The sequence below is a fragment of the Trichoplusia ni genome, chromosome 20, assembly GCF_003590095.1.
Source record: "Trichoplusia ni isolate ovarian cell line Hi5 chromosome 20, tn1, whole genome shotgun sequence".
Taxonomy (NCBI): Eukaryota; Metazoa; Arthropoda; class Insecta; order Lepidoptera; family Noctuidae; genus Trichoplusia; species Trichoplusia ni.
In genome coordinates this window covers 656,107-727,036 of record NC_039497.1, presented here as the reverse complement: position 1 = coordinate 727,036, position 70,930 = coordinate 656,107, and the positions used below count along the sequence as shown (strand labels likewise).

The following is a 70,930-nucleotide window of genomic DNA, read 5'->3' as shown; positions in this document are numbered from 1 at the left end:
CCTGGGTGTCTTGTGCTTAAAGACTTGTGAATCAAACGTTGTAGAGTCAATAACTTCAATTTAGATAATACTTTGACATTAATACTTACTCTATATTCACGTAGAACCTTCTTTTTTAATTCAACGTGCTCATTCATTGCGGTCGAACTAAAGAGCAGGTCAAATTATTTTTACACATTAGAATGGTTTGGTTAGTCGCAGGTATTTCCAAAAATATAAGGCTAATGGGTGTTCCTCACAACGTGACGAAACCGGTCCGAACAAGGTCTTCGTCTCGTGAATTAACAAAAAAAAGTCACATTCACGTTATTCTCAACATTATATATGTAAATATTTAAAAACATTATATTATTATATAGGTATGTTGAATTAAAACTAACATTGAAGTTTTTGTAATACATTTATGCTATTTAATCATCGGTAACAGTATGTTATTTCTTAGGTTAAGGTATTAATCTTCTGCCAGAAGTTCTCAAGATGTCAACCCAATCAGATATTTTAAATATCGCGAAAGTCACATTTGACGCATTGTTTTTATTTTATTTTAAATTTGAATATTATCAATACGAATACAGAGATTTGAATCCTTTAAACATAGAACAGTTGTACCTCATACCTACCAAACCATTTCGGATTTCCGACTCAAATAATACACCAAGCTTATTTTTAAGACTCTTTGCGATGCTCCCATCAGCAGTCTCCTCTTTGTCGTCTACTCCTCTGGGTGATATTATTAACTCATGCAATATCATATAGATAGTATCACGTAACATCACACTATCATATAGTACAAATAGTATAATTTAAGTAAAAGAGCTCTAACACCACTCATTAATCCCGCCACACGACACAAAGCAGACAGCGTGCTGCAGAGGAGTTTGTTTCGCGGTTTCTTCTCCCGCAGCGAAAGCACTTAGGAAGCGGTGATGGTTGAGAATCTGGGTACTGTCTATTTGTATTATATTGTAATTGGACGATCGACTACTATGACGACTACTTAGTAGTGTAATTTAAATTAATGAATTTGATTAAAGTCGTAGCAACTGTTGCAGTTGTAGAAGATGGATACCCTCCAAACAGTTGAGTGGTGTCAGAGATTAAAAAGGTGTTGTTAGATAAGCAAAGCTCTTAACAAAAATACCGTCTTTAAACAATACGCAGTGTAAGTGCAGCTTTGCATATATTATACTAGCTGTTGCCCGCGACTTCGTCCCCGTGGGTAGAAGATATAAGTTATGATTTATACCTGCCCTGTTTTTTTCACATTTTCCATTCTATCTTCGCTCCCATTAGTCGCAGCGTGATGGTTTATATCCTAAAGCCTTCCTCGATGAATGGTCTATTCAACACAAAAATAATTTTTCAATTTTTTCCTGAGATTAGCGCGTTCAAACAAACAAACAAACTCTTCAGCTTTATATATTAGTATAGATAGATAAAACATGACCATTTTCCTTACCAATGATGACGTTGTATTTGTCATCTTCCTCATTTATTTAGTACCTACAGGTTAACTGGTACAAGAGACTGACATTGACTGCCCTGTTGGCCTAGTGGTTATTGGTCCTGACTGTTATCGGACCTTGTGGGTTCGATTCCCTCGAAAGAAAAATGTTTGTGGGATAAGCACAGTCATTTTGTTCTATGTCCGTTGTCTATCTATATTCGTATGTTATTGGAAATATATAAGTATGTTTATCAGTTGTCTAGTTCTCATAAACCATAAACGCTTTGCTTGGCGTTGTGTGAAAGTGGTGGGATATATATTATTATTATCTTAACAAAAGGCTCTAAAGCCAGAAGTATTCACCATAAAAACTCAATAGGAAAACCAGTCACATAAGTCCAACCATTCATTGATATGAATATATTTAATATCACCACAGTTATTGCTTGTTGTAGCAATTATTTTATACCAGTTTCATTATCGCAGTTAGATAAATACTATAATATAATTGACGTCATAAAAGCAGAAACCACATCGGGTATTATACCTATTTATTGAAACTTTTGATTTGTAAATCAAAGGCAAAATAAATATTTTAGAACATTCCATGTTTTGAAATATTTATTTTGCACCTGTTTTAAGGTCTGTTAACCTTTGAAAGTCGTATCTAAAATAATTTACGAAAACTTCAAATAGGAGTTGCTTTTGTCGCATTTGGTATTTTTTTTGGGCATCTTTGACTTTTATTTCTAGCTCTAGCTAGCTAGCTCTAGTTAGACACCGTTATTATAGCATATAACAAATCGAAATAATATAAACTTGAATAATTTAAGTTAGCTTATAACAGTTATGTGTAAAAATAGATCAATACCCAAAAAAAAAATAGGCAGCTAATATAAGTTGAAAGCGATATTTTATATGATGTATGTAGTTACTTCCGAATTTCTTCTTGGACACTATTTTAGGAGTTTTATTCATAGATGAAGATACCGTTTTTATGAAATACTACGATAAAATGGTAGGCACTATTGCAGCATTGATTAAATAATTATACAAGACAAAAGACGACCTCCGTGGTCGAGTGGCGTACACACCGGTTTCAAGGTGTTGCTCTGACGTCCCGGGTTCGATCCCCGGTCGGGTCAATGTAAAAAATCACATTTCTACATTGTCTCGGGTCTGGGTGTTTGTGGTACCTTCGTTGTATCTGAATTCCATAACACAAGTGCTTTAGCAACTTACTTTGGGTTCAGAAGAATGTATGTTGTCGCATTTATTTATTATTTAAAACCCAAAATACAGTTATAATTTTATAAGTAAGTAATTTCTCGCTCGTGTGATCTGTATAATTTTGACAACACCTGTAATGTTTTCTTACCATCTGTGGAATCTTGCAATTGGCATATGCTAGTATTATGTTGTTAAACTTATGTGTAAATATAGCCGTAAGCTCCCCAAATAAAATAAAATAAACAAATAGGACAAGAAATATAATTAAAGGTACATTTTTATTTGCCCAAAGAATTAGCATTGCCATACAACGTGGCAATGCAGCCAGCCTTCTGGGCACGTTTCCCGACTTTGGCAAATATGAAGATGTATTTTTTGACGCTTTATAAATAATGTATATTTTTCTTTTTATATTGATATAGTTTTAAAAATGTATATGTTAGTTTAGTTTCATTTATTGTAAAAAAATATTTTAATTGATTAAAGGTACATGACTTTAAGAAAATGTGAAATACGCAATGACTTGGTTAATACGCGGGGAAAACACCACACCGGGTATCGTCCGTACCGGTTACGAAACTAAGGAAAATAAGAACATGGAAAGATAAGTTTCCAAAGAGGGAATAACCCGACTTTAGTGTTATCTCTGCTTATCTTATAAAGGGGTCAAGTTTGTAACTTTGTGACGTTGTTAAGGGAAGTCTCAGGTTCTAATAAACCGATTTTGAAAAATTGAATTTTGATGATTGATGTTGATAGATTTTTCAAATAGTAGAGTTGCCACTTGAGTTGAAAATTACATACATGTGCAAAAATGACTCCCATTCAATGTAATTTTACTTTTTATCGGGGGTTTTAGAAACATTCACGTCACACGCACAAAACCAAAAATCAGAACAGCGTTCAAAAATGCTTGTCATACGTTTATATCAAACTTTAATCATTAGTCCTCTGTCTCATTCCCCAGTCCTCCATTGCATGATTAAGATCTCTGGATGGGTAAAAATAGTCGGGTTTGGTATATTGCATCAAAAATATTGAATGTCTTTTTAAGGATCCACCAAACAAAAGCTATTGTTATAATAACTATGTATAATACTTCCGTCAGTAATATTACAAAGTCCTATAGAACAACGATGGGAATCCATACAATTAAAAATACCTACTGTCAGTTAAAACTGAACAATAAATTATAATTGTTTGACCCGTGGGAGTTGAACCTGATACGCTGATAACAGCTAACAAAGCGACTGATAAAAAACAGCTTCTAATCAATGAAACACAATATTTATACATGTTAATAGTAGATTATAACTAAATAATTGTTATTACAGATAGGTACTGTTTGTAATACGGGTTTTAGTTTAATATACGAGCATAATGATTATTGTGACTTATTTCCTGGTGTCGTGGACCGAGACCTACGTAGGATCTTCTCATCCTGTGTCGGTGCGGTTTTCTTGCAAATTAGTCATTAATTAGTCAGTACCAGTCTGACATTCAGTGGATCCAATATTCATCATCATTATTTTAGCTCGATGGATGACCATCTTTGTCATACCGAGTTCCTCCGTGTTTCGGAAGGCTCGTTAAATTGGGGGTCCTGGCTGTTATTCAGTCAGGAGACAGTTATTATAGATAGATAGATAGAAGCTAGAAAGTCTGACAACCAGTCTAAGAGGTTTCGTATAGTCCAGGTAACTGTGTCGAGGAGAATAGATAGTCGCTCCTTGTAAAACACTGGTACTTAGCTGAATCCAGTTGGACTGGAAGCCGACCCCAACATAGTTGGGAAATGGCTAGGATGATGATGATTATTATTTTAGCTCGATGCCAATATTGGGTACAGCCCTCCTCTTCATCTGCCACTTTAATGTCATAGCTCCTTAATCCAAGTGACATTTCTACAATCCGTAACGCCAATAGAAAGCACGCGAATGTATGGAGGAGATAGATCAATATCAAGTGTCTTTTAGCAATGGAATATCATCTCGATACATTTGAGAATTATTTATTGACGTTTACGATTGTAGAGATGTCACTTGGCTAGAGGGGCAGGTATAAAATAAGTTTCTTTTTCTTTGTTTTCTTGCATTTACTTGACCTTTTTGGCTATTCATAAAAATACTATTCATTTTTCTTTGACTTCGTCTATTCATTTCTAACTCTATATTTTAATGTGGCTAGTGTGTTGAAACGATTGCTGAGATTCGTATTTTTTTGTATTTTTTCTTCAATAGTCAGGAATATCGTTTACTAAATAGGTCTCCCGTGGCTATTAAGTATGTACCTTCAATCAGTGCTAATAACAATTACATTTATGACTCAATTAGAGTTACAATTTGTGCAGAAACCTACAACGTACAAGGACAGGGAGACGGAAAACAAACCGGTCTCATGGACCCAAACCAAAACTGGTTCTCGAAGTAAACAAAACATGTTTAGAATTAAGATAATAATACTATTAAATAGGTAAAACAAAAGTAGATTGAATTGAGGAATAAAAATCAAAAAATGTATTTTTTTTTTAATTTTACTTAGGTACTTTAAATTCTTTTACATAAGTACTTAATAATACTTTTAACAACTATGTGGCACTCTTTGAATTAAGTATTAATAAAGTTCAAGACGTTTTTGATAAAATTAAATAAGTCTTAAGAGATCTTCTTCATTTAAAGACAATTTGTTGTCTTAAACGCAGTTTTTGGTCAAAATAAGGAAAATTATGGTTACTGCTATCACTTGGAAAGAGTTTAATATACAAAATATATCGGTAACTACATCTCCTGACTCGAAATATGTCAAGATATCCGTTAAGAATACTTGCAAACTCGTTATACATACCAAAATCAACGATATCACACAAGTTTTGATGATATCTGTGAAGTTCCTGTTAGAATTCCTGTTTCTTGTAATGATAACGTAGAATATTTTGCAGTACAGCAGCAGGTTGACAGCCAAAATAATGAATTTGAGCCACGCGTACGCCTTGTACGTGACATCATAGATTTCCAACTGTATGAATACTGGGTTTAGCACTCCTAGCGGTATGGTGAGGACCCAAATGAGGATAGACAGCACCAAAAAGTTCCGTTGTTGCAACGCAAACACTAGCACTACCTTGTCGTACAAGTTCTTTGTGTAGATGAACATCCAGCAGACGAGGACGATGTCTGTCTGCAGGTACAGCGCGAACGTTAAGTCCCTCGTGTAAATGTTGAACAGAATATGCGTCATCACGTACTCCAGAATTGTGTTCATCAACCTCGCCGCGGCTAGATGAGTGAGGATCTTCTGGTCCAGTTTCCTTATCTTCGGCCGTAGATACAGCAACACCAATTGGGTTATAAAACATATTGAAGACACCAATATTCCGGAAAGCCACACGTATTTCACTGCTAAGTTCTCTTGAAACTCATCGTCGAGTGGCGTTGTATTATTTAATTCGCTTGCGTTGGACATTTTTGCGTCTGTAGCAACATGTATGGTCACACCGACAATCGCTGTGAGACTGGGATCACTTTATTTTCCTTTAAGCTCGAAACCATCCAAGTTTATGAATAATTTAAAATCGCTACGTATATAGTTGTTGTAGTGTTAGTTTTTTATCGGTTTATAACACTACTTCCAGTGACGCGGGGAAATATGCTTTGTTATTCATTGACTGTGAACCAAACTTGATACGACTCTACAAATATTTTTATTTAAGTTCGGAGATTTTAAAGTCTAGTACTTAAATGTATTTATTTATCGTCGAAATTTGTATGCGTTCTCAAGAACACAGTACCTGTTTGAAGTATATATTCTACATATTTAAATTATTTCCTTAGCTCGCTACAACTTAGAACATTTTAAAAATATCTCTTTGGTGTTACAGACGAGGGCACATATACAAATGCTTCAGTATTCGTATATAAAAGTTAATTAAACCGTAGTCTATTTAAATGGGAGAAGGGTATATAATATATGAAGTTTTATTTAAGATTTACGTCAGAGGATCTTCAATAAAACTATGATATGCAATATTAAAACATAAAACCAAAAATAATGTTTATAAGACATTTTTTGATGCATGCCGCATTCCACACCACAGGCTGACCCAATTTCCAAGGCAGCAATGCCATGATAATATAAAATTTATCTTATAATTAATTAAGTCCATATAATATTAGCAGGTAAAGAAGGATATCTTAGTAATATTTTTTAATTGGTCTGATGACGTAGAGTAGCTTGGATATTACGTACATGTAACTTATAATTTTCCTCAATAAACATTTTTCATAGAATAAAATAAAAGATGAAATGGTTGTGGTGTTGGTATACGTACGCAAATCTTCGCAGATTTTGCGGCTTTACTCAACTTTACATTTAAAGGTGGTGAGAAATTCGAGAAATTTGCAATACATTACAAAGCCGTCGTGCTCTGGTATCAAAAGTGTTGAATCATCGCCAGCAATGTATGTTCAACCGCACGATACGTTACACGACGAGCGTTCATTTTGCTTTTAAGGGAAAGATATGTTAGCGTTTGTGTAAAATATGCGAAAGCTGTATCAATTAATATTTTATCTATAAGCATTTACTACCTCGTAGTTTAATTAACGCACAGAGTATTTAATTGCATTGAGGGCAGGCCGTTGAACTGCTGTGGTACATCGCTGAATTAACAGGAAACACTAATTTTAATATTCAAATTAGGTACTGCATTATGTGTTTCTAGTACAAATTAATTGCGATTAAATTTTTGGCTATAAATCTTTATCTACAATTAATGGCCCATTGGCCTATCAACTTATGACTTACTGCCTCAATGCCCACTGGACGTATAATATTTTGAATATTTAAAACTAAGTAATTGTTTTATCGCTTTAATTAATTGTGCACGATAGGCAATTAAGTGATTAATAAAATCGTTTTTAGGTACTTGATCTAATACTCATTATGAAACGTTATTTATTGTATTTTGGCTGAAAAAAACACGTGATTTATGAAGGAGAAAACCTAAGGTTGAATGAACTTATTCCCATTAAAATTATGCATAAATTGAATAACGTACTAGTGGTTGTATTTTTTTAGCAATATAAATTTGTCTATACGTAAACACAAATATAACAATGCCTCCACATTTTTCGATATTGCTCACGATTTTTTGGAATGAGTGCACGACTCGAGATAAAGTGACACATAAGAATCTTTGCAAACCTATCAAATATATATATTGTTTCATGAGGTATAAAAAGGGACAAACATGAAAAGCAATGCACAAAAAAGTTAATAAAAATGACTTTATTATACTGCCTCATTAAACATTTACCTTTTTACTGTTTCTTTTACTAAAGCATGTTTAACTAATAGAATTTAACATTTGAACATAATAGAGTCAATCACTGTCGTTTAAACTGTCTACTGTCTAGATAGTTTTGTTGGACATTATGCCGAATTGAATCTGACATGTTTGTAAAAAATAATTAATCGAACCGTCGGTCGAAAAGTCCCATTTCATGATTTGGTCCGGGTAAATACAATTTAAAAAGTACACTTCTTCTATGACGTTTTTTTGCGGTTTTCGGTGCTGTTTTCCCATTACGAAAGGCATGCAGAGGGTGTGCATGGTTGTGGAATTGGCATTCAACACTTTCACACACCGAGGCATTCGAGAACGTTTGCTGATACAAAGGTTTATTTCTTTCAACATCTAGTCGAAATTAATTAAAATGTTTATCTGTATAACTTTTATGATTACTTGATGGTAATTTAAGCTTTTAGCAGGAGATATTTTCTTATTTCCCGTTTCCATAAAAAACTACTTTGCAAAGGGTCGATTTAATTCCGGCCTCGGTCGGCAAAATTACGTTTTTTTTTCAGGTATTGCGTTTATTTGCCAAACTCAAAAATAAGGGGTTTATCCACCTTCAAAATTATATGTTTGGTTTCTTATCCTTATAGTTTTACGTTCACTTGCCATACCATTCCTTATAAGGGGCGGCAAGTTTGTAGTTGGTATAAATCATTCAAGCAATAAAATAATTCATCCATCCATTTCTCGAAAAAAGGTTTTATTTAGTGTTGTTGTACTTCTTAATTTATCCCACTTACTAAGTCAGTAAATTACTTTTAGACGTTTTGATCCTAACACAGCTCTGCATATAACTACCGTCTTCGCAGAGAAGTGTTTCCAATACCAATGTGAGCAAAGTCAGGAGCATAACTATGTAGTTAAAAAAATCTAGTCGTTTTAGTACCAGATCAAGCTATATACTACTCTATCAAACACGTCGGATGCAATAATTGCAGCCCTAATAGAACAATAAGGGCCGGATTTTGTCAATTACTTATATCCGCACACATTTGTACATTGTATATTAGTTTAAAGTTATAGTTAATTTAGATATTAAATGTGTGTTTAATTATGAAACATGTATAAATGAAGATGTTGTACGATTTTTATTGAATTCATTTATATGGGTCGAATTCTCCTATTACATGAAATAATTGGTGATGATTTTCCAAAATGTAGCATCAGTGGGGTACTAGTTGATAATTTACGTGCCAAATTCTGAAAAATAATATTTTGGCGAATTTTCTCAGATCAGTTTCTATTAAGAGAATTCCAGATTCTTCAAGTTGGAGAAAGATGACAAAAGATAACAATCTTTCATCAATATTAAATTTCATCACACAAAAGATTGACGGAAGTAAAAAAAATATGAACAGATATTCGGAGGTGAAAAAAATGAAGCCTTACATTACCTCTAAATGCTACTTATTTTCTGCTTCCAGATTTTATTGACCTATCAAAAAATATAATATATTGAGAAATACTGCACCTTTATGCAGCGTATCGACTACGGCTAATGCCAAGTAATAAGGGACCGTTTCATGCGAAACTGTGTATATTAAACAGCTAGTTCGGCTAGTTCTGATTTAATTCTAACGCAATATGGATAGGATTACGTTTTCTGTGAATGGGGACAAGTGCTCTGGTATGTGTGCTTTTATTGAAAAAAATAATTAACATAACTATGACTTTATTTTTCTCCTGTTCTGCTGTTAGTAATTATTGTAATAGTTATTATTTGATGGAGTAATATTCTAAATAGTGGCAATTCTAATAGTGAAAATAGTGGACGATTTAAAGGACGATTTTCCTTTATACGCTTTGCTAAAATCCCTTCTCGTGTAGAGGTTTGTGCGTTTTTACCACATTCATCAACTGTTCATTTTTGGTTCAAAAGTTAGAAATTCCAGCAATAATAATAATTCTGAAACAAATAGGCTACAAGTATTTCTGAAAGTTAAATTTTTGGCAAAGCCTCATGTCTTTGAATCTGGTTTTATTCCTGTCCCTCTGGGTTCAGCCAATCAACGCACTTGGCTATTTAGCAACTTTATTACTGTTCTTAATATTGGATTTGTGTAATGCTTTAATCACCATCATCAATGTAGATATTTAATAAATCACTGAAGCTTTACGTTTAAAACAAAAACCTTTTCCCTAAATGCGGAGCCATCTGTCTCTATCATCTATCAAATTTTCACAGTAAATTTACGATTTCAATAAATTGAAAACCGCCAAATGGACTTGTGTAGTGTTTCATATTACGTTGAATATTGACTGAACGTATAGGTTATGAATCCTTCTAAGCGTTTCAGACTGTCTAAAACTTTAAAGCTATGTTCGTTTGCAGTGGGTCACGAGGTGGACTCGGACACTTCCCTGAACGACTACATTCGGAACCACCTGAACCTGCGTGGCACCAAGTACATGTGCAAGGAGGGTGGCTGCGGAGCTTGTATCGTGGCCGTCACCGTCTGCGACCCCCATCGCAGAACCTTCTCTGTCAATTCTGTAAGTGGCAATATTTCTATAAATTGGAGAAAATACAAAATGATTTAGAGCTACTGCACGGATAGCCGAGTGGTTGAGGTCAAACCAACTGAGCTCGACGTGTCGCGGGCTCCACAAATGTTTCTGCTGAGTCTAGATGTATGATATGAATGTTTTTGAAATCCCCCGGAATACAAGGATGAAGTTCTTCAATGCCCGTGTCACGATGTTAGTTACCGTACTCCTTCGAAACGGTTCGACCGATTTTTATGAAATTTTGTATACATATTGGGTAGGTCTGACAATAGAACAACATCTATTTTTCATACCCCTAAGTGATAAGGGTTGCTCACACCAAGCGACGAAATTGCTGGGTCAGCTAGTATACATATAAAAAAAACAAATAATTATATGTTTCCAGTGCCTAGTATCAGTGACGTCATGCCAAGACTGGGAGATAACTACGATAGAAGGCATCGGCGACCGAGCGCGCGGCTACCACCCCGTGCAGAAGACGCTGGCCGAGTACAACGGCACCCAGTGCGGGTACTGCAGCCCCGGCTTTGTCATGAGCATGTACAGGTAGTCTAACATACTTTTTGGTATATTTATTATTAATTCAGGTATGGTAAACCAATTTCTAATGCAATAAAAAATAACGTATATTTTGCCCGAAAGCTATTAAGCTACTTTTCTCGTTTGTCTTAACAGTCTTCTAGAAGCACATAAGTACGATCTGACACAATACGAAATAGAAAATTCTTTTGGAAGCAACACGTGCAGGTGCACTGGAAGCAGACCGATTTTGGATGCGTTCAAAAGCTTTGCCAAAGATGCACCAAAACCACCTCCTAAACTTGAAGATATTGAAGACCTGTATATATGCAAGAAAGAAGACTGCCAAAATTGTGAAGAGAAATGGTGTATGGTCAATAATGATCCCCCACATGTTAAGGTGATACATTTGAAAGATGGACACGTGTGGTACAGGGTCAATGAAATTAGTGAAATATTTGATGTTTTGGATAAAGAAGGTTATGAATCTTACATGTTGGTTAATGGCAATACCGGAAGAGGTGAGCGTTCCTTACATTACTAGAAAATTATTTAATGCAGTTTGTTTTTTTAAATTAAAATGGGAATTGTATGGACGGTATAAGGCTTAACCCCATTATTAAATTAAATACTATATTGTGATGATTGGTTTATTGCAGGTGCCGTGCCAATTTTAGTCTTCCCAAGAGTTCTGATCGATATTAAGCCAATCAAAGATCTCAAAGGACATTACTTAGACCAAAACTTGGTAGTCGGTGCTGGCACAACGCTGACTGACCTCATGCAACTATTTAAAGAAGTGTCGACACAACGCGAAGAATTTCATTATCTGATGAAACTTTATGAACATTTAGACTTGGTTGCTCATATACCTGTGAGAAATGTAAGTGTTCATCAGGTCATTGAAAAATTTAACATTTTTAAATAACCAAGAGTTTCTTTACCTTTCTCGTTTTATAATCAAGTATAATACGAAATGCTTACAAATTCACTGAATATGTTTTTCAGATTGGAACAATTGCTGGAAATTTGATGACGAAACATCGTCATCCAAAGTTCTCATCGGACATTTTCCTTTTGCTTGAAACTATTAGAGCCACGTTGATAATAGGTTTGATTTCCTTATTTATTTGAGTATTAGCTAAAATATTTGGCTTTTATTTAAAATACAGATGGATGCAGATGAATTATTTTACCTAATCACCTTATAATATTTCACGTTTTTAATTGCATACGTAATGAAATATTTGGCACGTTTACTCTAAAGAAAGTCTATTGTTTTAGTTCACAAAGGCACATCAATTGAGGTGACACCGGAACAATTTCTCTCACTGGATATGACTGGCCGAGTGATTGTTCATGTGAAGATACCACCACTGTCACCGCGTTACCAGTTTGTGTCTTTTAAGGTAAATATGCTAATACTACTGAAAGGAATAACTCAAAAACTATGAAATACTAACTGAATATCGGATGCTATTTGTTGTTTTCAGATCATGTCTCGTGCTCAAAATGCGCACGCGCAAGTCAACGCTGCGTTTTTGTACGAGTTCGATGACCACAACAAAGACATCGTTCTGTCAGCTAGAATAGTGATGGGTGGCCTTTCAGGGAAATTTGTTCACGCCAGAGAAACTGAAGAGTTTCTTTGTAAGAAGAAAATATTCACTAATCAGGTGCTGCAACAAGCTCTCAAGGTCTTAGAAGGTGAATTGATAGTTGAAGACATAGCGGGTGAGATGAAGCCTGAATATAGGAAAAAATGTGCTCTTGGCTTATTTTATAAGGTAACTGTATAATGTTACTTATTTTTCAGCAATGTGTAAAGCACACTATCCTAATTTCTTAAAATTGTAGGGCTTGCTGGTACTGATTCCGCAGCAGAAGCTGAAACCTTGGTATCGTTCTGGCGCCAGAGACTTAAGAAAAACAAGACCGCTGTCAAAAGGATCTCAAATGTATGATACCAATCCGATTACGTGGCCTGTTAATGAACCCATGCCGAAAGTTGAAGCACTAATACAATGTGCCGGCGAAGCGTTTTATTCAAATGATTTGGCCACTCAACCTAAAGAAGTGTTCTGCGCTTTTGTGACGTCAGATATCTGTACTGGAGAAATTGAAAGCATCGATCCTGCCCCGGCTTTGGTATGTAGTCTAAAGAGTTGAATTTAGTACCACTAATTAGTAGTATTTTAATAATTTAACAACTAAATTGTTTCAGAAAATACCGGGAGTTCTGGCATTTTTCTCAGCTAAAGATATCCCTGGCAATAATTCTTTTCTGTCTCAACGAGTTCCATCTCAATTGGTACCAGAAGAAGTATTTGCTGAGAAAACTGTTAAGTACTACGACCAGCCTATTGGACTGATCGTTGCCGAAACTGAGAAACTGGCAAACAGGGCAGCATTACTTGTAAAGGTTAATTACAGAGTAGATAAAAAGAAACCCATTTTAACTATCAATGACGCTAGAGAGAAAGAACCGAGTCGTGTTAGCCTCTTTCTCGTGTTTCCTGCAAGAGACCGAGGACTTAATGTCCAAAAAGTTCTGAAAGGATCTGATGACATCTACGCCCAATACCATTACACCATGGAAACGCAAACAGCTATCACGAGGCCAAATGACGAAGGTCTCGAAGTAATTTCAAGCACTCAGTGGATAGATTCTACGCATGTAGGAATTTCAGAAGCATTGAAAGTTGAGCAAAACAGGTATGATAGATTTAGTTTATGCTACAGAATTACACAAGAAATGTGTTACTGTAAGGAGCTATCACGTTTTTTTTTCCACAGAATTAGTTTAATTGCGCCTCGTTGTGGTGGAGGTTATGGAGCTAAGATTAGCCGCGGGAACCACGTAGCGGTCGCTTGTGCGTTAGTCTCTCATCTGATGAACCGACCCTGCCGGTTTGTAATGAGCATTCAAGCTAACTTAAGAGTAGTTGGAAGACGACTACCCTGTACACGAGACTTTGAAGTAAGTAATAAAGAATATGTATCGTAAACTCACCTAACATTTCACACAACTGAAAATAGTGTCTGTTAACATCTTTTATCTCATAGCTGGGTGTAAGCGATTCCGGTGAAATCCAATACATGGAGTACCATCTGTACGAAGACAACGGTTACGTCGTCAGTGAACCTATATCTTCTCTAGTACTAAGCGGTATCAAGAACTGCTACGACAATAGGCGTTGGCAGTACAAAATATTTAATGTAACAACTGATACACCTTCTAATACTTATAAAAGAGCGCCAGGTAAATATAAAACTCCGCTAACTTTATTCTGCTCGTTCATGTATTTACATATGAAAATTGTTGGACGTTTACAGGAACACTGGAGGCGGTATCGATGACAGAGCAAATAATGGAACGGATATCATATGAGGTAGAGCGTGATCCTATTCAAGTTAGAATGAGTAACATCCAGCCGGCGTACACTGATGTCATAGAGATGATACAAACACTGCGCCGAGACGGGGAATATGAGAAACGTAAAGAAGAAGTCCAACAATTCAATAAACTTAATAGATGGAAGAAACGTGGACTCAGAGTAGCTTTCATGAGCTGGCCTGTACCACTTCTCGTTGACTACCACGTGCTACTCACTGTGTACCACGGTGACGGAAGTGTCGTCGTTCATCACGCTGGCGTGGAAATTGGCCAAGGCATCAATACGAAAGTCATACAAGCCGTTGCTTACACCTTAAACATTCCCATTGAGAAGGTGAGGTGTTCAGTCCCCACTGCTTCGACCACTCCTAATAGTTTTACTGTTGGCAGCAGTAGGACGACTCAGTCAGTTTGTTTTGGAGCTATTAAGTGCTGTCAAATTATATTGGACCGTATTTCTGCTATAAGGGACACTCTGACTGATCCTACATGGGAGTTATTAGTGGAAACTGCTTTCAATAGAGGCATAAACCTACAGAGTAGTTACCGAGTTACTGCTAATGATCAGGCGCCGTACAGGTGTGGTGGTGTAGCACTAGCTGAGGTAGAACTTGATATACTGACGGGAGAACATGACATCACAAGGGTAGATATTGTAGAAGACGTTGGTACGAGTACTAATCCTGAGCTGGATATTGGTCAGGTAAAGTTTTTGTTTTTTTAATCCTTTTTTTATCTCAGATGTTGCTAATATCAGAGTTGAACTTTCTGTTTTTTTTTTAAATCAATTTCCCTTTATTAAATGCGTAAACTACTGTGCCTATTAATCATTATTGATTTCTTTATCATCATCTCTAGATAATTCTTCTTACTGCACTAGTAAAATGTTTCTTTATTGTATAAAGGTTGAGGGTGCATTCGTTATGGGCGTTGGTTACTGGACTCACGAGGAACTAATTTATGACGAGAAAACTGGTGAGCTGTTGACAGACCGCACTTGGTACTACAAGGTGCCTCTCACTAAAGATATACCGATTGACTTTAGGATACAACTCAGAAAGAACTCTTACAACCCCGTGGGAACATTGGGTGCTAGAGGTAAATATTGCCGTAAAAATTATATGTGTTCCTAATTGGAATGAATTGAAAGGTTGCAATGAAATAAAGAGTGTCTTTATATGATTAAAGAAGAAGACGATATCCATGACAATTTTATGACGTACTAAAAATGGTGTTTCTTAATTCGTACTAAACATTGTTTCACGTATAAAGATCACTGTATTTTTTATTTAAACTAAGCAACTGCTTAAGGATTCTGGTAAATCTAGTTGGACCTATCTACAGCACTGGACATCAGAGGTCTCAATAGATCTTTTTTTCTCTTACGCAACAATATTTTTGTCAAGTGTTGAATACTTCAACATTTTGAGTGGATTGTCTTCATTCATTTAACATTTTTTTCAAGTGTTGAATTAATTCTTTTTAGCGGTTGCCGAGCCTCCAACATGTCTATCTATAAGCGTGGCCTTCGCACTAAGAGAGGCAATCGCATCATCACGGGAAAACTCCGGGTACCCTAGAAACAAATGGTTTAAAGTCGGTGCGTATCACGTCCTGTTACCATATGCATACATTATTATTACGATTGTATTACTTAGCGACTATTTTTAGCTATCTGTCGAGCATAGGTAATCCCCCGTTAGTTAGGAATTTGATGTCATTGGCAGAATGGATAATGGTATGATTCTACCGGTATTTGATACTAAATTTAAATGGTGATATATTATATATTACAAGCAAAATCAGACGAGTTTGCAAGATCACAGATTACTTTCAGCAGATCACTCATTTTACATCGCTTTGTGTATGAAATAGGGATTTTGAATGGAACCAAATTTAGCAGGCACCAAATGCGCGAGGTACGACTAAAAAAAAGCGCTGGTTTATTTTTCCATCCACAGCATCGCAAAATGCACATCACTTGTCCCTTTAAAGTTATCCAAGATGAAAGTCACAAAAATGCTATGAGGCCAAAGGGCCATTTAAAATTGATTTGTTAATTTTCATTTTGTAACAGTGAAGACGTTCAAGCATTTTTCCGACGTACGTTGTGTTGAATGATATAAGTATCTTATACAGCATGTTGTCTTTCAGATGGCCCATTCACACTGCAAGCCAACGTTTTGTCAGCGGATGCGAAATTATCCGAGTTTCTGTTTAATTAGGATACCTTGAATTGTTATTTTACTTTTTATATTTGTCTTTCTCTGTTGTTTTATTATAAGTTTTATCTTTCTTTCGTTCTTGCTACTTAAGGTAAATAAATAATCAATGTAAAATAAACAAAAAACTATGTGCCCAAGGCTGGCGGTGAGCATTGCCGCGATAAATGCTAAATGCAAGCCAGAATTTGGTTAAGATAAACATATCATAACTTTCATATGTAGGTATATATCCATAGTACTATATCTCAAAATATTACAATTTTGCTAAGCAGATTCACGGTTTCAAATTCTTTTGAAGTATTTTTACCTTCTAAATGATAGCTTGTAACATAATTTTAGGACCCATTAATTTGTAGTTATATGATGCCTGATATCTGACTAACTGCAACTGGCTGACTCAGTTGTTATAAAATCTATTTTATTTTCTGAAGCTAGCCTTTCTATTCAGTCTCCCGTTTGCAGTGGAGGGAAGTAGAACTTGTTTACTGATCTGCGGAGGCTAGGAATTTATGAAAACGTTTAGTTAAAAAAATAATACATAGTTAAAAAAGTGTTTCAATAAAACTGGAGTGGAGAGAATGGCCTCTCTTAATACAGGCAATCCTTGCTTAAAATGAGGACCAAACAGTGTTTGAGATATAATTAATGTAAAATGCAATTAAAATCTTTTTTTTTCTAAGCGCCTGATGAAATTAATAGGGCACTGACTCGTTGGTCTCTGATTCTTTACCTTCCTAATTAATTAATTAATAAGGTTAATTTTAACTGCAGATGAACCAACTGCTATAAAATACATATGTTTTAAAGTATTTATGTATATCCAACATGATTAGTTATTGTAATAAACTATTTAGCTGGTTGTTTTTATTTATTTACGACGTCTTTCCCCATTTTTAAGGTTAAAAACACACTGAGAGAACAGCTGTTAGTTGCGTCTTTGTAAGGCTAAAATATTACAAATAATGTTGAACCTTATGGACGTTATTATAAAGTTTGCAGTCATTTGGAAACTGCACGGGGATCTACCGGAAAAGCACCATAGTACCTACATATGCCTACCTAGTTATAGAACGTACCTATAGTACCTAATTGTGTGATCCACGAATGCTTTGTTCTGAGTCTGGGTGTCTTTGAAAATGTTACTAGGGTGTTTGTGCAACTTCTCGCGATACAAGGATTCAATTCCTTAGTGCATGAGTCGTTTTTTTTTAAGAAAGGAAGAAGTAGTCTTCGAATGACTTCTGCCTACGGCCGCTGCTTTCTCAGTGGTAATCTATACATATAATAAAATTGTAGAAAAGTGAAAACTGTACATTGAATATTAAAAAAAAAGAATAATTGGAGGGTGGTCTAGGAACGATTCCGATGCTGAAAATATGATTTTTAGAATTTTTGTCTGTTTGTCTGTTTGTCTGTTTGTCTGTATGTATGTCCGGAAAGATCTCGGAAAGTACTGGATAGATTTGATTCATATTTTCAGAGAATATCAACAAGAGGTCCGGTCAACATACTTTTTACTTATTATCTCGCTTTTCGATACAGGGGGTGAGCAGGAGCCTTTTATATCTATACACAAATATCAAATTATCTCATAAACTACTGAATATATTTCGTTCAAATTTTGCATGAACCTTATTGTACACAGGATACAACAAATATACAAAAACCATAACGCTACTATGCAGGGGGCATGAGCAGTAAAGTTTTAAATTTTTGGACTCACCCGTAACATCGTGTAATACAATTATGAGGTGTATTTTCATCCCATTGAGTAGTAGGCAGCACGGTCATCAATTTACTCCAAAAACATCACGCTATTTATCTTAAGACTTTTGGCAGAGCAATAATATATTTTTTCGAAAGTAAATCATTTTCATAAAATCAGTCATTTTATTCTCTTTCAAGTCTAATGTAGACCTAGCGCGACAATAAATAAAATAAAAGAAACATAAACTATTAATACTTTTATTATTATTCTTTTGATACAAATGTAACTTCGTAATCGGTACATTCTTGAAACAAAGGAACTTAAATTATTTTTATTTTTATTGATGTATTAAAATGACTCAAGTTCAAATGTGGAATGCCGTGATAGATTTTGTATTTATTTACGATAGGAGTATATACCTATGTCTTCAAGATCAAAACATTCGTAGTGACACTCAACCCAAAGTTGCATGTAGTTCACATTGATCTCATCTATAAATATGCAACAATAAATTACTGAACGACACAGTTAATTATTACCTTGGTTCATCTGTAACAACTAGCAACAAAAATATAAACATTCAAACAAAAAAAAGCCTTACAACAATGAAATAATGTTTTCTTAAATTTGCAACATTACATAGGCCAAAAGTATTTCGGATAAAAAAGCCCAGAAAACTTGCATAAAACTGCATAATAGGTATGCAATGTGAAAGATCTGTACGACCAAAGCTATCAATGAATAAGAGCGTACGCTAGACGGTTTTTGACATTATGTATCTATTGACAGAACAATGTTTACTGATACCTGGGATTTTTCAACATTTTAACGATTTGATCAGTCTACATCCGCCATTACAGAGACCGCACACGTGGTCATCATCATTCCTCTGCCCTTATCCCAATTATTTTATTTGGGGTCGGCGCAACATGTCATCTTCTTCCACACCTTCCTATCGGCCGTCATCTCACAAGAAACACTCTTTACAGCCATATCGTCTTTCACACAATCCATCCATCGTTTCTTTGGTCGTCCTCTTCCCCTATACCCATCCACATCCATGCTTAACGCCTTCCTTACCACATGATTTTCATTCCTCCGCATAACATGCCCGGCCGGTTACCACGTAGTTTCTCTGTAACCGGTGCCACTTTCAAACTTCCCCTTATATTCTCATTTATTACTCTATCCGCTCTCGTAACACCACACGTGGTCCTTCCAAGAAATCCTTTAACAATTTGTTGTAATCTCTACTTATTTAAAATTTTCTTCTTTCGTAGCCTGGTAAAAACAGGGGAAGGAACGAGACTGAATGAGTTTCTGAGATCCCAAAGCTAAGCCGACGAGGATTAGGAACATATTTTTGGAAATTTCCCCACTAAGGCTGATAATAGCGTGTAGCTATCAGCACATACATCCGTCATACAATGTCTGGAAAATTCATTTTGGCTGTCGGTATAGACAGCGTAACCTCATAACTAACCTCATGTAGTCTTTATTTAAGTTCCATTTATGCAGTAGGGATGACGGTAGGTATTTTATTTCAATGATCGTCAGGTAGGTTAACGAATAAAATACGTAATTTTTCTTTGTAAATTGGTACAGTAAATAGAACTCATGCACATGAAGTCACTTTTATGTTCATACTAGCTGTTGCCCGCGACTTCATCCCCGTGGGTAGAAGATATAAGTTATGATTTATACCTGCCCTGTTTTTTTTACATTTTCCATTGTATCTTCGCTCCTATTAGTCGCAGCGTGATGGTTTATAGCCTAAAGCCTTCCTCGATAAATGGTTTATTCAACACAAAAATGTTTTTTCAATTTGGACCAGTAGTTCCTGAGATTAGCGCGTTCAAACAAACAAACTCTTCAGTTTATATATTAGTATAGATATAGATTTTGCTAAACTTGTCGTAACATCACAAATTACACATATCCTATACTTTAGATTTTTGTCATTGTCAATTTAAAAAAAAGGGTTGTCTGATAGTTTTTTTATTATCACGCTATTTATTTATCAGCAATTTAAAGGCAAATCATGATCAAAACACCAGGGGGTCAAGATAACACGTTTCCCACCTTTTTTATTTTAGAAATAGTCCAAATGTTTGTGAGGAAGATCAGTTTTAATATAAAGAGGGCAATCAAACGTGTTTCAGGAAGCCGTTTATCTGGGCGCAGTTTTGCAAAATCTTATATCTTATGACACTATGTAAAATCCACAGTTACCGAGCCTGACTCTCACTTCACCAGCTCCGTCCACAAAAATAATTTGACATCTTCTTTATATCGTCAGAAAACATCGTGTGTGAAAATAATAACTGTCTGGCTATCACTGTTCCAATTTTATGATAGGTACCTCATAATCACTGTCATAATCCGTCTAGCAATTTCAGGTGTAGGCCGTCCCAAGAACAGACGTGCTCGAAAATCATAACCCACCAAGGGTTTTCCGATTAAAAAATGGAAAACCCTCGAAAGTAAAACATTTTTTGGCAGAAGTGTTATTATTTTTTACTTGCAACCCCCCCCATTTTTAAACGGCTCGATTTGTCAAACATGTCTAAACGAACACTTGCACATAATTCACGTTTAAATTAAAATAGTTCAATTTGTTCGAAAGCTATGATGTCACAGACAGACAGGCAGGCAGATATGTCAAAGTTATAGACCTCTTTTTGGGATTAAATAAGAAAAAGTCATTAAAACAGCTGTGAAATATTTGACACCAGGATAGTATCGTAAACGATGAAATGTGTTTGATTTAAACATTTGATAGTCTTTGGGCCGCTCAAGATTACTTATTATTTTATTAATAAAAAAGGAAGTTTAAAATGTAAAAAAAATGTTTCATTTTCAATATTGCATTACATTTTTGCGATGATCGTTATTATTAAACTTCTTAGTTTTTCACATCTTGAAAATCACGCAGACAAAGTCGCGGGCAACAGCTAGTTAACAATAAAACATCTTATTTGTGTTGATCACTTGAACTTTTGTCACACACCAGATTTTCCCTGAGAACCAGAAATGCTTTCCCAGACAAATTCTTTTGAGTTATGGTCACAACTAAAACAGAAACATTTTTTTATAAGCTTGTACTGACTTAAAATTCTTAAGATTGTTTTCTTACTTTAATTTCATCATTGATTAAAAAAAACTCTCTGTACAAGGAATTTAATCTCTGAGATGTTACTTTCACAAATATAAATCACCTTCACAAAAAAAAAAACTGAATACCTTTTGTGACAAACGTTTACGTCTATTAGATTTGGAAGATCATCTCCACCACACCGCGCTCCTTGGTTTGGTGATCAATGGGCTATCCGTTCACCAAATTGACTAAACGGATAGCCGAGTGGTTGAGGTCACCACGCCAAACCCACGGTGCGCGTCTTGTCGCGGGTTCGATCCCCACGTGGGACAAGCATTTGTGTGATAAACGAATGCTTGTTCTGAGTCTGGGTGTCTTTGTGCATGTGAGGAGTATGTTTGTAAAGACCCATCGACACAAGGATTGAATTCCTTAGTACGGGAGTCGTTAAAAAAAAAATAGAAAATTACACTATCACCTTACTTCACAAATTGTTACCGCTGCCTACTTTGTACCTTTAAAAAAGAATCAGTTACAAAGGCGTGCCTCATACAATTGCGCTACAAATAGTAAAAACAACCGGATAATAATTATCGAGTTTCCGTACATTGTTCTTTCAGCATTAATATTAATTAATAACAGTATATGAATAAATGTTTTCATGGATGACTGATTGTTGAATTATAACCGAAAACAAAAGAAATGAAATATTTCTAAGCTAATCTAATGTGTTAAATTTATAAGCTGATGTATACTCTTCTGTTTAATAAAAAAAACTGATAAAAAAAACTAGATAATATGGTAAATATTTAGGTTATTTGTTCCGCTCATACTCATGTCACTGAAACTGGTGTTATAGGGCACAATTTATTTGTACATGAAAAAAACATACTCACCAGTTCAAATGTGGAGTAGTTTTTTTTAACTTAAGTGCCTGTGACAAACAAGGAGACAGACGGAAAGGTAGAAATGATGAATCATAAAGTTTAACCTTTATTGTCAGGCGGCTACAACCTACAATAAAATAAAACTACAAAATAACAACAACGAATAATGTAACATTATTAAATAGGTAATTATGAATTAACACAATTCCAACCAAATCGTCCAAAATGAATCGGCCCTAATTCTTACGCACAAAATTACAGTAAATCGTTCAGTTAACATTTAATACAATAATAGTTTGAAATCCTCTTGCAGAGTTTAACAATGTTAATTAGACAACTGTTTATAACAACCATAAACGGTTGATTGAAACAGTATTGTTTCGATCGTGAATCAATATGGACAGGATCACGTTTTCGGTGAATGGGGACAAGTGTTCTGGTATGTGACTTGCAAATAAAAACCTTTTTTGTAGAATCTTTTGTGGGGTTTTTCAATATTAAATGATGCAACGGTCACCTCTCGCGTATGGATCGGGATTTCCCGACTAGTTTCGGACCCAACCGAAATCCCTAATCAACGACGCGGCGGTGAGGTCGCGTAAAAGCCTTGTTGAGACGGTTAAAAAATTAATAATAAGTAGTATAATAAATGAAATCGTTTTCTATTCAATATTGTCTAGCATCGTGTAGATATACTACTGATGTTATTTATGAAAAAGAAATAGAATTAAAGTAGATATACTGGGGAGTGGGGAACTATATTCTGGAGGTCTACTGTTACCGAAGCGGTTGCAGTAGACCGCGCAGAGAAAAGTATTTGAAGTAAAACTTCTTTAATCACGATTAGGGCATAATTAGACGACACTACAATGGAAGTCCGTTACGAAAATATTGTGTCACGTTTCTGTACCATCCCGTTTTAAAATATTTTTGTCTTTTTGAATTCGTCAATGGATAGTTCTAATTGCCATCTCGTACAAAGAAGTTTTACTTACTTCAATCGCGTGTGATGGTTACACGCATAGATTTTCTTTATTTTTGTAATAATTTAAACGTGACCGCACACTACAGCGTTGCGTCTTTCTTCCACGCTGTCAATATTACTTAAGAAAACAGTTGTGGGCTTTTGGCCAAGCAACTATAGAATCAAAATGCCTGCCCACAGTTGGTCACGAGGTGGACTCGGACACTTCCCTGAACGACTACATTCGGAACCACCTGAACCTGCGCGGCACTAAGTACATGTGCAAGGAGGGTGGCTGCGGAGCTTGTATCGTGGCCGTCACCGTCTGCGACCCCCATCGCAGAACCTTCTCCGTCAATTCTGTAAGTGGCAACTCGATCTATATGTTGGCTTGCGGGTCTACCTAGACTTGTTCGTATTATTGCATTTGGGGAAGTGTTACAGAGCACTAGTTTGGACTGGCGTCTCGCCTCCATAAATGCTTAATGTTATAAGGGGCGATAAGCTCCTGAACAAAATCCCTTGTGAATAACATCACGATGCTCTAACCGAATAGTTTCTCCGCTCTCCGTTTCTAAAACTCTAGTCTAGAGACCTTGAGTTAGGCTGCTATGCACAGCGCTATAGGTTTAGTCTAGTCTAATAAAAATGGTGGTGTTAGAAAAGAACTGAGTCAAAGAAATAACCGAAGTGGAAGTAATGTGCTGAAACGGAGGAACTAAATTCTCGCCGTTTCTTCTCCACATTTGCTGCACTTATAAAACTATCAAGGGAGATACAGAGTGTTTTTTTACCCTAAACTATGACGCCTTACTAGATTAGCAAATAAGTGCATATGATTTGATATCTGCATTGATTTGTGCAAATATATACTTTACTTAATAACAAATAAAAAAAAATATACAGGAAAAAATCTGTTATAACCTAATGAGTTAAATGATCGTAAATAATTCAAGAGTTATTAAATATTGAGGTAAACCTAATTACGATTAATCCTTTGAAAAAAAAAATTGCTCCTGAAGTTATGAAGTGTGAAGAAATAATTGAGACGGCGAAGTATAATCTATTATAATGTAGGGGCTATTAAAAATACCTATGCAATGTTGTCTGCCTATCATGCGAGATCCGGACACGCCAGGCCATAATGACTTAATGGATACAAACAGTTTTGTGCCTGTTCATGCAAATTATTATACAATTGAGATCGCCTAATGATTATTAGAGAACATAAACTTATTACCGTTAAATGTCAGCAGTGTTCGCTTATCAGATCGGTTCAATTTAAGTGATACGACGACGGATTAACGTTTCTTGACAGGGTTACCATTAGGAAATGTCGTCTTCAGAGAGGTTAAAAAATTATCCGACTTGTAAAAGCGATATCATTAATCCCATTTACAGAAGGGAGCATCATTCATCATTCTTTATTAATTAATGCCGCTAAATACCTGTACTGCTCCGTAGTGTCCTTATTAAAAATTTCCCTTGGAGTTATGGAAGAGATAAATTGGAGGTAGTTGGGACGTAGCGACAGTACCCTAAGTAATTTTGATTATTTGTCGAAAGTGCCTCGTATCAGTGACGTCATGCCAAGACTGGGAGATAACTACGATAGAAGGCATCGGCAACCGAGCACGCGGCTACCACCCCGTGCAGAAGACGCTGGCCGAGTACAACGGCACCCAGTGCGGGTACTGCAGCCCCGGCTTTGTCATGAGCATGTACAGGTACGTCGGCATTTTCATTTCTACGGCATAGATCAGATATCTAATGTAAACCACTTCAATTTACCTTTAGAGCCACACATTAGCAACCCATTTCTCACCCCAAGTCACATATTTTTCCAGTCTTCTAGAAGCAAATAAGTACGATCTAACGCAATACGAAATAGAAAATTCTTTTGGAAGCAACACGTGCAGATGTACTGGAAGCAGACCGATTTTGGACGCCTTTAAAAGTTTCGCAAAAGATGCGCCTAAACCACCTCCTAAACTGGAAGATATTGAAGACCTGCATATATGCAAGAAAGAAGATTGTCAAAACTGTGAAGATAAGTGGTGTATGGTCAATATGGCCAATAATGAACCCCCACATGTAAAGAAGATACCTTTGAAAGATGGACATGTGTGGTACAGAGTCAATGAAATTAGTGAAATATTTGATGTTTTGGATAAAGAAGGTTATGAATCTTACATGTTGGTTAATGGTAATACCGGAAGAGGTGAGTGTTCATAAATTGTGAACAATCTTTACATTAATTTCGACTGCTCGGTTAGCCGAGTGGTTGAGGCAGTCACGTACACTCGATTTGCTCGACGTATCGAAGATTCGATCCTCACGTAGGACAAGCGTTTTATAATGCACGTATGCTTGGCCCGAATTTAGGTGTCTCTTTGCTTGTGACTTGAATATTTCTGAAACAGTCAAATAAACTACAAGTAATTCCATTTTCTTTGCTGATCAAGCACGAAACCGTAATATAGCTAGAGCTATGTAATTTCTAAACTGTACCTATTTCATTGTAATTAATCATCATCCAAAGCATTTTGCCGAGAATGAAATTCTCAAAACGAATCAAAGCAATGAATGCCGTGATATAGTTTTATTTTGACGGTTTCGTTACAGGTGCGGTACCAGTTTTAGTCTTCCCAAGAGTTCTGATCGATATTAAGCCAATCAAAGATCTCAAAGGACATTACTTAGACCAAAACTTGGTAGTCGGTGCTGGTATAACGCTGACTGACCTCATGCAACTATTCAAGGAAGTGTCGACACAACGCGAAGAATTTCATTATCTGATGAAACTTTATGAACATTTAGACTTGGTCGCTCATATACCTGTTAGAAATGTAAGTGTTGCGTAATTGTTTCTCATTGATGGTTTAGGCACGGATTTAAAAGAAGTAAATGTTGATTTTTTTTTCAGATTGGAACAGTTGCTGGAAATTTGATGACGAAACATCGTCATCCAAAGTTCTCATCGGACATTTTCCTTTTGCTTGAAACTATTAGAGCCACGTTGATAATAGGTTTGAATTCTTTATTAGTTAATTAACATAAGTAACAAAATACTAGGAACATTTTGTTTAGCTTTTTTTCCCAAACTTTATTTCTGCATGCTTCCATGTAAACCACAAAATAAGATAAATTCTCTAACGCAATCTAATATTTCATGTTTAGAATTGCATAAGTAGATAATGAAATACAGGCCTGCACTAAACAATTGGTAGTAGTAAAATAAAATAACTATTACCTACACTACACTACTAACCAAGGCAACTGTTTTAGTTCACAAAGGTACATCAATTGAGGTGACACCAGAACAATTTCTCTCGCTGGATATGACTGGCCGAGTAATCGTTCATGTGAAGATACCACCACTGTCACCGCGTTATCAGTTTGTGTCTTTTAAGGTAAGAATTACTCAATAATATTTACTTTCCAAGAAATGGGAAGACTTAAAACAAACGCTCTCACCGTCTTATAATTGTTGTTGTCATGTTTTCAGGTCATGTCTCGTGCTCAAAATGCGCACGCGCAAGTCAACGCGGCGTTTTTGTACGAGTTCGATGACCACAACAAAGACATCGTTCTGTCAGCTAGAATAGTCATGGGTGGCCTTTCAGGGAAATTTGTTCACGCCAGAGAAACAGAAGAGTTTCTCTGTAAGAAGAAAATATTCACTAATCAGGTGCTGCAACAAGCTCTCAGGATCTTAGAAGGTGAATTGATAGTCGAAGATATAGCGGGTGAGATGAAGCCTGAATATAGGAAGAAATGCGCTCTTGGCTTATTTTATAAGGTACGTAAACGTAATTTCGCCAATATTTGGGTAAGACAAACTCTACATTTCTTATATTTTTAGGGCTTACTCGTACTGATACCGAAACAGAAACTGAAACCTTGGTATCGTTCTGGAGCCAGGGACTTAAGGAAAACAAGACCCTTATCTAAAGGATCCCAAGTATATGACACCAATCCGATTACATGGCCAGTTAATGAACCCATGCCGAAAGTAGAAGCGCTAATACAATGTGCCGGCGAAGCGTTTTATTCAAATGATTTGGTCACACAACCTAAAGAAGTGTTCTGCGCTTTTGTGACGTCAGATATCTGTACTGGAGAAATCGAAAGCATTGATCCCGCCCCGGCTTTGGTATGTTTCATTTACAAATTTATTACTTATCATATTTTGTTCAATTTCCTTACACCAATCGATCAATTTATTAGGTCCATACGTCCTATCTCGACTGCTGATAAAATAATCAATAAACAATTTAATTTGTTGCAGAAAATTCCAGGTGTTTTGGCGTTTTTCTCGGCTAAGGACATTCCTGGCAAAAACTCTTTTCTATCCCAAAGGGTTCCTGGGCAAATGTTTCCCGAAGAAGTATTTGCCGAAAAATCCATAAAGTACTATGACCAGCCTATTGGACTGATTGTTGCTCAAACTGAAAAACTGGCAAACAGAGCAGCTTTACTTGTAAAAGTTAATTATAGAGTAGATAAAAAGAAGCCTATTTTAACTATCAATGACGCTAGGGAGAAAGATCCGAGTCGTGTTAGCCTCTACCTTGTGTTTCCTGCAAGAGACCGAGGTCTTAATGTCCAAAGGGTAATGAAAGGATCTGATGATATCTACGCTCAGTATCATTATACCATGGAGACTCAAACGACTGTCACGCGACCAAGTGAAGAAGGAATCCATGTGATTGCAGCTACTCAGTGGCTGGATAGTACACAAGTAGGAATCTCAGAAGCATTGAAAATTGAGCAGAATAGGTAAGATTTATACTCGTGTGCACTTCTAGATTAAGATTTATAAGCATTTTGTGTTCTGGTTCGGTATTCAAATCACTAAAATTTTCTGTATACTGTTTTATCTGCATTAATTTACATTTAACTATAATAAACCAATTTTGTTTAGAATTAACTTGGTTGCACCTCGATGTGGTGGTGCATATGGAGCTAAAATAAACCGCGTCAACCATGTAGCTATTGCTTCTGCATTAGTAACTCATCTGATGGATCGACCCTGCCGGTTTGTAATGAGCATTCAAGCCAACTTAAGAGTAGTTGGCAAGCGACTTCCCTGTACTCGAGACTTTGAAGTAAGTATAAGCTTAGTTATTAGTTGACACCATTACGGTTAATTTAATAAAGCGCAATTTGCATCAATAAAAATAACACTTAACTTTTAGTAATGGACCTTTATATTATTTTTACAGGTTGGTATAAGCGAGTCCGGTGAAATCCAGTACCTGGAGTATCATCTGTATGAAGACAATGGCTACATCTTCAGTGATCCTGTGTCTAATCTAGTTCTGACTGCTATCAAGAACTGCTACGACAACAGGCGTTGGCAATACAAGATATTCAATGTAACAACAGATACAGCTTCTAACACCTACAAAAGAGCGCCAGGTAATTGTGAAAACTTTATCAAAGCTTGTATAATCATTCATACTCATGATTATTCACAACCATATCAAATGGATGCTATAATATTGATACATTCTTAGGAACACTGGAGGCAATATCGATGACGGAACAAATAATGGAACGGATATCATATGAGTTAGACCGTGATCCTATTGAAATTAGGCAGAACAACATCCAACCAGCATACACTGAAGTTATAGAGATGATACAAACACTGCGCCGAGACGGGGAATATGAGAAACGGAAACAAGAAGTACAACAATTCAATAAACTTAATAGATGGAAGAAACGTGGACTCAGAGTAGCTTTCATGAGCTGGCCTGTACCAGTCGCTGTAGATTACCACGTGCTACTCACGGTGTATCATGGAGACGCTACTGTTGTAGTTCATCACGCGGGAGTCGACATTGGTCAAGGCATCAACACCAAAGTCATACAAACTGTTGCTTATACCTTAAAAATTCCTATTGAGAAGGTAAGGTGTTCAGTTCCTACCTCTTCCACGACTCCTAATAGTTATGCGGTTGGGGGCAGTAGGACTACACAGGCGGTTTGTTTTGGAGTGATCAAGTGTTGCCAAATAATATTGGATCGTCTTTCTGCTGTAAGAGACACTCTGAATGACCCTACATGGGAGTTGCTAGTTGAAACTGCATTCAACAGAGGGATTAATTTACAGTGCAGTTACCGTGTGACTTCTAATGATCAAGTGCCTTATAGATGTGGTGGTGTAGCCCTAGCTGAGGTAGAACTCGATATATTGACCGGTGAACACGATGTCACAAGAGTAGATATTGTAGAAGACGTTGGTACGAGTATAAACCCTGAGCTGGATATCGGTCAGGTAAATCAATACAATTGTATTTATTGATCTATCAGGACTTGTAATTTGCTGTCTACAGTGAATTGAATTATTAAATACCTATATTATTAGATTTATAACTTAATACTTGTTAATTCAGATTGAGGGGGCATTCGTGATGGGCCTCGGTTACTGGACCCACGAGGAACTGATCTACGATAAGAAGACTGGTGAGCTGCTGACAGACCGCACTTGGTACTACAAGGTGCCTCTCACTAAAGATATACCGATTGACTTTAGAATACAACTCAGAAGAAACTCTTACAACCCGGTGGGAACATTGGGTGCCAGAGGTAAGACCAATAATTATGGATTGCAACTGAATGTCATTTTTTGTTATGAACTAACGAAACTACTACTGATAAGTACCACTCACTGGTTTGTTTTTGTTTCACTGTTACAACAGATTATTGACGTGACAACGTCTTAAATTAGGTTGCGGCTGGGAGTCACTTATGAAAAAGTGTAACGCCCGGTAACGTTACGATGAGTCACCGAACGAGAGAGAGGCCCGCCGAATGCCTTGCGTCTCTATCCCACTCAACTATGATCGGTCTGCCGCGCGCTTAGCACTAGAGAATTAGGCGCATTGAATCGGCGCTTACATGTACAATGTTTTAGTAAACAAAATATATTTCTATAGTTAAAATTTGTGCAATTCTTATATTCATTCAATCCTTGTTCCTATTGTGCAATTTAATTATATTCATATCAATAAATATTCTACCGAGAAAAAGACGTTGTCACGTAAAATCTTCGCCCGTAAAACCGACTTTACAGGCAACCATTTTTTATTTTTATGGTTTCTGTATCATTTTTACCTTTTATTTTAAGCTGTTGCCGAGCCTCCGACGTGTCTATCTATATGTGTGGCATTCGCACTAAGAGAGGCAATCGCGTCGTCACGTGAAGACTCTGGGTATCCGAAAAACAAATGGTTTAAAGTAGGTGGGTATCACGCCCTGTTACGTTGAATCTCCGCTTCAATAACTATCTGCATATTTTTTTTATCTTTTTCTTGTCTTGCTTGCCACGTGAAAAGTGTAATTAATGTTTAGCTGTTGAAACTGACGAATGTGTTTTTTCTTTCAGATGGTCCATTCACACTGCAAGCCAACGTTTTATCAGCTGATGCAAAAATATCAGAATTTTTGTTAGATTAATTATTTTTCGCTTTTGGGGTTCCACAGTTTTAAAATGTACTGTTTTTTTTTTTTCAAATATCAATTTGCTTTCATTATTTATTTACCATTATTTATTATATGGTTTAATAGTTTTATTAAACCATAGTTCATGATGCAATTGAAATAAGAGGAGGAGATAAGTAGGAGTTTGCCCAATAAACAATCTAATAGGAGAAGAGAGTGATAAGTCATAAAATAAAACACAAAAAAATGTAGGTTAGTATAAAAAAACTTTTTTAGATAAGTGTATGTACTGATTTATAAAAAGCTTTTGATATCGTCGATCATGAAAAACATTTACATTAATTACAGTTTTTAAAGCTTTCAATATCAATATAAAGAATTATTTGCACTTATATAAGTAATCATGACCAAATTATTACAATTCACGATTTCCACTTGGTCTTATTTCATCGCACCTCGGGTGTTTCACAAGGAACAATATTGGGGCCAGTCATCTTTCTTATCCAAATATTTGTGATAAAATGTTAATAAAACTTGAGTGCATGTAAGTGATTATTTCATATTTTGTCATCATAAAACAATTTATTTTCGTTATTTATGCTACAAATGTTTGTATCGACAGCTTTGTTGTAATTTAAACTGGCTAAATGTTTGTGCTTCTAAATAAAATATATTTTTCATGGTTGTCTTACCCTTATTTAAACGGATTGAAAAATCTTGGTGTCAGATAAATAACCATCGAATGGGTTAGCCTCAGATGAAGCCTTAGGGCCTATACCTAGGGCACGGCGGATATGTCGAAAAAATACCTCGGGTCCTTTTTACTTCCTAAGCCAGAGTCAACCCATTGCTCGTAGTTATTAGCAGAGTAGTACGAGTAGGTACAGTGAAAACAACAAATGTTTAATTTGATTAGCAACGTAGATTAAAATAAAATACACATTACTTAACATTTTTTATTAGTACAAAAGCACAGCGTGTTTTAAACATGACAATAGTACGAAATTCTAATTTTAAACACCTAATATTTTACAATTTTTGGTAAAAAAATAAAACATGTTCATAATTAATTGTTGTTTTAACAGTCTCTTCTCTCTAAATAAAATAAAAAAACTATTTTTTATCGTTGTCATTCGAGTTTCCTTCTTTAGATAGATCGATATTAACTTGGATCAAAAATAGGACACTTAAATTAGTCATTGTGACTGACATTCCAAACATTTCAAGCTTAAAAACGTTGAGTTTTAAGCCTTGCCTTACCATATCTTTATATTATATACTGCTTTATATTATATATCTTGGCATCTGGAAGGCACTTCTTTGTAACGCGGAAATAACACACTAATACACAAATTCTCACATGTTAATGAAAAAGCTGGTCCTTTATAAATTGGATAGTTCGCACTCTCTCTTGCTAAATCTACCATGTAGTTTTCTATCTTTAGACTCCTTCCATAACCCCCATACATTTTCCTTCTTTCCCATAGTTCTTATACTAAACATAGCGTTATAAAACTACACAGTTATCAGGTGGTCCAATAAAACAACACGATCAACGTTTTTCAAAGTTTCTAGCTAATAACTACTTGATATATTAACAAAATAACGAATCAAGCATCATATATAAAAATATAATAACCTTGTTGGTAATTATATTTTTGAGCCGTTTGGGGTCGAAACGTTCGGGACATGGGGACCAGGTGCACGAGTTCTTTATAAAGAACTCGCAAAGCGTTTGGTCGACTCTACACGTGATCAGAAGGCTGGTCTATATTTTGCCCAAAGAATGCAGCCAGCCTTCTGGGCACGATTCCCGACTTTGGCAAGGATGAAGATGTCTTTTTAGATGCTTTGTAAATAATGTATATTTTTCTTTTTATATTGATATAGTTTTAAAAATGTAAATATTAGTTAAGTTTAATTATTGTAAAAAAATATCTTAATTGATTATGTATCTTATAAATAAACTTAGTATGTAGCATCATAATCAAAATTCATAAATTCATATACTTTGTACTATTACTAAACTATTGTGATTATTCGGCATGTACAGGCAGTAACATTAAAGTACCTATTGTCAGACGGGGCGCCTACTAAAATAACGAAAAAAAAAAAATTAATCACTTTGTTATCGCCGCAATAAATGTTAAAAAAACGACTCCCGCCGTACGGAATTTAATTCTTGTGTCGAGGGGGGTTTCACAAGCACACAAATAACGTGCACAAAGACACCCAGACTCAGAACAAGCATTTGTGGACTCAAGTGACTCAATTACTCGGCTGTGCGTGTCGTCAAAAGATATATAATTATTATTTTAAAGCGATGTGTGTTTTGTTCTTACATCGAATGTTACTCGTAATGACGGGAATTTTAATTTAAAGCAACTTCAACAGGCTAGAGAACTACCTTTATATACCCGTAGCTTCTTTATAAAAAAAATAACATCAATTCATAGGAAGTCAGTGCTGAATCAAATTAGTATTATCTGCATATATCTCTAGTGTTTTTTTTTTCAAAAAGTGCTCAAAACCACTTATTTAAACCCTCGGGTTCTAGATAGCACGTGTTCCATAATCGCTTGCAAAAGAATACACTTTTCACAGTGACCCTTAAATTATTCCAATTGACAGTGATGAAGACAGCGAGATACTTAATGGCGACACTTTACTCAGTGTTGTACTTAATTGGTGTACTGTGATCAGGTAACAAGGTAAATCTAATAAGAACGACGTACACGGGATTCGAACGTTGAATAACAAAATGTTGTGATGAGGAGAGTTCGAAAAACTGAGGGCTGTCACCATAAGTGATTGAACAAGGACTTGTATTATTTGCTACGTAGACAATTACAAATTCAGTAAATATTAAAAACAAGAGAAATAAGTTATTAAGTCTTTCAATATTATGCGTAATCCTAGCATCTTCTGGTAGGTTTCATAAGGCGCTTCCTCCAAACAATATTTTTCTAAATTCTTCACTAAATCGTAGCTCGAATATTAGCTTGGCGTCCGGCATTACAGTAATGCAACAAATAATAACTTCTGACTACGACGAGGAAGAACGCCTGAAGAACTGGAACGGAAAGAAACATATTTTGAAATTAGATCTGTCGAAATATGCGAGGTTTGTTCAATTGATATATAAAGATACCTAAGATAGGTAGAAAGGCAGACTTCGTAAAAACACATATATTTTCGTGAGCCCTGGCAGCATGTGACCATTTATCCCGCTATCATTGGCGTGGTCCACCGCTTCCAAGGCCGAAAATGGCAGCAATGTACCTTTGCTGGCTCCTATTGTGTGGTGACCTTGGGCCCGCGGTACTGTCCATACGTAACGTGATCATCATCGTTCTAACCTTTCTCAACTATGTTGGGGTTCCATTCTAACCGGATACCCCTTAGTTAGAGTGGTTGTTAGACTTTTTAGCTTCTAACTACCCGCAAAGACCCTCAGAGATCCATACGTCATCTGATACAATATCATTTTAGTCTGACAGAAGTAACAAATGCTATATCATGCAAAACGGACACTAATCATATTTTAAACTAACTAACTCCTTTCTCCAGGAAACTGGAGTCGTTGAATAAGCTCTGTTTGATAAAAGACTGATACCAGGAGTAAGTAACATTCATAACCACCTAAATAAGAATTGTTTCATGCTTACTTATATTAAATATAGTGGAGAAAAAGCCTCGGACACCAAGTCTCGACGGCTGGACGAAGATAGTGACGACTAAGGATATTATCATCAGCAACACGTAAGAACCAGCGTATATGCAGTAGCTTTTTAGGAATACCTGCTTCCCCTGGAAAAGAAATAAAATTTAAAGATTGGGAAAGTCATGAATGTCAGTTAGCCAGATAAAAAAATCACCTTTTTTTCAAAAAGGGATCTTTTGAAAAAAAAAAACAAACGATACTAGTTAAAGTTCCGGTCTGGTCCGCAACTAGTCGTTGCATCATTTAAAAATGAATCATTCTCACGATAGCTACTATCAGAGTATACGTGTATTTAAATTAAAATTTTATGTATTGATTGTCACTTGCCTTATGTAATCCAACTAGAAGCAGAGCAGAAAACACGATAGACACGAGTAGGATGATGATAGCTATAACAGTGACAGCTGTATCGTTTTTCTCCACGACTACCCTCATGGACCCCGGGTCGAACATCACGGTGAATAAAGAGCAAATCCACAGCATCTGAAAATTAAAAACCTTGTGGTAAAAACTTAGAGATAGATGGGTAAAATTAAAAGCGCTTTTTCATGTTCTGATTATTGATGCATTGTTACACAATATTAAAAATGAAAAATAAGTAATTCCTTTAAATAAATAAATGCGGACAACATCATATACATTCTTCTGAACCCAATGTTAGTTGCTAAAGCACTTGTGTTATGGAATTCAGATACAAAGAAGGTACCACAAACACCCAGACCCGAGACAACGTACAAATGTGATTTTTTTAAATTGACCCGACCTGGGATCGAATCCGGGACCACAGAGCTAGCGACCTTGAAACCGGTGCGTACTCCACTCGCCCACGGAGGTGTATGAAAGCATCTTTAAGGTTGTTGGATAGGCGAACTAAATATTTACCATTTGCACATACGCTATGACGTAACAGAGAAACTTGTTCGCCAAACAGTTGCTGCAAGAGCCTCCATTCCGAGGGTCAAGATCTGGAAGCGCCATCTTGGTTCTGAAAATGAAATTTGTACTCACTATTAATTGTAAGTTATTGTAATAAGTTTTGATTAATTAAATATCAATATTGTATATTCATACATATTGACGTCACACATACTAATTAATCTAATTATACCTCAATTATTTAAATCCGTTCAGGAGGTATGAGGAAATAATGAACATTACATACGTCTAAAGATTTAATTGAAATTGAAGAAAATATCTAACTTCGTACACAAAATTGTTACAATGAATAATTCCAATATGTAAATTGATATACAGATACATTCGTTCTGAGGTAAATGGCATTTAAATGATATGAGAAGGAAAATAATTTTTAATACGCAACCTACTTACGTATGATGATTATTGTCCGGCACTAACTAGATAAAGAGAATATCCTCGCATTTATAATCATTGAATGCTGTTAATCTTCCTCTTATAATACCTACATGTAAAAGTGAATGCATAATAGGCCCGAATATTGGTAAATCTTAGGGTTTACGAACACGAGTCGTTAAATATAAGAATATGTAAAAACAATGATTAAATGATGCTACGGTTTATTCACGCGTTTTTATCGGGATTGCCCGACTAGTTTCAGACTCAAGTAGAGAAAATCGGTTCATCCAGTCCGAAGTTCTGAAGTAAAAAACTGTCTCATCTCATTCTTTCATCTATACTAATACTAATATATAAAGCTGAAGAGTTTGTTTGTTTGTTTGAACGCGCTAATCTCAAGAACTACTGGTTCTTATTTTTGTGTTGAATAGACCATTCATCGAGGAAGGCTTTAGGCTACAAACCATCACGCTGCGACTAATAGGAGAGAAGATACAATGGAAAAATGTGAAAAAAACAGGGCAGGTATAAATCATAACTTATATCTTCTACCCACGGGGACAAAGTCGCGGGCAACAGCTAGTCAAAAATAAAGGGAGTCAGCAAGTAACTTGGATTGTCAATTCATTAATATGCGAAGTACTACGATAGACTGTTCGTTTAAAGTGAAACTAACTTTGTCACAATGCGATAAGGTTTGTTTCCGCAAATGATCTGATCGTACATTACGCTGGATACAGAAATAACTTGATATTCTGCATGCGGGAAAGCCCCAGCAATGTGTTGCAGTCAGTGTGACAATAACAAATCAAATTAAACTTTATTTTGTTTGTGAATCTAGATATTATAATAAAGGTAGTCTTATGTACACAATTTAGTCGAGTTTTGCGTACATTTCTACTACACATATTTTTTTAGTAATAAATCCCAATTTATACAATTTAAAGTCAAATTTCGTCAATTAATTCAAAGTTAATAATGTCAATTAATTTTAAAGCCGAACAATATTTCACTATATCTTATTAAAATCTGATACCTTAGTCCCTCTAACCAAGTGACATAGGAACAAAACATAAACGGGTTGGGTTTCACATAAAAAACTAATAAAAATGACTTTTCTAGAAGTATCTTGACGAATTAAAAACCACCTTCTTTTTTGAGTCGTTTTAAAACTACAGTTCAATTGTTACCAGATTAAACCATTAAGATCGCTAGTTAATTTAAAGTTCGTCTTACTTTTGAAGCTGCCCAGTAACATTCGGTATAGCAATCGGTCCTCGTACCGGTCAAAGTCAAGTTCACCTTTTTGAGACGGATAAATATTTAACGATTGACAGAAAATATAATATGAGATAACATTACGCAAAATAGGATTATTCAAACACGTTAACACTTCGCTTTTTTAAACATATTATTTCTACTCCATCAGTTTAAGTATATAAAAAAGGAAAACAATCTTGGCATGTCTTATCTAAGAATCTATCTGAGAACTTACCCATCGAAAAGCCCCAAGAGAACCACCATTGAAATAAATCAGTCATCTAGTTATTCAATATGCATTTTTGTTAAAAGACACACTAAAATTGTTTACCTGCTCAACCAATGTAGTATAGGTATGGTCATAATCTTCGGCATTAATAGTTAAAACTGTTAATGGTGTTTATGAACTATTATTTCAGTGGCACTGTTCCAAAATGTCGTGTAAAGAAAACTGAAGTTTTATAACATTGGATGCCAGTGTTTTTTAATTTGAGCAGACACTTAACAACGTAAAAATAAGTATTAAATAAAAAAGAAACTTAAAAAAACGAACTTTTAAGTTTTCTACTGTTGTCAGGGATCAAAGTTTAATTGTATAAAAATCAAACGGGACTCAACTCGAGGCAAGTCTGGGTCCTTTATAGTGGAGAAAGATGACCATAGTATTTCAATCTTTCAGCTCCAATATCCAATCAGTTAAATATTATCATAATCCTAACGATAACTTCACATCCAACGTTTGATGTCATCAAAATACTGCATTGTCATGTAGTATGCAAATTCATGCAAAGTTTCAGTTGAATCTTAAACCGGAAAATGGATCAAATTTAACTAAAGATTTGATTACAGATAAACAGACTAGTAGGTGAGAGCAAAAAGTAAAATAAAGTTTATGTAGAAGTTCCTTTTGATGACTTCGAAAGCTGTCCTTGAAATCATGTATTTCTTGTAAACTACTCCCGCATTAATGAATTTAGTCCTTGTGTCGCCGGGACTTTCACAAATATACAAATCACATGGACAAGTCACTTAGACTCAGAACAAGCTTGTCCTACGCGGGGATACGCGCACAGTGGGTTTTGGCTCAACAACTCTGCTATCCGTTCAGCATCGATAAGCATGTGGTTAGTCTTTGGCCATGAGGTCGACCATGTAAAGATAAGAGGATGCGCAAAAAACTTGTACGGACTTAAAAATAAAACGGATGTTGATGAGTTGTCTGATAACACAAAGCGTATAACAACTGGAAGATCACTATAGTAAAACAAAATAAAAAAATGAATTAACAGCAAATTAAATAATATGGACCTGCACAAAAAAAATACTTCTGGAGTTTTCTGTCATTCTCGTTTTTGGTTACTTACACGAAAAAGGAATAGGTATTGTAGTTCATTTACACAATTAAGGAGAATGCAAAACTACTATTTCTGGGTCTCCGATAGCGTCTGCCAACGGTGTATTTACTAAAATGACTGACGGAACCACAATTTCATTTGCACCATAAATATCAGCATATAACTTCACAAAACTAACTGAACATCATGCTATTAACTACTTATCTCTTAGAATCCTTCTCCATGCCTTTTTTATGTTTAAAAACGCTAATATGCTCCATCTCTTTCTACCCTATAAGCACTATGGGGACGGGACAGCTTATCAAGTTTTATTTTAAGAATGGGTTATTCCCCAAGCAAAAACGTTGACGCTTTTAAACAAACCGGGACTTTAAGGACCGAGTTCTGACTATGCTTCTGTTTATGTATATGAACGACATTTTGCGAGAAAAATAGTTAATTGATTATCATCGGCTAACAAAAACATTAATGGAAATACATTTGTGTCATTTTAAATACAAATATTTCTATTTGAAAAAGTCGATAATTTATTTGTTTTTTTTTTTTATGTTATGCCCATAAATTCACAAAAGCCGCAACAGTATAACAGTCATTTAAATTTTTCCGAAAGTATTTTAATTTCCAAAAAAATATATTTTAATATGTTAAGTATCTTTCGAAACATTGAAATCAACTAAGACCTGCTACTGCCAGGTTATATCTCAAGTAACATACTATAGTATAATAAAAATGAAAACAACAACAATTACATTTTGCTCAAAGGGCAAAATTTATTCCTAGTCAAAAATCTCTTTAATGATTTATATCCTTAACAACCAATTGAGGTGTAAACTAATGAAATCCAATAAACCCAAATATAAAATACTCCCTTTGGTAAACCGGGTGGTAAACCTAAGATAGTCACTTAAAAGCTTACTAAAAACTCTTATAGAAGCTACATACGAACAACATTTTACACAGCACTTATCGATAAACACTTGTTAAGTAGTAGTTAACAAATTTACCTGATTTATATTTAATTTATTATTAAGCTTAACAACAAAAACCGATTTAGCACTTCGATACAACTCACGCGCACACAAAAACACCACTGAACCGATAAAGAGCTGACTTCACTATGAGGACGTGTATGAAGTTAGCTCGGGTTACAAAACAATGTCAAACAGAAGTTGAAGTTCGAACAAATTTGTAATAATAATAAAGGTTATCACTGGTATAAAGATGGCTGCCCAATTGATTCCGGATCTCTAGTCCAATGACACGCTTCTTTGACTTTTGAAAGTCTTTTATTTTTTTCTATTTGACTAGTAATCTAATCATATAAGTCAATCTAAGTCTGAAGTTAAAAAAAAACTTAAGTTTGGTAGTGGGGGCTTAAAACTTCACTTGCTACTAAAAAGCGTACTAGTATGTGACGTCACGGTGTAATTTAAACACTGTAGCCCTTTCATTTTTATTAAAATTTATTAAAAAATATTGGCTACGTATTAGCCAATATCGTTTGGAAATCTGTCTGACGGTACACAGATTTTTTGTGTCAAGTGCCCTATTATCAGTGTTCTAGAACAGTTGAGGAACAAGCAAACTCTTGGTGGTCTACCCTCACGTCTAAGTAAGCAGGTGTGGAAGCGAGACAGGGCATAACATGGCGTAGAGTGGCGTCTCTTTTTAAAACAGTAACGGCATTACATTAAGACGTGAAATTAGAGTCTTTGAATGGTAAACATTTTTTTGCTCGTATGTATCGCTGTATATGTATAATCTATACATATAATAAAATTGTAGAAAAGTGAAAACTGTACATTGAATATTAAAAAAAAAGAATAATTGGAGGGTGGTCTAGGAACGATTCCGATGCTGAAAATATGATTTTTAGAATTTTTGTCTGTTTGTCTGTTTGTCTGTTTGTCTGTATGTATGTCCGGAAAGATCTCGGAAAGTACTGGATAGATTTGATTCATATTTTCAGAGAATATCAACAAGAGGTCCGGTCAACATACTTTTTACTTATTATCTCGCTTTTCGATACAGGGGGTGAGCAGGAGCCTTTTATATCTATACACAAATATCAAATTATCTCATAAACTACTGAATATATTTCGTTCAAATTTTGCATGAACCTTATTGTACACAGGATACAACAAATATACAAAAACCATAACGCTACTATGCAGGGGGCATGAGCAGTAAAGTTTTAAATTTTTGGACTCACCCGTAACATCGTGTAATACAATTATGAGGTGTATTTTCATCCCATTGAGTAGTAGGCAGCACGGTCATCAATTTACTCCAAAAACATCACGCTATTTATCTTAAGACTTTTGGCAGAGCAATAATATATTTTTTCGAAAGTAAATCATTTTCATAAAATCAGTCATTTTATTCTCTTTCAAGTCTAATGTAGACCTAGCGCGACAATAAATAAAATAAAAGAAACATAAACTATTAATACTTTTATTATTATTCTTTTGATACAAATGTAACTTCGTAATCGGTACATTCTTGAAACAAAGGAACTTAAATTATTTTTATTTTTATTGATGTATTAAAATGACTCAAGTTCAAATGTGGAATGCCGTGATAGATTTTGTATTTATTTACGATAGGAGTATATACCTATGTCTTCAAGATCAAAACATTCGTAGTGACACTCAACCCAAAGTTGCATGTAGTTCACATTGATCTCATCTATAAATATGCAACAATAAATTACTGAACGACACAGTTAATTATTACCTTGGTTCATCTGTAACAACTAGCAACAAAAATATAAACATTCAAACAAAAAAAAGCCTTACAACAATGAAATAATGTTTTCTTAAATTTGCAACATTACATAGGCCAAAAGTATTTCGGATAAAAAAGCCCAGAAAACTTGCATAAAACTGCATAATAGGTATGCAATGTGAAAGATCTGTACGACCAAAGCTATCAATGAATAAGAGCGTACGCTAGACGGTTTTTGACATTATGTATCTATTGACAGAACAATGTTTACTGATACCTGGGATTTTTCAACATTTTAACGATTTGATCAGTCTACATCCGCCATTACAGAGACCGCACACGTGGTCATCATCATTCCTCTGCCCTTATCCCAATTATTTTATTTGGGGTCGGCGCAACATGTCATCTTCTTCCACACCTTCCTATCGGCCGTCATCTCACAAGAAACACTCTTTACAGCCATATCGTCTTTCACACAATCCATCCATCGTTTCTTTGGTCGTCCTCTTCCCCTATACCCATCCACATCCATGCTTAACGCCTTCCTTACCACATGATTTTCATTCCTCCGCATAACATGCCCGGCCGGTTACCACGTAGTTTCTCTGTAACCGGTGCCACTTTCAAACTTCCCCTTATATTCTCATTTATTACTCTATCCGCTCTCGTAACACCACACGTGGTCCTTCCAAGAAATCCTTTAACAATTTGTTGTAATCTCTACTTATTTAAAATTTTCTTCTTTCGTAGCCTGGTAAAAACAGGGGAAGGAACGAGACTGAATGAGTTTCTGAGATCCCAAAGCTAAGCCGACGAGGATTAGGAACATATTTTTGGAAATTTCCCCACTAAGGCTGATAATAGCGTGTAGCTATCAGCACATACATCCGTCATACAATGTCTGGAAAATTCATTTTGGCTGTCGGTATAGACAGCGTAACCTCATAACTAACCTCATGTAGTCTTTATTTAAGTTCCATTTATGCAGTAGGGATGACGGTAGGTATTTTATTTCAATGATCGTCAGGTAGGTTAACGAATAAAATACGTAATTTTTCTTTGTAAATTGGTACAGTAAATAGAACTCATGCACATGAAGTCACTTTTATGTTCATACTAGCTGTTGCCCGCGACTTCATCCCCGTGGGTAGAAGATATAAGTTATGATTTATACCTGCCCTGTTTTTTTTACATTTTCCATTGTATCTTCGCTCCTATTAGTCGCAGCGTGATGGTTTATAGCCTAAAGCCTTCCTCGATAAATGGTTTATTCAACACAAAAATGTTTTTTCAATTTGGACCAGTAGTTCCTGAGATTAGCGCGTTCAAACAAACAAACTCTTCAGTTTATATATTAGTATAGATATAGATTTTGCTAAACTTGTCGTAACATCACAAATTACACATATCCTATACTTTAGATTTTTGTCATTGTCAATTTAAAAAAAAGGGTTGTCTGATAGTTTTTTTATTATCACGCTATTTATTTATCAGCAATTTAAAGGCAAATCATGATCAAAACACCAGGGGGTCAAGATAACACGTTTCCCACCTTTTTTATTTTAGAAATAGTCCAAATGTTTGTGAGGAAGATCAGTTTTAATATAAAGAGGGCAATCAAACGTGTTTCAGGAAGCCGTTTATCTGGGCGCAGTTTTGCAAAATCTTATATCTTATGACACTATGTAAAATCCACAGTTACCGAGCCTGACTCTCACTTCACCAGCTCCGTCCACAAAAATAATTTGACATCTTCTTTATATCGTCAGAAAACATCGTGTGTGAAAATAATAACTGTCTGGCTATCACTGTTCCAATTTTATGATAGGTACCTCATAATCACTGTCATAATCCGTCTAGCAATTTCAGGTGTAGGCCGTCCCAAGAACAGACGTGCTCGAAAATCATAACCCACCAAGGGTTTTCCGATTAAAAAATGGAAAACCCTCGAAAGTAAAACATTTTTTGGCAGAAGTGTTATTATTTTTTACTTGCAACCCCCCCCATTTTTAAACGGCTCGATTTGTCAAACATGTCTAAACGAACACTTGCACATAATTCACGTTTAAATTAAAATAGTTCAATTTGTTCGAAAGCTATGATGTCACAGACAGACAGGCAGGCAGATATGTCAAAGTTATAGACCTCTTTTTGGGATTAAATAAGAAAAAGTCATTAAAACAGCTGTGAAATATTTGACACCAGGATAGTATCGTAAACGATGAAATGTGTTTGATTTAAACATTTGATAGTCTTTGGGCCGCTCAAGATTACTTATTATTTTATTAATAAAAAAGGAAGTTTAAAATGTAAAAAAAATGTTTCATTTTCAATATTGCATTACATTTTTGCGATGATCGTTATTATTAAACTTCTTAGTTTTTCACATCTTGAAAATCACGCAGACAAAGTCGCGGGCAACAGCTAGTTAGTTAAATAAGTAAGTATTTATAATTGATTGTGATGACATGTGCCTAGGCCCTCCTCTCGTGTATATTCTGAGTTGGCCGTATTGTGTGAAATGAATGAACATGAACGTTTGCAAAGTTCAAGGCATCCATTATAGTACTTATAAAACACGCAGTCGTTCAACAGGAGCGAAAACTTTGCGACCGTTTTAGAATATATTGAATTAATTAATAGAGTAGGTATTTGAAAAAAAAACCTGTTTAGTCCTTGAGACAGATTAATTTACAATTATTGTGTTTGCAAAGTATTTTAACAAGAGAATATGGTTTACTTCAAATTTAAGCCAATCGCCATTCACTCATCGGTCATTGTAAATAGCAGAATCGGGGCCTAGAATGGGATAATCACTTTGTTCATATGGTTTTTGCCAAAGCAACAACAACTATGAAATGAAAAAAAATAAGGTACCTATATAAAAAAAATCTTTTATTTTTATCACGTTATTTAACAAAAATAACATAATAATACTGGTAACACCGTTACGGTATTGCCCGGGAAAGACCCCGAAGTGCGAGACTGTTGTTCCTCGTTTAAATCTGCTCCTGGTATAGCTACTAGTCGCTTAAGGACTACGTTCGCACTTATATTATCTAAAGTAAGCTCACTGGCCGGGTAAGTACCGGCAGCAAAACCGTAGCGGGAATCGAATCCGGTAAATAACATATATTCATTTTAAATAATACATATCTATACTAATATATACTCTATACTAATATATAAAGCTGAAGAGTTTGTTTGTTTGAACGCGCTAATCTCGGGAACTACTGGTCCAAATTAAAAAAATATTCTTGTGTTGAATAGACCATTCATCGAGGAAGGCTTTAGGCTTTAAACCATCACGCTGCGACTAATAGGAGCTAAGATACAATGGACAATGTGAAAAAAAAACCGGGCAGGTATACCTAAATCATAACTTATATCTTCTACCCACGGGGACGAAGTCGCGGGCAACAGCTAGTTATTCATAAAAGTGTATTAATACACCTCTAAATGCCAAGACACAAAAGATGAAGCGTTTTTAATTTGAAATAATGCGGATCCGAAAAAAATCATGCATTAAGTTACAAACACCGATCCAGTCCGTCTCGAACCGTGAGTAATGACCCTTATTGAATTTGTTAAAATCTTAACCAGCATTAGTAGTTTTGGGCTGCCTGGAACCAGCCCACGCGGTAAGTCATCGCTTATTAGGCCTCCCAAAGCGACGCGGTAAAGCAGCTGGCTCCCATAGTGTCATCTCTTGGACAGTCATATGGTTAATAGGTACGTATTAATAGTTTAACTTATCTATGCGCGCGCAATTAGGTATGTGTGCAATTTTATTGTGTATTATGGAAGATTTATTTGTGTACAAGGACATTACATTGTACTGTTTTATGAATATAAAGCATAGTCATAGGCAAAGATATATTTTGTTCTCTGCAACAAAAAAGGGGGTGTATTTTTAAAGCATTCGAGTTTGAAACGTGTTTTCTGCAATAGACCGCATATACCAAACTAGCTGTTCCCCTCGGGCCCGCCCGCTAAAAATCCTGGGTTATTGGCGCTTATAAATATTAACATTAATTCCCGTGTCACAATATTTGATATCATTCTCCTTCAACACATCTAGACCGATTTTGTGACGCCTTCGTGAAGGTGTGAAGTGTTGTGTGACCTCTAAGACCTCTGACCTATTAAGTTTTATCAAAATTAGTCAAACCGTTTGTACATAAAAAGGCAAGAAATATAAATACTCATAAAGATTCGCCTCCTTAGTTTGATTGCAGTAACAAGTGATCAGGTTGATAACATTTTAACTTTTACTATTAAACATTCTAATAATTAAATATTTAGTTTCAGATAATAATGAGTGATGAAAATAAAACGTGTTGCTGTTGCTTCGACCTCAAAACTGGGGCTTTTATATGCGCCTATATACACTTGGTAAGAATTCGCTTAGCTCTACACCTATGGTATGAGCTAGGCCCCGATTCTCTTTTTTACAATGGCCGATGAATGATTGGCAATTGAATTAAATTCGAAATTATTCCTATTCTCTTCAGCATTTTGCCAGCACAATTATTGGAAATTCATTGTATTGATCTCAAGTATACCGTCCCGTAATGAATTATCAATTATGTTGCAATTTGTGTCATTTTAAGGCTTGTATTCTCGCTAGTGACCTTGTGCATTTGGACGAGTGCGGAGGTGATGTAGATGCAGTATTTTATGTATTTATGTATTTGTTTTTATGTATTTGATGTAGACGCATTTTTAAATAGTTATTATAGAAATCAGACATATTTTTAAAAAGTAACCAAATCAAATCATTTTCCTATGTATTGCAAGGCAGTAGATTTTTTTCTAATGTTCTTTTATTAAAAATAAAGCAGTAAAATGGTTTTATCTCTACGAATTGGAGGTGATTTGGGGATTTTTTTTACTTGTTATGTGATGCCAATAGAAAAATTATGGCTAAACCAAATTACGTATCGTATCATGTAGATTACTAACTATTTTATGCAGATATAATTTCTCTGTAAGTACCGACGAAAAGCTGTTTCATCTGCACGCTTTTTTCAAGCTTTTTACGAAAGAGGAGCCTGAAGCCAATTTTCATTCATTCATCTGCCCTTGTAAATATGTTTGTCCATCGTTGTACGCGAAGTTGTAGCGCGATCAATCGCATTTTTAAATAGAGTCCAACATTAATTGTAAAAAGGTTTGACCCAAGCCTTGATAGATGGCGTTGGGATCGAGTTAGATCGCGCTATAATGTATAATATATCCTGGGACAACTCCCACACGGTTATCTGATCCCAAGCTAAGCAGAGCTTGTGTTATGGTAACCAGACAACTGATAAACTTACTTATATATTTCTGAATACATACATATTATAGATAAATTACACCCAGACACCAGAACAAATGATCATGCTCATCACACAAACATTTGTCCTGGGCGGGAATCGAACCCACGTCCTCTGGTATAGCAGTCAGGGTCACTAACCACTAGACCAACACTCCAGTCAAGCTATGGTTTCGTTACGTGTGGAACTATATGTACTTTTGTAAATTTTAATTTTGTGTCAATCGAAAGTGTTAATATATATATCGCTAAATCCTCGTTAATAGTGTTTTACTCCTCGTTCATCAGGACCCATGGAAATTTCAAATTTATACACTGCCAATGCAATTAATTTATATTCTAAAACTTTGTCAATCTGAGCTCTTAAGTCTTATGTTTCTTTTTCAGATTTACATCCTAGCTTTAGGGATAGCTACAGTGACCATGTTGGCATTCGAAATGACAAAAGATGACGGACTTAACCCAAGGAACATCATGATAACTGTATACTTAATGTATGGTTGGGCAATGTTCATGTGCTTGTTGTACTTGGCGTTTACCATCATTCTTATAGTGGGCCTGCATAAGGTAAAATTAATTATTACTTGTACTTATGCATATGTAACGTAAAAAGTGTGTATGTGACTGTGGTAAAGTAGCCAAATTGTACTTACGTATGTATAGTTACCGGCACGGATTTTGAGCGCTGACTTTCACCTGCGCAGAAGTGATTTTTTGGGTCCATTTTGCGGTAGGAAGTGAGGCGCGGGGCGGATAAAGTGCAGTGATTGGCCCGCAGCGCATCGCGTCATAGCCGTCACTCATGATTGGTTGAAATTCGTCCTTCGTCGAAATCCTTGCTGCAGTTGCATGCATCACAAGACGACGAGTACGCACAATTGTTTGGCGTTTAATTTTACGATGCGCAAAGCGATCGCCACTCTTTCGCCGAGCGCTCAAGATCCGTGCCGGGAACTATAATTAGGTACTTCATTATTATGTACCGTGTGTACCTAATAATGGGTTGTGTACCTTTGCACCGTAGATAATTTATCAAAATTTGGTAAACTGATATTGTTCTGTTTTTTATTTTGATTCAGTCAGTGTTATATAGTGAATATAAATTCGATTAAAGCAGTACGATTTTGTGCGGAGTAAGCCTGCAGAAACCGCACAACTTTTTCTTTTTACTGTTTTTTTTTTGTTTCAGGATCAACCAAAATATGTCCTGTCGTTTATCGCGTTTCAGTATTTAGTCGTCAGTCGAACAATCGTAAGGCTCATCCGATATTGTTTTAATTTCGATTTGGCGTTATTCAGTTATGAACTCTTGTTTTTCAGTAAGTATAACTATACTATCCGTACACACAATTTAATTGTTAACATTAATGGAGAGTTTAAATATATGAAAGTAACAATTGAACGGCCTTTTTCAAGAAGGCCAAGTGACTTCTCTTGTAGTGACTTGTGATGTGTCTCTTGATGCTACAAGGCAGCTTGTCCCCTATAAGGAGGGAGGGGGAGGGGTATACTAATGTTTTTTTAAATGACCGTCATTCAAGTCTCACGTGACATCAAAACAGCTTCCTATTAACAAAATATAATTTTTTGGGCCCTGACCAGCTGAGGTATAAAACAATTTCTATTCTTTCAGTAATAACTTCGTACTTTTTAATAGTATTGAAGAATTATCATGAGAAGATGCACTTGAACTTGGCAGCAGTACCTAGGCGAGACAACATACAGATTTAAGATGCTTAAGATACAGAGCACTCTATTATAAGTATGGTTTATAATTCCAATGTGATAAATAAACTTTTTTGACCCGAAGAATATCCCTTTATTATTTATCTTTTTGTAAATATATAGGTATATAGTTGTCTATATACCTATATTATGTAAAATTGGAGTGTCTTTTCTGGCTAATTTTTACACGGGTTGGACTAATTTTATATTCTAAAAGGAGGAGGAGGAGAAGGAGGAGTTTATTATGTAGACGTTCTTGACCTTCCATGAAGAAATGAAACAAAAAACGAGTTTCGATAAACTCTTTGATTTGTTGCGAAGAATTTCTAATAATTTCCGTTCACAAATAATCACACGCAGCTCAGATGGAAACCGATTATTACCGGAACTCGGTGAAGTCGGTCGTATATCTGAAACATCCACCCGGCTCGACGTCTGTTCAAAAAGTAACGTTTTTAAACGTCACTCGTTGCTTGTCAAACCGTAGGGCTGCCAACACAAGAATCGAATACACCCAGTTTTGCCTTCTGCTACATGCATATTAGACTCGCATCGATTCCTCAACAATTTAATGAAACTTTTCAATTACACTCAAACGAGAGGATCTACGAAACCAGTTAATCTGATGTTCACAAAAATTATAGAACAAATGAGATAACTTGAAAAAAGAAGTCTAATACAGCCTAAAAACACCGCCTAACGGAAAGGGCGCGGCTCAGATAGCGGTTTATCGAGAGAAAGATACAAAGTACAAGCTATTGGATGCAATATAAAGTATTGCCTTATTAATATTCGATGGTTATCGTATCAAAACTCATAAGTTAAAATTGTAATTAGTGCCGAAAATCAAGAGGAAAATATAACGGATAAATTTGTACCTACACCTATACACAAAATGTAATGCCAAAATTATTTCAATTAGTATATAAGGAAAAAAATAGCGTATTCTATCGATGTAAGTATAATTGCCTGCAGAAGTAGTTGTGATGTGGTCACGGTAAGGTGGCAATTCGTTAACTGTTGATATCCAAAAAAAGATATCAAATATTTTAAATCAGGTGCTGACTGGAAAATTTAAAACCTACCATACGCCATCCCTGAGGTAAGTTAAAAAATGAATTGTTAGTTATCGATTTAATTATTCAAAAACTTTTAATTTTGCTTCTTTATTTGAACACTTTATTGTTTTTCTTTATATTATTCGAATCGCCTAGTACTATAGAGTACCATATTTTTGAAAAAGTTGCCAGAAATATCTTATTGAGAAACTAGTAACTTGCGACCCGTCCTGGCTTCGCACTTATGTAATCTTTTAAATACCTACGAGTATATATTCCCTTTTTTGGTAGGAAATAAAGTACCATCTTGACAAACACTACTTCGCAATAAGCGTAGTTTTAGAACGATTTTTTTAACAAAAAAAGTGTTGTATTGAGTCATCCTTAAAATATACAATTTTGTAGAATATTAATTGGATCTAACTGTAATAAATATTAGAATTTGAAATATAGGTTGGCACAATTTTACTAACTTTCGATGCATTGCGAGAGTTTTAATTATAAAATGACATCATAATGTTAGTTGTGTCTCTAGGAGCACAAGATCGTTGAAACTTTCGTTTCGCTTAAATTAAACATTTCGTTTCAGATAAAAATGAGTGAGGAAAATGAAACGTGTTGCTGCTGCTTCGACCTCAAAACTGGGGCCTTTTTATGCGCCTATGTACACTTGGTAAGAATACTTACAAAACTATGATATTTTCACTCACAAATATACGATTCAGAATTATTTATAACTAGCTGTTACAAGTCAAGAATAATCTTACGGAAAATTAAATTCGGGATAAAACTATCTTATGTGTAAATCCGGGTTTTAAACTATCTATGTAAGAAATTCCGTCCAAATTAGTTTAGTGGTTTATATGTGAAAGAGTAACAAACATCCATCCTTACTTAATGTTGCGTTCATAATGTTATTAGCTGTTGCCTTTCTAGTGTGATTTGTACCTAATGTCACTCGAGACAAGATCTCCATTCTTATATCTCAGGGATAGCTGTGAATACAGCTGTTATGTCAAATGTAACACGCTCTGAAGTTTCCCTTTTTTTCAGTTTTGCAACATGGTGGAAGGAATATGTTTTATGGTGTACGGATCTGAAAATCTGCTTGACACAGAGAAGATTCCATTTTCATATCTTGTGCTTATTTCCTTGATAATATGGTTTATGTATTTGGCGTTCATCTTTACTCTGATTGTAGGCCTGCATGAGGTAAAACATATTTGTTAAGTATTTTTTAGTTATGAATAATATCTGACACCCTATTACTGAATGCCATGCCATTCATTACATCAAAATTGGTTTAGCCGTTTACCCTTAGAAAATAAAAAAAGATTAATAAATAGCAAAATATTGTGTTCGATCCGCATATGAATTAAGTGGAAAATCTTGGAAACCAAGTCTCACATAGGTATTATTAGTCGTTATCGATCACATTTTAGGATTTATTCATTTTACCAAGGATCTTGCAAAGCGTCTTGATGATACTTCAAGTTACCCACAGGCTGGATTTTAGCTCGCTCAGAGGGTAAATGCCGCCAGCCTAGCGGGCACACTCCCAGCCTGTGCTGCCAATTAATTTTTTGATGATTATTATTGTTTTTGTGTTTATGTATTTATTTTAAGTGTAAATATAATTAAACTATTATATAAAAATATTAGTTAAAGTTTCGTAATATGTGCCGTATCAATAAATACTTTAACCAAAAACTTTGTTTCAGGACAAACCAAGAAAGGTCTTGGTATTTATCAAGTTTCAGTATTTTGTCATTGCTCTGACAATACTATCTTTGTTCAAGGAATTGATTTATTTCGATTTGGTATCATTAATTTATTCCTGTATCAGTTTGAGTAAGTATTACAATCTATCAGTAATCTACAATTGCCGATGATTGAATGAAAATCGGATAATATTCGAACTATTCGTATTATTCTAAGTATTGTTCCAATGCAATAAATGGAAATTCAGTACGGGGCGGAGCACTCACAGACACTACAGTGAATTTCCAATTATTATGCTGGCAAAATGTTTAAGAGAATGCGAATATGTAGTTTTAAATTTAATCTAACTGCCATTCGTTCATTGGCCATTGTAAATAGCAGAATCGGGCCCAGTTAGGTTAATTTAAAAGTTAACATCAATCACCGTCTGGTACTAGTATCGGTAAAACGGGGTGAATTGAGTTTTTTCTTGGTGGATAGAAACGGGTTTTTAGTTCGAATTGGACGTTTTACAAGACAAAACATTAAGATTATAATATATGAAAATTCTCAAGCAATTCATAAAGTAACTGTGTTTAAGCATTTTTGTTTAAGAAAATATTCAGGCAACCCCCTAAAAACACAATTTTCTATTCATCCCCTGAAACCTTATTCACCCCGTTTTACGGTACCTACTGGTCTTCTCATTTAAGTGACACAGTTTAAATTTAGCGCCCTCTGACTCTCATAAAATTTTCACTTGACACAGAAAAAAAAAAAATCTATTATAATTAAAAACAAGATATCATTTGACTCTGGTATATCACCAGCTGAGGTACTAATCCATGTTTTTTTTTCAGTTATAATTACTTACTTCGTAGTAGTTCTGATGAGATATTACGAGAAGATGCTTGAACGTGGCACAAACGTGAGATACAACTTACTTTAAGATTCAAGGCACTACAGGGCCACTATACCAACCCCGCTGTGCGCGACGGGGAAATGCCTTCCAGATTACATAGACTAGGATTTGTGTAACCACAAGTGCGTTTCTAGAACCTGGGGGTCTTTGTGCATGTGACTGGAATATTTGTGCAACGCCCGCAACACATGGACTAAATAAAATTGTGTTGGAGTGCTTTAAATATAGAATCATTATATAATAAATAAAATTTTTTTTAGAACTGTCTTCTATTTATTGTCCAAGCTAAAATGGGATAAGACGGACCATGTAAGCCATGTAAGCATGGCTTGGCGGCAATCATACAAGCACAGACAAGGCGTTTTACGTGGTGGTGTGGTGGAGTTGTGTGTTGTGGTAGGCGACGGTGGGCGATGGTGGGATTCCCACCTCGGAGAACCACATTCAGTGCTATGAATGTGGTCCCAATATAAGGCGAAGGGGCCGACGCTCTTTACACGTCGGCCTCCACACAACACGAGAAAGTGACCCACCGGCCCACACTACTGGCCGGCGGAAGCCCGCAGTCGGTGTATGAAGGATTGCCATACACTGACATAAAACCGCGGATAACGTAGGTAGCATTATGGTTCAGTTTTAGTCGGTAAGAGTGTGAAACTATGCGGCGAAAAAAAGGACGGTGGTAGGATTTTTTTGAGTGGCGCTAGGTAGAGAGTCAGAAAAGGATTTGGTGAAGGCCACAATCGTTTGGTGTCGGCCCAGTAGCTATATTATATACTATCTATAGGGTAGAAAAATAACCGGTTAAGTGTGAGTCACCAAAGAAGCTAAAGAGAGACAAATCGGCTGAGTAACAAATAAACTTAAATGTGGTTGTCACCAAAATCAAATATATGAACGAAGCAATCATTGCTTTACCTCACACTATCATTACCCATGAAAATTTCTATAGGCTGGCATGATATACAGCCCAGTCATAATAATAGTTGGGTTGTATTTTACCCTTTAGGTACGAGACCTAATAAACAGCCCATATTGAATATGCTTAGTAAAATGTGCAACGGCTGGACGAATGATTAAGGTAACCACGCAAAACCCATTGAGCGCGACGTGTAGCGGGTTCGATCCCAAAGACAAGCTTTAGTGTGATCCACGAATGCTTGTCCTGAGTCTGGTTGTCTTTGTGCATTGAATTGTAGGTTTGTGGAACCCCGCGCGAAAAAAGGTTTTTTTTTTTACTACTAGATTGGAATGTCCCACCGTTGGGCAAAGGCCTCCCCACTCTTCTTCCACTTGTCTCTCATGAGCCGCGAGAGACCAGTTCGGTAAGAAGAACTTATTTCATCCCGCCATCTACATTAGGTCTTCCTCGCTAACATCGGTATTAAATACCTTAAAAACAGCCTTATCCAAATGATTACTTTGAATAATTTAAATGGCCACTGATAATGTATATTCGGCCTGAAGCTGCATTTTGCTTCCTAAAAACAATATAAACCTTATATTCCTAAAAACTCTGTTTAAAGATCTATCACAACGGTTTCTCTTTCTCTATTGATTCAATTTGCAGACTAAAAGACGCCACAATTGCCAAAGATTAAAATGTAGACTATCTTTATCTTTGCTATATTAGACTGGGGAGTGTAGAAAAGTTATATTTTGCCACAAATCAAAATTCCGTGGGACTACCCACGGGAACGTAAAATCGTAATAAAAACTACCCTAAGCCCTGGTTATATGGCCCTGGCTACCTGTGTACGAAGTTTCGTCTAAATTAGTCCTCTGTTTTTTGCGTGAAAGAGGAACAAACATCGGTACATACAAACTCTCGCGTTTATAATGTTAGTAGGATTCCCTTGCTAATCCCTAGCTAACTGTCAAATCATTCCAACGTATTGAACCGACAATAGGGACCATGATGTTTTTTAAATCTTTTTGTTTTTAGTTTTTCGAAATCGTAACATAACAAGTTTCCTAGTTATTTCCTAGTTAGTTCCTAAATTTTAAAGCGGTTTATCTTTGTTAATTTTTGTCGTTGAGAAAAAGGCAAAAATACGTATCTAATAATACCATAGAAATCTAAATAACATTAGATTTCTATGAATAATACCTATTTTACTTACCATGCTGCATTTAAAATCATACGTCTCAAATCGATAAATTCGCAAATATAAAAAGGATTTAAAAAATTTGTTTAAAATTTTTTTATTGGTTTTGTCATATATCTAAAACTAGCTGTTGCCCGCGACTTCGTCCCCGTGGGTAGAAGATATAAGTTATGATTTATACCTGCCCTGTTTTTTTTCCACATTTTCCATTGTATCTACGCTCCTATTAGTTGCAGCGTGATGGTTTATAAAGCCTTCCTCGATGAATGGTCTATTCAAAACAAAAAGATTTTTTTAATTTGGAGCAGTAGTTCTTGAGATTATCGCGTTCAAACAAACAAACAAACAAACAAACTCTTCAGCTTTATATATTAGTATAGATAGAGAATCAGAAACATAAAATAATTTGATTCGTTGCCAAAAAGAGAACATAACATTAACGTGAAATAATAAATTTGTTTTTGTTTCTCATCATAGTAAATACTGATTTTATTCTCACGATTCTGTATTATAAAACTTTGACAATACAATCAGAAAGTGTCCTCCCTGAGGCTCTTTATTCTTAGCGTGCTCTGACCTGTCTGTACGTAATATTATGCTCTTTGGCAAGCATCTTCTGACGTTAGTGCGCGCAGTAGCTCTGTGGATATTTGCCAATACGCACTGGAGACATAGTGACCGACAAATCATCTGTAGACCAAGCACGGTACTTGCAAAGCTACGTGGAGAAACGCTGCCATGTGTTAAAAATACGAGAGACATTTGGTTCGTGCCTTCGTTACCATAAGTACATCGTTAGTTTCAGTGTATATAACTTGGATAGGTCAGTTTATTGCACGTTTATGTCCGCCGCTCAATACAGCCAGTCTAATTTGACCTCTCTGTAAACGCAATCAGTATATTTGTCTCTTTCTTTCGTTCTCCTATATCGCTCACATCAACTGTCATATTACATTAGTTGTAAACAAATACGCGTTGTTTACTTGATTTGTTTGTTGCAGATATAATGTGTAACTCTAAATTCTCAAACCTTTTTAGAAGCAGCTGTGTGGACCAGTGTTGCTTTTGTTTTACACCTAGGACGGGATGTTTAATCATCGGTTATGTGTATGTGGTAAGGCTGATAGATTTAGATGCATTTGGTGTACAAAATTATGTTTTAAATGTCAGTTTTTTTCTAACGCCCCCTGCTCAAAGGCATTTAGTTCTTTTGCGCGGGATGTTTGATAAACATTCAAGCCACATGCACAAAGACACCTAGAGTGTTTGAGGTCACCCTGCTAAACCCTGCTGCTGAGCGCGACGTGTCGCAGGCTTGATCCCGCGTAGCACAGGCATTTGTGTGATCCACGAATGCTTGTCTTGAGTCTGCGTTTTTCATGTGACTTGATTTTTTTTTAAACCCGTTACACAAAAAAAAATTCTTTATGGAGGAGTCGTGTTCTTAAAATTGTTCCTTCTGTTTTCAGGTCCTCATCATAAGCAGCATGATATTATCAAGTGTGCCATTTTTTACATTAAAACTATCAGAAGGAGCCACACAATTTGACGCGGACCTCGCGTATTTTCTTGTGTATATGTTTTTTGTCGTAATGATGATCATTTGTTTCATATACATGGCGTTCACCATCAACCTGCTTATTGGGCTTCATCAGGTAAACTTAATTATGTCAAACGAGAATTTTGGTTTAAGAAGTTTTGTGTGATTCTGTCACACATGCATTTAGATGATATTTTTGTTTCCGCTTTGAAAACTGAATGTATCGAAGGTGGAACGACAACGTGCGATAAGATCAGAACCACTTTTTCAAAGTGAATAAGTGTGCGTGTGGTTAATATATAATCTCTAAACGGTATAACGGTTTACTAACACGTATTTATCGGGATGGCCCGAACAGTTGCACCGACGGCGTCAGTTCACAATTAAGGACTCCAGTCCGGCCCGAAACTGGTCAGACAAGGCCTGTAAATATGGCAATATTTTATCATTTAAGTATTAACCCCAAAATGTGCCTTACGGCAACATAAAAACAAGACCTTGAAGTAAGTATAGAGAGTTTTTGTTCTGAAGGTAATCCTTCAACTGCATGGAGAAATACATATGTTCAGTCTTATGAGAAGTATGCGCAAGCAAAATGTGTATTGTGTAACAAGCATAAGGGTTAAGAGCATAGCTGTTCTTATCCAAGTGTTCTTATCGGTAGTTCGCGGAACTTAGGGTCTGAAGATAATACATAAAAGTATATTATAGCTATTTCCCGCTGTTTCACCCGCGTAGTACCCGATCTTGTGGTAATTTTAAAGTCTCCGTAAGAAATATTAACATTATTCTATGTGAAAGCAATGAAGACTGCTTTTAATTTACATTCAACGATGGACATCAAAATTCGAAAAATTCTCAAAATTTCTGACATACTCTTACAACAGTTTTCAGACACATTTTTCGAAGCAATGTACTGACAATTCAAAGTTATTTCACTACAAATACAGTTAGAGACAGTAATTTCTATTTTTTTCTGTGCGTTTATGTACCTACTCATTACTTCATTTCTATGTGTGTTCTCATTCAAATCGTCTGTTTCAGCACAAACAGAACCGCGTAAGGCTGTTCATAAACTTTTTATATTTGGCCTCCATCGGGTACATCGTTTTCAGCGTCTGGTATTGGTTTACCATGGATTTTTACATAGTATCACAATTCTTTATTCCTATGGGGATTATTTTGAGTAAGTATGAGTATATGGATACATTAATGCATTGCGCTTCACAAAATACTTGATCAGGTGCAAGGTTTTTAATGATTATATAAGATTTCACAAATGCCCTGCAGTGGGACAGTAATGGCTAAAAAAAGATTCCACAACTTCTACAACGCCTACTGGTCTCATATGAAGCACAATCAAAGCAAATTATGGATACTAGACAACGGATAAATATACATTTTCATAATATTTTTGTTCTTACTTTCTTCAGGTGATTTCTTAAATAAGTTTACACGCGTTTATCGAAGTCGCCCGACAAGTTTCTATCAAATCCGGACTCGAGTCATCGCCCCACATTCTTTTCTTTAATTTTGCTTTATTATGTGCTAATAACATTATATTTTTCAGGTTTTCATGCATACTGCATACTGGTTTTAAGTATTTACCACAAGAAAATGCTCGAAGTCGGCACTCGCACTGTTATATACACCGCATCTTAAGACCTAATGCCGTGATAAATGAAAATAAACCCTTAAAATAAATAAAAATATTTTCCTGTAAATATTTATTAGTATCATTTTCCCAACAGTAATAACGGTTATAAGTAAAAGATGAATTTATAAACCCTAACAAGTTGACGGGAAAAAAAACATACCATACCATTACTTTCATTCCAAACCAAAAATGTAATCTTCCTGATGGAGAAAAATTCTCAGCAGTAGTAGGCATAAGCAGTTCTTTTACAATCACGCATTTTTCTTAATTCTTGTATATCCATTGGCTTCCCCTTAAAATTCTCCTTGCTGCATTAGACTATGAAGATCGAGAGACGATGAAGCAGTAGGACCTATTAATGGTTCTGTATCATTATAATTGTTAAGACCATCATGTGCATTATGGAACGCAATAAATGATTAAGTATTGAGTTTAAAAGAAGATTGTTTTACTTGAAGAACTCGTGTAGTGTACCATCTCCTTTCTGCACCTACTACAGGTTCTCTGTGAGAAGACGAGGTAGTTGAGGTTGTCTTTCTTTCCCCTTGAGCTTTGTCTGTCTCCCATTAGCTGACATTACCTCTGACTACTTCTTGGTTATAGTTGGTAACTGATATGTAAGTACATAATATAAAACACGTATGGCTGGTTCGACCGTATTGTAGAATGCCAATAGTATAGTATAGTAATCGTATTAGAGTACCAGTAACTCCTTCACCTACGCTACTGGTTACCGGTGATGGGCTTTCTTTTCTCTCACACGTAGGCTCGTGGCTAAGCTATAACCGCATAAGTGAATTGATCATAAGTGAATTGATCACAGCTCGACGCGGTAGGTCCGTAGATGGGTGACCACCCGTGTTTCGGAAGGCACGTTAAATTGTGGGTCCCGGCTGTTATTCCTACATGTTTGACAGTCGACATCGTGTCGACAGACATCGTGTGCCCAGGTAACTGGGTTGAGGAGGTCAGATAGGCAGTCGCTTCTTGTAAAGCACTGGTACTTAGCTGAAACCGGTTAGACTGGTAGCCGACTCCAACATAGTTGAGAAAAGGCTAGGCCGATGATGACGTAGGCTCCAAGTTGGCCATTATCCATCAGGTGGTTTTGGCAGGTTGTCAGTCCAGCCATCTCAACTTTCTCGAGAAGCTCGTAAGTCTTCTGGGATGTTCACATTCTTCTGTGATGGAGATTAAAGTTCATTTACACTAGAGAGGTTATAAAAGAATGATAAATATTTAAATGAAGTGGGCAAAGCTGCGAGAAAAGGCTAGTTTAGTAATATACTAACCATTATTACACAACAGATGGCGGTACGGAGCGCTTTCTATTTGTATCAAAGACTCCGTAGTGATTGACTTCATTCATAGCTTGACCACGGATCGGTAGCTAAGGCACCGACAACTCATCTTTAAAAAATCGATCAACTACAGCGTATAGCTGATTTCGATTTTGGCGCTTTCTTTGTAGGTAAGTTAACTATAGTTTTATCTATAGGTACTAACGTTCCGGTATCTATACTAATAGTCGACTAGTCAGTTAAAAGGCACAACTAATAAAATAGTCGTATGTCTTAAAAATCTTATTTATGTAATTCTTTATCACAATTTTATTTACCACAAAATAACCTAAACGGCTTCACCCAAAAAAGAATGAAAATTTAGTTGGTAAGAATGGGCTACTTACCACCTTTTTTATGTATACACCAGAAATTCTAAAGAAGTAACTTACCAAAATTTTGACTCGAATTTCTTACATTAACTTTCTGATTTTGACCATCTACTTTCGCTGTTGACTCTACATATATAAGAAAATCATGATGACCGAAGACATATCTCGTTCTTTTTAAAGTCTACTAAATATATAAAACAGTTCCATTTTATTAAGAATTAAATCAATGTTTAATAATAATATCTTAGATATCTAGTTCACAGAAGCGTTATCGGAGCTAGAGTGTTAGTTATGCTATGAGGGGTCAAGTAACAAGAGCATTAGAGATAATAAATGCAGTAACGCATGCAACTATGGAGCTTAACTTAACTCACTATAAGGTCCAGTTTAGATTACTTTTCTGCAGGAACAAGTGACGTAACGTAAGGAAGTTAAAGAGATGTCACAAGATCGTGATAGATGGAAAAGCTTTGAAAATTTCCCAGCAATTAAAATGTATCATTATGATACAATCAAAATGAGCTGTGTGAAAATAAGTAAGCGTATCAAAGATGTGGAAGATGTGTGATAAGAGATGACGGATAAACAAGATGAAATACAATTGCCTACAATAATTATTTATATGCCGCATCTACAACTGTAGCGAAAACCAAAATTTCCAATCCCAGAAATCGATTTTTGTGTTAAAAACCACATCTCTAATAAACGCATTTCCTTATAAGACAGAAAACGTGCGTGCAGCTATTGATTTAAGGAAGTGAGGCAGACTTAAAGGCGCCAGATGGACCAAAGATTATGCTGATTGCAGATAAAACGAGCCAGATAAACCTTTACTTAGCACCTTGTGGCTCTTAGTACATATACTATACTTTCAGACAGGTTTTTAAATTTGGTAGTTTCTTACCATTCTTCTCCATAAGAATGACACTTTGGAACCGCGCAACTAGACTCATCATTGTAACGTTTTGAAAGTGCCTAAAACGGCCTACTTGAAATGGCTTTAAAAAAATTGATTTTGATTCGATTTGCACTAGCGCTGGTAAAATTGAAAAGGCAATCCAAAGTTTTTTAATAATATTTAAACAAACTAGGTACATGTGGTTCAGGAACATATCGTAAAGAAAAAGCGGACCTTCAAATATTTCAACGGTGCGTTAAGCTCAGAGGTCCAGTGGTGCAAAGCTCTAGCACCTGGTTGTACGTCACCCATTCGATAAGCAAAAGAAGAATAATCCTTAAAGACTTTTCAGTGTTTTCACGTCCTTTTGACATATCGACCTATCTGTTCTCTTAGTCTTTGGCACAATATTTAAAGGGTGATATGAACACAGATCAGTAACTCCGTCCATGGACGTTTGCCAAGTGTGTTGCAGTATAACACAGTGTCAAACTAACATTGGAAGAAGGAACTCGTTATAGTGAAGACATTTCGCGAGATTCTTTTGTTTTTCACTTCATCGTTGCGCTGCATCGTTGAAATTCCTTCCAATATTTTGAACATTGAGAAAGAATATTTTCTAGTCTTGTATTTGAATTGTATAACGATGTTATACGGTAAACATGTTGATGTTGACTAAATAGAATTCACAAGTGCTTGTGTTTCGAAGTATTTGTTAGTTTGTAGTTTTGGAAAACGATAATTACTAGTGTAAGTATAATAAATACTATTAATGCTGTCTGGTTACGAAAGGCCATTTTAATTGAACATAATTAATACAGTGTGCGAACTAATAAGTGGAATATAAATTGGTTCTTTCTGTAAAATAAATGACAAATGGCCGTTGGATTAAATTTGTAACTATTCCTGTTCTCTTAAGTATTTTACCAATAGAATTCTTAATTCATTTTATTGACCATGAAAAATGATTACAATAATACGAATAGTGACAATTTAACTTAATTTTTATTCATTCATCATCATAAAAAGCAGATTCGGGGCCCAGGAATATGGGTATGAGAAAATTACAAAGAGTTTTCAAAGGATTGTGAGATTATTCTGTCTATAACAGTTGTCATTTGAAATGATCATACATCATTGGCCTAGCCTTTTCCCAACTATGTTGGGGTCGGCTACCAGTCTAACCGGTTTCAGCTAAGTACCAGTGTTTTACAAGGAGCGAATGCCTATCTGACCTCCTCAACCCAGTTACCTGGGCAACACGATACCCCTTGGTTAGACTGGTTGTCAGACTTTTCAAGCTTCTGACTACCTGTAACGACTGTCAAAGATGTAGGAATAACAGCCGGGACCCACAATTTAACGTGCCTTCCGAAACACGTCATTTGAAATGATGTACCCCGTTTTTATGATAAATTTAACTTGTACAACAAAAAGGGGAGAGAGCTATAGTCTATTTAGGAAGATGATATTTTGATTCTTTCAACTAGCTTTGCGAGACTAGAGGGATTTTTAAAGAAAGATGACAGTTTCGCACAAAAGATATTTAGATAAATTGGTCGTTAATCTTATGACTGTACCAACCGCTGCTTAACCTCGATTATAATTGTAACTTTGTGATATAGCGGCAATTAAAATACATTATCTGAAAAAAATGATTGTCAAATTAATACTGTTTTTGAGATACTTTGGAGTTTGGCCAAACTGATGGATAGACAGACAGCGGAGTTCTAGGAACAGGGCTTCTTGAATATTCTGATTCAATTATTCTAATAGTAGATGGGTTAAGGAGAGAGAGATGAAGGATAAATTGAAGGATCCTTTCTGTTACAGATCAAAATGAGTAGTTCACGTTGTTGGCTGTTCTTCAAAGAGAGCTGTGTGGACCACTGTTGCTTTTGCTTAAGCCCAAGGACAGGATGCTTGGTCATTGGATACTTTCACCTAGTAAGCACATGATTATAATTTGTATTGTTTACATGTAAAAACTGTTACTGATTGATTTCAGAACATATTTTACCCAAAAACTAAATTAAGAAAAACTGGATTGAATCATTTTTAATTATACAGCTGAGGTGAAACGACTTTTTTCGCTGTTTTAAAGGGTTGTAATAAAAGTCATATTGAATAGAGTTTCATAATAGGATCCATCATCATCACCTCTCTATTTAAGAAACCCGAAATAAGTTCCAAATTCTACAGGCATTCCATTTGAAACAGGGGCACAATAACATGTTTGGTAGTTCGATTAATTTTATTGTCCACCAGTGTATTGTATTATTTTAAAACCCTATTCTACAAATCAACAATTAATCAATGGTTTATACTTGTTTCAGATTTGCATCATCGCAGCCATGATATACGCACTACTACCCTTTTACGTTATGTATTTCACTAATTTTACTAAAGAAGTATCCGCAGAAGACGCCTCCATGTTTTTCTTTTCCATTTATTCAACGTACGGCATAAAGATGATACTGTATTCAGTATATTTGATATTCACCATCATCTTGCTCAGAGGACTACATCAGGTAAGCCAAGAGTTTTAAAGGAACTTAACTACTTGTATTTAAACTTTTGCGTTGCATATTTATATACTAGCTGTTGCCCGCGACTTCGCCCGCGTGGTTAGAAGATATTAGTTAGGAATTTTTTAAAGGAAGCCCTCGAAGTTGAATATTTTAGCCTAAAGCCTTCCTCGATAAATGGTCTATTCAGCACAAAAAGATTTTTTCAATTTGGATCAGTAGTTCCTGAAATCAGCGCGTTTAAACAAACAATCAAACAAACAAACTCTTCAGCTTTATATATTAGTATAGACTCTATACTAATATATAAAGCTGAAGAGTATATTCTATTCTATACTATAGAGTATAGATTAACATTAAAGAATACTCAATACTTTATTTGAATACGGGAATTAAAGCGAATTTTGAAACGTCGGGCAAACAAAGGTAAAAAATTAACTTAAAAAAAACTTAACCCACTGCGTGGCCCCCCATTGTTTATTCTTTCTCCTCTATCTCTTGCTCTTCGCACCCTTGTTATCCATCCTGTTATATCGTACGCCCATCTCACGAAGATTTTGCCGTTCAAGTCGCCGTTCAAGTCTTGGACCCCATTCACTTATAAATAACTTACAATGACCTATGTGCTCAATATCGAAGTTGGTGCATTGGGGCGGGGTGATGGCGAAAAGCGCTAAATTTCGGGATGCGCTAAAGTCTGGCGTCTTTTCCCTCCTGCAAGTTATACTCTCTATCCTCCTCCGTATTTTTTTTGCTCTAACACACGTTAGAGCAAAAAAAATACTCTAGATATTTATTTTTCTAAATGGGCCGAACAATAGTTTTAGAGAAAACACTTTTGTGCACAATATTTGCAAATATTGAGTGTACTAGATTCAAATCAATATGGATGAAATCAATGCAATTCAGTAAAACAGTCCATACCTAGGTGACACGTTTAGCCTACATATCCAAGTAATTACTATTAATGACAACTGTTCATTTGTTTCAGAACAAATCTGTTCTTGTGGATGCCTTCATAATTTTCATCTACATGGTGTTTGCTCTGCATATGGTCTACTTTATATTTTGTTTTGCAATGCATCTAGGGATGATCTTGATTGAAGCATGTGATTTGATTTTTTTGGGTAAGTGCCTTTTCTGGTTAAAATACTGGACTATATGTGCAAAAGACCGTTCCAACAAGAAACTAGTCGCTTTTTTTATAATATTCGGTATCTCTTTACATTACTGTAAGGGTGCCAGCTTTTATTGTTTCATATAATATAACAATACCAGCATTAAAATTTCGCATTGCTGGGCACCTTCATTTTCGTGATGCATTGCTATGAATTGTCGAGACTGAATGCGGAAGACATTGCATGGCGGTTCAGGTTTAGAGTAAGAGTTTGACAGTAGTAAGATGAGGAATAGCTTCGCTAAGTCACTGCGATTACTAATTCGTATTTCCAATGGAAATTTCTTATTGATGCCTGTCTTGACCCTTTGTCTTATTAAAATTAAGAAAGCACATGTAATTTTCACAAGGCCACAATGATACTTGGTATCAATTCTGCTAACCTTGTGCTTCGAAACCCGCTACAATTGTAAGACCATGAAAGATTATACAACTTTATTGGAACTGTAACTCCTTTCCTCCTTGTACTCAATACTTGTCCGCTGGTATTTCATCTACTTTCATACTTTTATCTCAAACATTAAATTAACATTTGTTTACATTTTCAGCTGTCAGTTTTTACTTTGTCCTGGTGCTACAATGTTATCACTCGAAGATGAAACAAGAAGAAGCTGGTACTGTGACATATACTCCTGATACGGTGCCTTTAGATTCACCCCAAGATGTGTAAAAAAGATCAAATAGAAAAAAAGGTTTGAAACGCTACTTCGATTATCGCTACTTCAATTTTGTTAGCATTCGAAAAGTTTTAAAGAGATGAGTGGAGATTACGAGAAAAAAGCAAGGTGAAAAGACAAATTGACGATGCCAAAATATTTCTTCTACTTCATAATGATGTTTAAGGTTTACATTCAAAAACTAGTCAAAATGTATTTTTTAAGATCGACGTTCTTGGCTTACAAAGAAAGAATAAAGGACTGAGTCAAGAAGAAATACCTATTGATAAACAAATACGATACTTAAAATATTTACCAAGTTATGAATAAAACTATTTGTTAATCGACACTATGTTAATTATTTATGTATTTCAGTCTTTTGTGTGAGCTGGAACCTAAAAATAAAACTCCGAAACCAGCAGTAGCTAATATGAATGGTGGTAGATGATGAATAATGGTAGGCAAGAATCAAACCGTCTTCAAACCGGCATAGATATGACTAATCCTAATTTGGAGTTAAATGAGAAGGTCTTTGTCCAGGAGCATTTTTATAGCAGATTACTTGGTTGCATAATAATAATAATTCATTTTACAAATTATAATCAAAATGACAATAAAATCAAATATTAGAAACATTTCAATAGAGCCAGAAGCAGCATACACTGTCTTGAAGAGTACAAGGTCTACGATGGTATGAATTGTGTAAAAATGCAAGGAGAATGAAAACACACACAAACAAATTATTTATAAAGACTTTATTATTAGAAACTAGGTAGATACGATTTACACAAAATCAATCAATTTACTTTTAATTCATTAACAGTTAGATAAAATGTATTACGAAATAATCTTAAAAAGTAATAAACGTATTATTAAAAAGCTTAGGCAGTGTTGTACATCGCAGGCCTAAGGTTGGGTTCATCCATAGTCAGGTAGTAGCTCCTTACCACTATCAAAAAGTAGATGCTCAAAACTGAAAAAGAATAGACAAAATATATGACTATTTTTGTAAGACAAAGTTCCAGGCACATGTTGATTGTCAATTCTTTGGATTGATTCATAATCTCCAACTTGTTACATCTTGCCTCGCCTTTATAGCTTATATAGATACCAGCACTGGGTTTATAGCTGTCGGAGGCTCCGTTTGCAAGTTTGTGGTAAGGCAACATTGTCTTTTTTGACAAATCATATCCTGAATTTCCATCCTACCAACTTTGTATGAACACAACGGTGATATAGTGTATTAAAGGCTTGCGTGGCCGTTCCAAACCAAAGCTCCTTGTTACGAAATATTTTAAGAAAATTATTAAACAAGTTTGTTTTTACTTTCGGGTTTTCCACTGGTTTTCTATTACCAATTTCCAATTTCGTCAACAGAAATCAAAGGAACCTGAGCTCGATGGTGTTATGTCATTTAATAGCGGAGCCACCTTCCAGCACCAAAATATCATTAGATTTTGGAAAGCGAATGCGGAAAGCATATTAAATTTAGGTCGAAGCTTTGATTAAAGTGAGTTTTGAGTAAAACTCAATAAATGCTTGTAAGTATACTTACTGATCGAGATGACATCCCTGGCGATAGTTAAAGGAGTGTGGCCTATACCAGCGAAACCAGCTAAGAACATGATGGTGTATAGGATCAAGAAGATCAGGGTGTAGATGAGGTACGCCTTCACGTGGCCGCGTTTGTGCTGGAAATAATATAATCAAATTGTTATCTTGAGGCAATGGCACGTAGTGGGATATATATTTTGGGACTTTTTGCAGCGAAACTGTCGCTACCTGTCAGCCGATTCAGACGCTATGCAAACGTGATTCACTACTGCACATGGGACTCTCTCTTTTCATTCTTCACCAAAGTTCAACCGACCGTAGCGCGTTTGCATCGACACAGTCGCGACGTTGTAGCGCTTTGCAAATGCGATTAAATAGCTTTTCTATGCTGTCGCAGTACAGCCACAAAAAGTCGCCGGCAAGGATCCTTAGTGGAAGAGTGTTTTAATAACGGTAAGCTATCAGTTTAAAGAATGTCGATAGTTTTTAAGCTAAAATAGCCTCCAATTTCCGACTAAGAAAACCTTCATGTATTTAATAAGTGCAAAGAAATCATCTTTGTTTCATTAAATCCTCTTCCAAATTATCGTCCACATTGATTAATTTCTCACCTGATGTATTCCGACCAGTAAGACAATGGTGAACACGAGGAACAGAGTGCAGACGATCAGACTGACGGCGAAGACTGACGTAATAATCGCGCCCATGACCGACATGGAACCATGGAAGGTTATGCCGACATTTCCTAACGCCGTCAGACCCAAGATAGTCATCAAAATCAAAGCGAAGTCTCCAATCTGAAAAGAGAAAGAAACACCATGAGTAACCTTCGACAGCACGGATAGCAAAGTGATTGCACTAATGTTATAAATATTAACTGAACATTATCGAATGTCATTAAGAAGTCATTTGAATCTTCTAGGAAAATAAACTTACGAAATATTGTTTTGTTTGCAGTGATATATTGGTAATTATGATGTGAGGTATATTTGATTAAAATAAGGGTATCTTGCTCAATCCTTGTGCTTAAGGAAACTAAGGCTCTGACTTCTTAGACTGCAGTAAGGACGTTACTATCAACATAAGTTCCATTACTAATTGTAGTGATTGTATTGTAGCTAAAATATGTGTAGAACATATTGGGATTTGTCAAAGTAAGAGCTGGAAGGCATATTGATTAATAAATTCTGACTAGACGTTGGAATTTTTAAAGTGTAGCTACAGCCTTTTTCTGAATGAGACACTTTTGTCACATATAATTCATCTAAACACTTTTAAGATATGGTCTAAGTATAAAACCAACAAAAGAATAAAAAAGCTACATATATCTGATCTTACCAGATTCAAGTAACCGATGATGAGGCATCCTATCCTCAGGTCGATGCAGAAGCAGCAATGTTCAAGTTCAAAACCCATTTTGTATCTGTAATAAAACAAAATTAGGATTAATATAATGAAGACAAATAGCATCACCGACATAATATGATGGAACTTAGGCCGGAAAACTTAGTTCATTCATTCACGTTTCAGGAACCAATACATACTTACTACATATTAGTCAATAGTCGTATAAAGCTATGTATTTGAAATGATAATTTTTGTTCCTAAAAAAACATGCTTCGATAAGCAACCCAGTTCAATACGTTGTTTATAAGTGTGCCTTTCACTTTGTACTAAGCACACGCGAGTCTACGACTTGCTATAATTATTTTAAAAGGCGTTATATTGAAATTAAGCATTTTTAATAAAATTTCATTTGCATTAAACTAGCCTTCATAATAATAATTACTAGGTACGTCGGTACAATTATTTACGTATGATATAGGTGCCGCTATGCTAATGCACATAAATCATATTATAGTGGAAATTACACATGACTATGAAATATTATAATTTTATATAAACATGATATCATGCTAGCCCCGCAGACATTCGTTTTAAATGATTCAAATAAACGTTACTAATTAATGAAGATTATTCAGTATCATTACAAACCTATTAAAGTGATAAAACATCAATTATTAATAAATTACTGGACCGGTTAATAAGAATTGTGTTGAACAAGAGATATGTTTTTCAAATGTTGTTAAATGATGCAACGGTTTACTCGCGCGTATTTATCGAGATTGCTTGACTAGTTTTATATAATAATATATTTACTATCGAAAAAATATCATGACTGCCAGTCTAACTAAGGGGTTCTGTGTTGCCCTGGTAACTGGGTTATATAAAACACTGCTGCTACCAGTGTAGCAGTGTTTTAGCTTAGCTTAATCCAGTCAGACTGGAAGCCGACCCCAAGATGGTAGTGAAAAGTCTAGGATGATGATAATGATATCTATCATAATTTTGCACCACGTTTTATAAACTCAAGGCAAAAGTTAGACACTTTGTTTTAATATACCGATACACAATTTAATTGTACCTATATAGTCTATATACGTACATTGGTTAAGTGCCTAAAATATAACGAGCCGTTCTTGTGGAAGCATCTGGTTTCAAACCAATTATAATTAGGATAGGAATGTTGTATATTCTAATTAAATTCACATTAAACGCTTGCTTGATGTCATCTTCTATGATATTTTTATCACTGGTACCTAATAATACCTCTTGGTAAGAATGTAGTCGTCAGACAACGGTTTCGCCTATAGACTGAGGAGGCTTCCGTCTTTTTCGTTTGATTGCACATTTACGAGTGTCATAGGTACTTAATTCCAGTTATCAGTATTAGTATTCAGCCGGAAGAAAAATATTTAGTTTTCCGAATCCGGCAACTGGGACCTCGGTCCGAGTTTATTCCGGTACCATATCTAGATTATCAAGTCGTTGAATGGCACAGACGAACCTATCATGGATTCGTCTTGTCTGTCTCTCTGTCTGTCAGTATGTAACATTCATTTTTTTTCCGAAACCTTAAGAACTATCTTCAAACTTAGTTAGTAGATGTACCATGAACCGAACTAAGTTTTTCACACAGTAATAAATTCAACCCAATCGTCTCCGTTAAAGAATTTGTGGATGGCTAGAAACTGTTCTTTTGAAGATTTCTTTAACAACTAGAATATAAAACCGGCTTCAAATAAAAACTACTTGGCCATACATGATGAAATTTTATGGAACCAAATGACATAAACTTGACGTATGATAAAAAAAGAATGACTAAAATAGGTACATCCTCTCTTAACTTCTGAGACAACAAAAGAAATCAATATAGACGAATTGAAAAACTCATTACGGGAGTCGGTTAATAATATCACGTATTCTAACTTAACACTAGACGAAATAAAATACATCGACTTCTGGTTTTACACATAATTCAGATATTTGGCTCAACCACAAAAACCCTAATAAATAATTCTACAAAAAATGATATCATTCAACCAGAAATAATAATTTATATTTCTGTCTTAAAAACAATATAACGAGAGAAAAACGATACAGTGTTGTATAAAAACAATAGGATACATTTATTTCAAGCAATAAAATTATTATTTATATATGACGTAACGACCATGCCATGCCAATCATTGGTTAATCATATCCCACGAGCTAGATATTTTTCAATGTTTCTTCAAAATTGTTGGGCTATTTAATAAATTAATAAACCTAGTCTGTATGTAATGAACTGTAATTCACGGGTTGTTTCATGAAACGAAATAATGATACAATGGAAACTTTTTTTAATTTAGTTGTCAGCACCAAAACCACGAAGTTATTGCGGATTTAGAAAAGAGATGTCGATCTATGCTGTGTATTGCGCTGTCTTGCTCTCACTACCATAAGAATATTGCTTTTACACGTGGTTGTATTCACGTCAGGACACCAAATCTAAACGAGCCCACTTACCAACAAGTCAAATAAATAGGTCAAGCATTTATTTTTTCAGAATCTTTGTGTTTTTTTACGTGTGACTTGAATGTTTGTTACACCCCGTGACAAAAGGATGAGGTGTATTCATTTGTGCGGGTGTGGTTTTGACTGCATGGATAGCCGAGTGGTTGAGGTCACCACGCTAAACCCACTGTGTACGGGTTCGATCCCCGCGTAGGACAAGCATTTGTGTGATCCACGTATGTTTGTTCTGAGTCTGGGTGTCATTGTGCTTGTTCAATTCTCAATTGCGATAACAAGACTGGGTGTTAGACCTTCGCATATTTTCAAGTCGTCAAACACTAATTTATTCACGAATTTCTATACCTAAGTACAAATCGACCAACACTCAGTTTATGTCACAGCTAATGTAAATAAAGTTATGAGTGACATGATTAACAATAACTTAGGTGGTCAAAAGACAAAGATTTAAAACTTGCTTTATTATTATTATTTATAGTGTTTATTATGGCTTGCAATAAACGATTAGAGTTCAATTGATAACACAACGGATCAGACACATGATTTTCTAATTTAATTTAAAACACGAAATTATCTAAAACGATTGCTTATATCATTTCATATATCACTATTTTTGTTCATGAGAATCAAGGTTAATGGGACGCTTATAAAAAAAGGATTGTCTTATTCAGGTGGTGACAGTTTAGTTGTAATAATTTGGTCGTTGGGCGGCAATAGCATTTAGAAAACAAATTGAAAAGAGAATTCGAATCAAAGAAACTAACGCTGACTAACTACAGTCCTGTAAATTCATTAAACCTGCGATCAGGTTATCATACAAAATAAAAGCAGCCGTATAAAAAAAAAACTAAAAAAATACAGCCAAAACTAAAAAAAGGTTTTATTCCTTTTTCCATCTTGAGTTACGGTTCTCTATTAATTTAATTAATAGAGAACTTATTAATTCTCTATTAAATGAAAAAAATAAACTAAATTGATCTAGTTTATAATAAAATAAAAATGAAATTAAAAGTACTCACGTTTAAAATTCAATTTAAATAAAAAACAATCACAATTTCTTATCGTGTTCGGATCAACTGTTCCGTTCCGGCACTACTGATGGAGTGGCCCTCTGAACCTAGACAACTGACTGCCTATTGATGCACAACGCTACTCGACATAGAGTAATAAAACCCGTTTTATGACGTCACAGAACAACAATTTTAATGATAAATACTAATTAAGGGCTTTTGGGCAACAAGGAGATCACGTTTTAATTAATATATTGTTAACTAGATTTAGTTTAAGTTTATTTTTATATTGATGGATTTTTCTAGGATATATTTTTATAACAACGCCCTGAGTGAAGAATGTAATAATTGTGTCGAGAGGGTACTTAATCGGCACCTT

The 70,930-nt window shown here is 35.4% G+C and overlaps 7 protein-coding genes and 1 long non-coding RNA gene across 10 annotated transcripts in view; 6 read left to right on the top strand and 2 right to left on the bottom strand.

The window, feature by feature from the left end:
* The first annotated feature begins 10,399 nt into the window (after positions 1-10,399).
* LOC113503884 (indole-3-acetaldehyde oxidase-like) lies at positions 10,400-16,719 on the top strand. Its single transcript, XM_026886019.1, has 15 exons — positions 10,400-10,526; positions 10,927-11,087; positions 11,217-11,581; positions 11,720-11,943; positions 12,069-12,171; positions 12,345-12,469; positions 12,554-12,847; positions 12,918-13,208; positions 13,285-13,775; positions 13,857-14,040; positions 14,127-14,322; positions 14,397-15,160; positions 15,363-15,555; positions 15,944-16,057; positions 16,612-16,719. Exons 1-15 carry the CDS (start codon positions 10,443-10,445, stop codon positions 16,680-16,682), a joined length of 3,660 nt encoding a protein of 1,219 aa, XP_026741820.1. The 5' UTR covers positions 10,400-10,442; the 3' UTR covers positions 16,683-16,719.
* A 5,563-nt stretch (positions 16,720-22,282) lies between these two features.
* On the top strand, positions 22,283-31,079 carry LOC113503874 (xanthine dehydrogenase/oxidase-like). The gene is made up of 16 exons (XM_026886007.1): positions 22,283-22,813; positions 23,540-23,700; positions 24,905-25,065; positions 25,186-25,559; positions 25,964-26,187; positions 26,265-26,367; positions 26,627-26,751; positions 26,847-27,140; positions 27,204-27,494; positions 27,630-28,120; positions 28,266-28,449; positions 28,567-28,762; positions 28,861-29,624; positions 29,743-29,935; positions 30,477-30,590; positions 30,735-31,079. The coding sequence occupies exons 1-16, from the start codon at positions 22,771-22,773 to the stop codon at positions 30,803-30,805; spliced, it is 3,789 nt and encodes a 1,262-aa protein (XP_026741808.1). The 5' UTR covers positions 22,283-22,770; the 3' UTR covers positions 30,806-31,079.
* Positions 31,080-33,275: 2,196 nt separating this feature from the next.
* On the bottom strand, positions 33,276-39,766 carry LOC113503877. 2 transcript variants are annotated; one of them, XM_026886013.1, is made up of 5 exons: positions 39,448-39,766; positions 35,397-35,499; positions 34,842-34,997; positions 34,459-34,600; positions 33,276-33,863 (listed from the first exon to the last, which is right to left on the bottom strand). In XM_026886013.1, exons 2-5 carry the CDS (start codon positions 35,490-35,492, stop codon positions 33,769-33,771), a joined length of 489 nt encoding a protein of 162 aa, XP_026741814.1. In that variant the 5' UTR covers positions 35,493-35,499; positions 39,448-39,766; the 3' UTR covers positions 33,276-33,768. The 2 variants fall into 2 exon arrangements, with proteins under 2 accessions (XP_026741814.1, XP_026741813.1); XM_026886012.1 differs by lacking the exon at positions 39,448-39,766 and adding an exon at positions 38,453-38,931.
* A 5,022-nt stretch (positions 39,767-44,788) lies between these two features.
* Positions 44,789-48,299, top strand: LOC113503879. Its single transcript, XM_026886015.1, has 5 exons — positions 44,789-44,811; positions 45,476-45,565; positions 46,878-47,057; positions 47,680-47,809; positions 48,124-48,299. Exons 2-5 carry the CDS (start codon positions 45,488-45,490, stop codon positions 48,219-48,221), a joined length of 486 nt encoding a protein of 161 aa, XP_026741816.1. The 5' UTR covers positions 44,789-44,811; positions 45,476-45,487; the 3' UTR covers positions 48,222-48,299.
* A 2,672-nt stretch (positions 48,300-50,971) lies between these two features.
* On the top strand, positions 50,972-52,158 carry LOC113503885. The gene is made up of 2 exons (XR_003401521.1): positions 50,972-51,124; positions 51,835-52,158. It is a non-coding gene; the product is annotated as an uncharacterized LOC113503885 (long non-coding RNA).
* Positions 52,159-54,649: 2,491 nt separating this feature from the next.
* On the top strand, positions 54,650-58,184 carry LOC113503881. Its single transcript, XM_026886017.1, has 5 exons — positions 54,650-54,769; positions 55,006-55,118; positions 55,474-55,659; positions 56,589-56,730; positions 57,115-58,184. Exons 2-5 carry the CDS (start codon positions 55,011-55,013, stop codon positions 57,204-57,206), a joined length of 528 nt encoding a protein of 175 aa, XP_026741818.1. The 5' UTR covers positions 54,650-54,769; positions 55,006-55,010; the 3' UTR covers positions 57,207-58,184.
* Positions 58,185-58,238: 54 nt separating this feature from the next.
* On the top strand, positions 58,239-64,482 carry LOC113503875. 2 transcript variants are annotated; one of them, XM_026886009.1, is made up of 5 exons: positions 58,239-58,672; positions 61,605-61,718; positions 62,108-62,302; positions 63,291-63,426; positions 64,025-64,482. In XM_026886009.1, exons 2-5 carry the CDS (start codon positions 61,611-61,613, stop codon positions 64,144-64,146), a joined length of 561 nt encoding a protein of 186 aa, XP_026741810.1. In that variant the 5' UTR covers positions 58,239-58,672; positions 61,605-61,610; the 3' UTR covers positions 64,147-64,482. The 2 variants fall into 2 exon arrangements, with proteins under 2 accessions (XP_026741810.1, XP_026741809.1); XM_026886008.1 differs by lacking the exon at positions 58,239-58,672 and adding an exon at positions 59,861-60,521.
* Positions 64,483-64,510: 28 nt separating this feature from the next.
* Positions 64,511-70,930, bottom strand: part of LOC113503878 — a 6,489-nt gene continuing 69 nt past the window's right edge. The window contains exons 1-5 of the mRNA XM_026886014.1: positions 70,561-70,930; positions 67,025-67,109; positions 66,298-66,483; positions 65,688-65,823; positions 64,511-65,105 (exon numbers count right to left, since the gene is read on the bottom strand). The exon at positions 70,561-70,930 is cut by the window's right edge and continues 69 nt beyond it. Of these exons, the coding sequence (XP_026741815.1) occupies positions 65,014-65,105; positions 65,688-65,823; positions 66,298-66,483; positions 67,025-67,102 (492 nt within the window). The 5' untranslated portion in view covers positions 67,103-67,109; positions 70,561-70,930 and the 3' untranslated portion in view covers positions 64,511-65,013. The remainder of the gene's footprint in view (positions 65,106-65,687; positions 65,824-66,297; positions 66,484-67,024; positions 67,110-70,560) is intronic.

Excerpts from the sequence above, each read along its gene's own strand:
- LOC113503874 (XM_026886007.1), top strand. The coding sequence starts at position 22,771 with ATGGACAGGATCACGTTTTCGGTGAATGGGGACAAGTGTTCTG. Across the intron at positions 26,368-26,626 it reads TAGAGCCACGTTGATAATAG|TTCACAAAGGTACATCAATT; the intron begins GTTTGAATTCTT and ends CAACTGTTTTAG. Across the intron at positions 28,450-28,566 it reads CCTGTACTCGAGACTTTGAA|GTTGGTATAAGCGAGTCCGG; the intron begins GTAAGTATAAGC and ends TTATTTTTACAG.
- LOC113503879 (XM_026886015.1), top strand. The coding sequence starts at position 45,488 with ATGAGTGATGAAAATAAAACGTGTTGCTGTTGCTTCGACCTCAAAACT. Across the intron at positions 45,566-46,877 it reads TATGCGCCTATATACACTTG|ATTTACATCCTAGCTTTAGG; the intron begins GTAAGAATTCGC and ends TTTCTTTTTCAG. Across the intron at positions 47,058-47,679 it reads TTATAGTGGGCCTGCATAAG|GATCAACCAAAATATGTCCT; the intron begins GTAAAATTAATT and ends TTTTTGTTTCAG.
- LOC113503884 (XM_026886019.1), top strand. The coding sequence starts at position 10,443 with ATGTGCAAGGAGGGTGGCTGCGGAGCTTGTATCGTGGCCGTCACCGTC. Across the intron at positions 11,582-11,719 it reads TAATGGCAATACCGGAAGAG|GTGCCGTGCCAATTTTAGTC; the intron begins GTGAGCGTTCCT and ends GGTTTATTGCAG. Across the intron at positions 14,323-14,396 it reads TACTTATAAAAGAGCGCCAG|GAACACTGGAGGCGGTATCG; the intron begins GTAAATATAAAA and ends GGACGTTTACAG.
- LOC113503881 (XM_026886017.1), top strand. The coding sequence starts at position 55,011 with ATGTGTAACTCTAAATTCTCAAACCTTTTTAGAAGCAGCTGTGTGGAC. Across the intron at positions 55,119-55,473 it reads TCATCGGTTATGTGTATGTG|GTCCTCATCATAAGCAGCAT; the intron begins GTAAGGCTGATA and ends TTCTGTTTTCAG. Across the intron at positions 56,731-57,114 it reads TCCTATGGGGATTATTTTGA|GTTTTCATGCATACTGCATA; the intron begins GTAAGTATGAGT and ends TATATTTTTCAG.
- LOC113503877 (XM_026886012.1), bottom strand. The coding sequence starts at position 38,481 with ATGAACTACAATACCTATTCCTTTTTCGT. Across the intron at positions 34,601-34,841 it reads TTCTAGTTGGATTACATAAG|GGGAAGCAGGTATTCCTAAA; the intron begins GCAAGTGACAAT and ends TTTCTTTTCCAG. Across the intron at positions 33,864-34,458 it reads CTCCACTATATTTAATATAA|TTCTTCAGGCGTTCTTCCTC; the intron begins GTAAGCATGAAA and ends TTTCCGTTCCAG.
- LOC113503875 (XM_026886009.1), top strand. The coding sequence starts at position 61,611 with ATGAGTAGTTCACGTTGTTGGCTGTTCTTCAAAGAGAGCTGTGTGGAC. Across the intron at positions 61,719-62,107 it reads TCATTGGATACTTTCACCTA|ATTTGCATCATCGCAGCCAT; the intron begins GTAAGCACATGA and ends TACTTGTTTCAG. Across the intron at positions 62,303-63,290 it reads TGCTCAGAGGACTACATCAG|AACAAATCTGTTCTTGTGGA; the intron begins GTAAGCCAAGAG and ends CATTTGTTTCAG.